The 72,089-nt window shown below is 39.0% G+C and overlaps 1 long non-coding RNA gene across 1 annotated transcript; it reads right to left on the bottom strand.

The window, feature by feature from the left end:
* Positions 1-42,875: 42,875 nt before the first annotated feature.
* On the bottom strand, positions 42,876-49,471 carry LOC130457530 (uncharacterized). Its single transcript, XR_008916819.1, has 3 exons — positions 48,542-49,471; positions 47,000-47,094; positions 42,876-43,324 (listed from the first exon to the last, which is right to left on the bottom strand). It is a non-coding gene; the product is annotated as an uncharacterized LOC130457530 (long non-coding RNA).
* Positions 49,472-72,089: the final 22,618 nt, after the last annotated feature.

Below are 72,089 nucleotides of genomic sequence, written 5' to 3'. Positions count from 1 at the left end.
AACTATGTATAGATTCAAGGGTAGAAGAGAAGTAAATGTTAGGCAATGGGGGTTAAAGGACTTGCCCAGGATTACACAGCTAGGAAGTAGCTGAGGCCACATTTGAACCCAGGACCTCCCAACTCTGGGTGTGGTTCTCAATCTACTGAGCCACCTGGCTGCTCCCTTCAGTTCTGATAATAAACAATAAGGTCTGTGATTTTTTGTTTTTAAAATTTTACCTTCCATCTTGGAATCAATACTGTGTATTGGTTCCAAGGCAGAAGAACAGTAAGGGCTAGGTAATGGGAGTGAAGTGACTTGCCCAGGGTCACACCGCTAGGAAGTGTCTGAGTTCAGATTTGAACCCAGGACCTCCCGTCTCTAGGCCTGACTCTCAATCCACTGAACCACCCAGTTGCCTTTAAGGTCTGTGATTTTTAAGAGTCACAGAATCATGTCTCAGGACAGATACAGAAGGGGATACATAATAATTTCTAGCTCTAAACATGTGATTTTATGTTAGAACTGCCAATGGATCATAGATTTTGAAATTGGAGGTACCCAAAAGGCCATCAAATTCAATCCTTTCTTTTTGCAAATAAGGAAACTGAGATCCAAGGGCAAGTGACAGGAGGCAGAGCTGGGATTTGAAACTGGCCCCAAATTCCCTGTTCTTTCCACTACCCCGTGCTTCCTGAATGGTATGCTTGTTAGTGGAAGTTAACTCTGGCCAAATTCCAACCAGGTGAATAGCAAGTAACATTGCACCTAGAGCTGATAATGAGATTTTGAGCTGGAAATGACCTCTGAGGTTAGCTATAAGGGCAGCAAAGGCCTCAGATGCACTTATCAGCTGTGTGACCTGGGCAAGCCACTTAACCTTTGTCTGCCTCAATTTCCTCAACTGTAAAATGGAAATAATAATAGCACCTACCTCCCAGGGTTATTGTGAGGATCAAATGAGAAAAATTTGAAATTGAAAAGCCTAATATAAATACTGGCTATTATTCTTATTTAATGCTATTAATCATCATCTTTATAACATCTTAATACTTTTATTCAACTACAAAAACTATTACTTTCTCTACCTGAACAACAGTGTGTCAAATATCAATTATATAAGAATAATAGAAGGAAAGAAAGCTATCTTAGATATCAGGATGGAACCCCATCAAAAATGATAAGGAAAGGGAGTAGGTAGGTGGTTCAGTGGATTGAGAGCCAGGCCTAGAAATGGGAGGTCCTGGGTTCAAATTTGGCCTCAAATACTCAACCCCCCATTGCCTAGCTCTTACTACTCTTCTGCCTTGGAACCAACACATAGTATTGATTCTAAGACAGAAGGTGAGGGTTTAAAAAATGATAACAAGAATTAGGTAATAATAACACCAATTACAAAGTGGCAAGTCTGGCTAAGACTATTGTTTGAAAACTTTACAGTGGTGTGTAAATTATGAGCAAAGCGTTTAAACCTCTTCCTTTGTGATGCAAGCTTGTCCTTCTTTACTAACAGAGATCCCATATTTATTAACAAAAGATTAGAGCCCCAGTACCCCTCTAAATATAGGTCAATTATGCATTTATGTGCTTTATACCTGACGTTTATAGCTTATGTTGTTTTATCTAAATACTTGGGAGAAAACCCCAATATATTGGCTAAAGAGCAAAAAATGTGATCCAAAAAGGCCCCAAAGGGCTATAACATTTCTACCATCATCACTGATTATCACAAACCTTTCAACTCAGTTCTATACTCCTGGCTTAGTCATTTACCACAAGATAAGTAAAATAGGTTTATGCACATCAAGGATGCTAAAGTATTTGATGTCCATATGGAAAACTCTTCTCAGTTTAAAACATTGCATCTACATAATAATGTCAGGAATGGCTTGGCATTATTATATAACTATGTGCCATCTTTATATGTTAATATAAAACATGGTATCTTTCAGAGAGAGAGTTTGTGTAGCATTAAATCCATTATCACTATTCTTGTATAGAATCAAATATGTATTTTAAGCAAATGGAGTTGTACTGAAACATATTAATCACTTGTACTTGGATAACTGAAAGGCACATTAAAAATCTACTTAGCCTTGTGGAAATTTTTTCTGGCATTATCAAAATACTATTTTGACTCTTAAAAGCATAAAATTCTTAGTGTACACTAACGAAGGAGAGTGGCTGAAGGTATTGGACTTTAATCTGGAGGTGAAATAGAACTAATGGATAAAGACAATATTTGTAAATATCTCGGTCTTCCCCAAGCAAGTCATGTTGATCACAAGATTACCAAGGAGCAGAGCTGTAAATGTTAAGAGTCTGGATGGCATCCTGAAATCAAAGTCTAGCAGGAAGAACTGATTTAGAGCCTTGATGACTATGCAAAACCAGTCTTCATAGATACAGCAGGTACAGTAAAATAAAAGATGTTGGATCTAAAATAGAAAAGGAAAAACTAGGGATGACACCCCAAAGTAGTCATATAAAGAATACTTCCTTGCCAAGAAAGAGGGAGAGGATTGTTGGATGTTCTGAAAGCATCTAATAAACATTTTAAAAAGTAGAGAAATGTCTTTTTAATATATAGAGAAATGTCTCTTTAACATACAAACAGACATCACTTTACAAAACAATAGTGATATAAATATAACCTAAGGTATTTTTTTTTCTAGATAGAGCCCATGAAACAGCTAAGGTCAAAAAGTATATTTAGCTGTAATTCTGTAGGCAACCTGTGCATAAACTCAACCAACAATATGTGTGTGTTTTTTTGAAATCCTTACCTTCTGTCTTTGAATCCATACTGAGTATCTATTCCAAGGCAGAAGAATGGTAAGGAGAAGGCAATGGGGTTTTAGTGACTTGTCCAGCATCACATTGCTAGGAAATGTCAGGCCAAATCTGAACCCAGGACCTCCCATCTCCAGGCTTGGCTCTCTATCTGCTAAGCCACCTAGCCATTACCCAACAATATGTTGTTAGTGAAGAATTAAACAAATGACTAAGCCATGCAGTTTTGTGTCTAGCAATGGAGAACAATTCAGGACCATGTCATTGCCACCAGAAGTTACAATGCATTCTTAGGGAGCCTAGATTTACCGATCTATGCAGATTAGGCAATGAAGTGCAACATATCACTATGGAGTATTAAAATTTAGCATCTACTAGATACCTGGAAAACCATGACCAGGGGCTAGAATTATACACCAGGAGCTCTCTGCCTTTTTATAAAGACATGGATGACAAATCTCCATTCTATAAATATAAGCCCCAAATATCCTTTAGGGTTCAACAAATAAACTATCCATGGCATCATTACAGTCAGAACTATTAAGCACAACTTCCTAAACATATTATTGACTCATAAAATGAAAGAATTATTGTTTTAATAGTTGTCAGTGTTCATAATCTCAAAATTACAGGGAATGAAGATTTGAGTATGATTGTGGATTTAGAGCTACCTTAAGAGGTGGTGAAGGGCAGCTATGATGCACAGTGGACAGAATGCCAGACCTGGAATCAAGACCCAAGTTTTCTTCTGGCCTGAAACTTTGACTAGCCATATGACATTGGGTGATTTACTTGATTCTGCTTGCCTCAGTTTCCTCATCTATAAAATAAGCTTTATGGAGAAAGAAATGGTAAACAACTCTAGTCTCTTTGCCAAGAAAACTCCAAAAGGGGTCACAAAGAGTTAGATGTGACTGAAATGATTTTACAACAACTAGAGGAAGTGAGCTTCTTTTCCTTAGAGGGATTCAAGTAAAGGCTGGGTGATTTTTTGTCAGATGGTTGTCATATGGGCTGTACTGGATGGCTCCTTAGTTCTGAATAATTAATAATTCTGAAATTCTCTGATTCTCTGATTCTGGGAACTGGAAAGAACATTCAAGATCATCTCATTCAACCCTTTCATTTTACAGCTGAAGTAACTGAGGTCTATAGAGGTTAAGTGTCTGGCTTAAGATCACACAAGCAATAAATAGCAGTGGCAGGATTCAAACTCATATTTAAAAAAACCCTTTATTTTCTGTCTTAGAATCAATACTATGTGTATTGGCTCCAAGGCAGAAGAGCAATAAGGGCTAGGTAATGAGGATAAGTGACTTGCCCAGGGTCACACAGCTAGGAAGGAGCTGAGGCCAGATTTGAACCCAGCACCTCCCATCTCCAGTCTCAGCTCTCTGTCCACTGAATCACCTAGCTGTTCCTCAAACTCATATTCTTTGACTCATATCCATCACTCTTTGTACAGCACCATGGACAAGAATTTCATGGGAAAAGAAAGTTTGAATGGACTGTGTGTGAGAGGGACTACCCAAGATCATAGTCTTTAAAACTTTGAAGTACATGACAAGCACTATAGGAAAATAGGATATGGCCACCCAGAGCTTCTACTTTCCAATGGAATTTTCCCTTAACAGATGCTTAAAATCTTTTTGAAGGTAAATTTTCAGTTGGTTGTTATCAAGATCTTTGGAACAACACATAAAAACTGCCATCTATCATAAAGATCATGGACTTTGGAACTTGAAGAGACTTTAGAGATCTTCTGTGTCAAACTCCTTATTTTAGAGGTAAGAATATAGATGCCCCAAGAGGTAAATTTACTTCTTCCAAATCAAAGAGGCAAAAAGTAATAGAAGTAGGATTTGAGCTTAGGTCCTTTGCCCTAGCCATGTGACTCTAAGTAAGTCACTGAACCTTGTTTGCCTCAGTTTACTTATCTGTAAAATGAGTTAGAGAAGGAAATGGGAAACCTCTACCAAAAAAAATACTAAGTGGGATCACTTTGTTTGTGATAGCAGCTACATATCTTTCAGTGGTTGGAGTTTTCCTCCTCTCGGTTATTTTGCTTTCTCCATGTAATGTCACCTCCTATTAGAACAATAGCTGCTTCCAATAATTCCAAAGCAGTGGATATTCTTATGCAACCTGAGAACATTAAGGAGCATCAAAAGAGAAAAAAATGGCTTCTGTAAGGGAGCCAAGTAATTGACGGTAGTATGGAAAAAAGATGGCTAGATTTAGAGTTAAAGGGGCTTAGGTTCCACTACTATCCTACTATATGACCTTGCATTATCAATTTTATTTTTCTGGACCTATTTGTTGGTCAGTCATTTTTTGTCATGTCTGATTCTTTGTGATCCCACTTAGTATTTTTTTTTTGGTAGAGGTTTCCCATTTCCTTCTCTAACTCATTTTACAGATAAGTAAACTGAGGCAAACAAGGTTAAGTGACTTACTTAGAGTCACATGGCTATTAAGTGTCTGAGACCCATATTTGAACTCATGGAAATGAATCTTTCTGATTCCAAGCCCAGGGCTTTATCTACTGTGCCACCAAGCTGCTCCCCACCCTCCCCATCCTCAGCCTATCTTCTCATCTATGAAATGAGAAAGTGGAACCTTCTTATGACCACTACCTAAATGACAGTTGGAGTCTCCTCCAGCTCTAAATTTTTGATCCTAGAATTTACTATCATCCCATTTAATAATAATGGGTATTTACATAATGTTTTAAGGTTTGCAAAGCACTTTAACCATGTTACCTCATTGTATTCTCACAACTGCTATGGGAAGCAGGTGCTATTATCATTCCCATTTTACAGATGAGAAAACTGAGAGGCTGAAACTTCAGGGTCACGTAGCTAATAAGGGACTGAGGAAGAATTCAGACTCACGTCATCCTGTACAATACTCTATCCACCATACCTGCAAGAAGCACTCTTTAAATCGATCTATAAGCATTTATTAAGCAATTATTATGCACTTAACCCTCTGATGGGCACAGAGAATACCAAGACAGAACTGAACAAGGTCTTTTCAGAGTCAGTGTTATCAGCACTAGTCGTGAGACACCTTGAGACCTTGAGGATTACACTTTATTTCAAGGAGGGAAAGATTCAGAGAAATGCATCAGGGGGCTGTAGTCAGAAGGTCTGGAGGCCAGCCAGGCTTGCCCCTCTCATTAGCTATGTGATCTTGAGCTAATTTCTTAATATCTGAGTCTCAGATGCTTTATTTGTGAAAAGAAGAGAAAAACAACCGTATGACTTAGTTTCCAGGGTTTGGGGAGGGTTATGATGAAGAATAGCATAATAATAATAATAGCTGAAGTTTATAAAATGCATTTACAACTCACTTTGCATAAATTATCTCATTTGCTTTTCTCAGCTTCCTTATGAGGGAGGCAGGGAAAATATTATAACCCCTATTTTATGTGAAGTCACCAAAGCTTGATAATTCTCAGTGACTTGCCCAGGTACATACAGGGAGCAGCAAAGGCAGAGATAGGATCCAGGTCTCTTGACTCCCAAAGCACTGTCCTTTTCCTATTAACACAGTTGCCTCAGATGAAATCATGGGCGCTTGGAAGACAGAAAGAATGGTAAAGTGTTAGACTTGGAGTCAGGAAGACCAGAATTCCAATGTTGCCTCAGATACTACCTTGTATGACCCTGGTCAAGTCATTTATTCTTTGTGCCCTTCAGTTTCTTATCTGTAAAATAAAAGAGTTGGACTCCATGATCTCTCTCATCCTGATTACTTCTACATATGTTTTCCTAGATTTGGAGTCAGAGGGATCTGGGTTCTAATCTTGGCTCTTCCTTTGGGCAAGTCATTTTTCCTTTAATGGGCCTTGGTTTTCTCATTTGTAAAATAAGAAGGTTGTCCTGGATGATTTCCAAAGTCTCTCTGAGTTCTAAATTTATGATCCTGTGACTGTGGTCAAATTACTTCATTTCTCTGGGTCTCAGTTTCCTCATCTATTAAATGGAGAGCTTGCATAAGAAGATCTCTGAAGCCTCATCTAATTTTAAGTCTGTTATCCTAGGTCTGCATACATATAAGCTATTGTTACTAAGATATGCTTTTAAATTCTTCAAATAATTGGTTTTAATGCCTTTTAACTTAAAAAAAACTACATTTAAACATTTAAAGCATTTTTAGGTAAAGAATAGAATGTCATAGAGAGCAGCAAGAGGTTTGGGAATCAATGTGTCAGGGCTTGCCCCCAATGTGATATGTCAGAGCGGTGAAAGCCTAGGGCTGCCTGTCTTGGGAGATATGATCAGGCAGCAGAGTCAGGGTTCCTAGTTCAAACCCTCTTTGAGCAGAATGCAGTTTATATTTTTATATGGGTCTGAAGAGCCTTCATTCTTTTGGCTCTGCAGAGCTCCAACCTGCTCCCCAGGTTCTGTACATTCCAGCCTGCCCATGTAAACTCTTGAGTTAATAATTAAACTGGGCGTCTGGGACTGGCGGGGATGGAGAGTGGAAGTCTTAAACTGGGCATGATTGTAAGAAGCATCATTTGGGGCCGGTTGGGTAGTACCGCCCTGTAAACTGCCAGCCTCTTGGACAAGCTCCACTGATGTATGAGCCAGGCAAAAGTCCAGGACCTCATAGCTAGGATTCAGTTTAGATTCAGGAGGCTAGGACATGGACTTCTGGACAACTAACCCTCTGGTGACCATTATTATTTTTGTTCAGTGTCATCCAAGTCTTCTTGACCCCATGTGGGGTTTTTTTTGGCAAAAATACTAGAGTGGTTTGCCATTTCCTTCTCCAGCTCATTTGACAGATGGAGAAACCGAGGCAAACAGGGTTAAGTGACTTGCCCAGGGTCACACCACTAGTAAGTGTCTGAGGTCAGATTTGAACTCAGGACTTTCTGGCTCCAGGCTGGCCCACTATCGATTACTCTCCTTAGCTGCACTGGATTTCACAACTAGGGGAAGTTAGGTGATATAATGGATAAAGCATTGACCTTGGAGACAGGAAGACCTGAATTTGAATACTGCTTCAGCCACTTATTAGCTATGTGACTTGGTAAAATTCACTTAAACTCCAGCCTCAATTTCCATCGTTAAATGGGGATAATAATAGCACCTATCTCATAGGATTGTCGAGAGGAATAATTATCTTATATAAACCTCTTTACACACATTAAAGCACTTTATAAATGATAGCTTTTAATAATAATCATATTGTCACTATGAAAGAGAAAGCAACCTATTTAGTAACCATACTATTCTTTTTTACAATAATTTTATTGATTTTTTGTATCACCTGTGCTTCCCAAGGTATCTCTGCTCCCCTCCAGCCTCGGGGCTATTTCTCTAGCAAAGAAGAAAACAAAAGTCAGCCAACTAACCAATCTATCAAAAGATCTAATTATATGCAGCTTTTTTAAAAGAAAGAAAGTTTTAAAAAAATATAATCATGTGAAACAAATGTCTTTACAGTGTTCTCTACCCATAGTCCTCCTCACTCTGGCCAGTTTTGGGGAGCTGTGGTATAGACGGGCATCCTTTTAAGGAATCATTGCAAAAAACCTATCTTTTGTCAACCCACATATCCCAATTCTTCCTTCTGGAAATATGCTTACAATATATTATTATTAAAAGTATGATATAAAAGTTAATTTATCATATAAGTTTATTAAATATTTAAAGAGGAAGGGAACAAGCATTTAGTAACTATCCACTATGTGCCAGCCACTTTATTAAGTGATATATGATTAGGATATCATCTCATATTCACAACAACCCCAAGAGATAGATGTTATCATTATGTTCAGTTTTACACTGAGGAAATTCAAGATGGCAGATGTTAAATGGCATGCCAAGGCTCACACAGTTAGCAGGCATCCATGGCCAAATGATTCCAGATCTAGTTATATTGATCTAGCTGCAGTTTAAGTTATTAAAGCTTAACATTTCATTCATTTTTAACTTAGGCAATGAGTGGTTCAGTGGATAGAGTGCCAGGCTAGGAGTCGACAAGATCTGAGTTCAAATTCTGACTCAGACACTTATTCTGGGTATGTCATTTAATCTCTATTTGCCTCAGTTTCCTCATATGTAAAGTGGAGATAAAAATAGCTTCTACTTTCCAGGATTCTGATGAGCATTGAGTGAGTTAATAATTATAAAGTACTTAGTAATTAATATAGTTAGTATTAAGAATTTGGGGATGCTCTGGATTTCCTTTTTTTTTGTCTTTTCATCCCAGGAAGAGTGACTAGCTATATAGTAGTGCTATACAAATAAATGATGACAGGCTTCTTGATTTTTACTTCAGGACTCTCCTCAAGTTACTATAATGTTGTGGAAAACCAATAAAATAAATATCAAGGAAAATGCAAAGTGCTGTATGTGGTAGCAACAATAATAAATACTGAAGGGCAATAGTGAGATAAGGGTAAAATAGGCCATGATTTAGACATAAAGGGTTATATAAACAAATTAGGGGAACATGAAAGAATTTACCTATGGATCAGGAAAGAATTCGTGACCAAACAAGAGAGAGGGCATTATGGGATCTAAAATGAAGAATTTTGATTATTTGTTGTTGGTTTTTGTACAAACAAAGCCAATGCAGTAAGCACATTTCTATGACAAAATTGTCATTTTTCAAATTTGTAAGAATATGAGTCATTTCCTAATTGGCAGATAGTCAAAGGATATAAACAGGCAGTTTTCAGCCAAAGAAGTCAAAGCTATTCATAGTCATATGAAAAAATACTCTAAATCACTACTGATGAGAGAAATTAAAATGAAAACCACTCTCAGGTAATACCTCACACCTATCAGATTGGCTAATATAATAGAAAAGGAAAATGACAAACAAGTGAGGGGGTATGGAAAAGTAGGGACACTAATGCATTGTTGGTGGAGCTGTGAAATGGTCCCACCATTCTGAAGAATGAACTAGGGCCAAAGGGCTATAAAACTGTGCAAATCCTTTGACCCAGAAATACCACTACTAGGTCTTTATTCCAAAGAGCTCAGAGAAAAAAGGATAAAAGATTCATATGTAAAAAAGTTTTGGTAGCAAAGAAATGTAAATGAGGGGATGCTCATCAATTGGGGAATGGTTGAACAAGTTGTGGCATATGATTGTGATGGCATATTATTGTGCTATGAAAAATGAAGAGCAAGATGGTTCCAGAAAAACCTGGGAAGACTTACAATACAAAATGAAGTGAGCAGGACCAAGAGAAATTATACACAATCACAACAACATTGTACAATGATCAATTGAGAATGGCATACCAATTTTCAGCAATACAATGATCCCTGACAATTCTGACTTATGATGAAGAATGCTAAGTATCTCCAGAGAAAGAACTGATGGAGTTTGCAGATTAAAACCTATTTTTTAAACTTTAAAATTTTTTTTTCTTGGGGGTTGGGTCTGTGTTTTCTTTTGCAACTTGGCTAATAAGGAAATGTTTTGCATTACTGCATATATATAATCTATATCAAATTGAGGGGAAAGGGATTAGAGGGAGAGAGACAATTTGGAACTCAAAATCAAAATAGATAAATAAATAAAATTTTTACATGTAATTGAGAAAAAATACTGAAAAGTACCCATCTCACCATTAGCCATTTTCTAAGGGTCATTGCAGTAGCCTTGGATTTTTAGGAATCCAGGGGAATCCAGCATGAAATCCTTAGGCCATGTCATTTGCTTAGATTATAGCAGTGGAAAAAAGTCCTAGGTGTGAAGTCAGGGAACCTGGGTTCAAATTCTGACTCTGATGTTTTCTATCTGTGTAATTTTGTATGTGACAACCTCTTTGGACTTCAGATCTCTCAATCTGTAATGTGAAGGGATTTCCTTAGATGACCTCTAAGGTCTATGCTTGCTCTTATCCTAGAGTTCTGAGAGAATGGAAAAAAAAAACCATCATTATATACTTCAAGAATTAGTGCCTTTCATTCTAGAACTAATAAAGTTGTAGACTTGCTTTGTTTTATAATTTATTTTATTCATCCAGACTCTAGATATTTCCAGGGAAGGAAGTTTTGTGATCTTTTGGTTCTATAAAATCATAGGACCAGAACTGACATTTCAGAGCCAGAAGGTACCTTAGCAGTGATCTAATCCAAGATCCTAATTGTATAGAAGAAACTGAGGCCCAGGGAGAATATGTGACTGGGCTGAGGTCATATAAACAATTAGTGCCTAGAAGTAGATCTCAAACTCAAGGTTTCTAACTCTCAGTTCACTTCTCTTTCCATATAATCATATCAACTCACCAATCTACAAAGTAATAGCATCCATCATTTCAAGAGATGTTGTTACTGCTGGGTTTGTACCCCAAAGAGATAATAAGAAACAATACTTGTATAAAAATATTTATAGCCACACTCTTTGTGGTAGCAAAAAATTGGAAAATGAGGGGATGTGCCCTCCAATTGGGGAATGGCTGAACAAATTGTGGTATCTGATGGTGATGGAATACACTCAAAGGAATAATGAACTGGAGGGATTCCATGTGAACTGGAACAACCTCTAGGAACTGATGTAGAGTGAAAGGAGCAGAACCAGGAGAACATTGTACACACAGAGACTGATATACTGTGGCACAACTGAATGCAATGGACTTTTCTACTAGCAGCAATGCAATGATCCAGGACAATTCAGAGGGACTTATGAGAAAGAACACTATCCACATCCAGAAAAAGAACTGTGGGAGCAGAAATGCAGAAGAAAAACATATGATCAATCATGTAGTTCAATGGGGATATGATTAGGGTTTTTCTGTTAAAAGATCACTCTACTGCAAATATGAATAATATGGAAATAGATTTTGAACAATGATACATGTATACCCCGGTGGAATTGCTTGTCAGCTCTGGGAGTGGGGAGAAAGGGGGGAATCATGAATCATGTAACCATGGAAAAATATTATTTAAAAAAAGAGAGAGAGATGTGCTATTAGTGGGAATCAGTACCTTCCCAGAATTCTCATTTTCATTATCTTATAGGATCATAAAATCATTGATTTAAGGAAGGGACTTTGGGGTTATCTGGTTCAGCTTTTCATTTCACAGATGAAGAAGTGAAGCAGAGAGACTTGAAAGGACTAGTAAGTCATTCAGGAAGAAAGCAGGCATACTGGGAGTCCGACCAATGGCTTCTGGCTTTTTCCTCATGACATACTGCTTCCCTTCAATCTCTTGTTGTTCTCTACCTCTTTGATTTTCCTTCTGAATAGTGTTCAGTATTTAATATGGGGTATTATGGGAAGGAGGGAGGGAGAGAGGGAGAGAGAGAATAGAAAAAGAAAGATAGAGAGAGAAAGGGAGAGAGAGAGAGAGAGAGAGAGAGAGAGAGAGAGAGAGAGAGAGAGAGAGAGAGAGAGAGAGAGAGAGAGAGAGAGGAGAAGTGAGGAGAGGAGGGAGGGATAGAGAGAAAAAGAACAAGAAGAAGAAAGAAGAGGAGGAGAAAAGGAAGAAAAGAGAAGAGAGAGAGGAAAGAGAGAAAATGTATTAAACATTATGTGTCAGTTGCTGTGCTAAGTGTTGGAGATGAAAATACAAGCAAGAAAGTCAGAGCCATAACTAGGGCAAGGCAACTGCAGCTTTGTCCCAAGATATTGAAATTTAGAGAATGTACACACCTTTTTAGAAGCCCAGGAACAATGGAGCTTAGTACCTAGTTATAAGCTTCCTTCCCACCTCCTCCAAGACTAAGTCACAGGGAAGCTTCTCCCTAAACCAGCCTTCCTTGCCTTTCTCCCCCCCATCTCCTCAAAGTGACCTCCCAAGCAGCACATTCCTTTCACTGTCCAGGAATTTCCACCAAAAGGAGTTGATTTCTTGGGGTCTTTGTCTCTTCTTCCCCACTGAATGTGTAGTAAGATGATGTGAGGGCATTTTGTACTATTTCCTCCAGACTCCAGTTGCTAGGTACAGCTTTGTACATGATAGGTGTATTGAAAATGTTTGATAGATGAATGAATGAATGAGTGAACAGTGCATTTCATTGGTGGGTGGCCTTTTTGCTGTTGTCTCAGCTGCTTATAATGACACTATCAGCATTCTTTTTAGACAACCTGTCTATACAAAGTTACTTTTATTTTTTAAAACTATATTTTATTGATATCTTCTGTTTTATGTCACCTAAATTTCCTTCTATATCTCCTTCTCCACTTCCCAGAGAACTATCCCATATGACAAAGAATTTTTTTTTTCGAAAAGGAAAAAAAGGAAGAAGAGAAAAAAATCAGTAAAAGATACTTTATTTCCATAATTGTAATATCACACCCCATGTATTTGGTATTAGAAGTATCTTGATAGGACTTATGAATTCTGGCTCAACATTTTCAATCCTCTAAATTGAGGGTAAGGGCTGTTTTTGCTTTTCTTTTTTATTCCAATTGCACAGATTCCTTAGATTCTGAGAGGTACAGAAGGCCCCCAGGGCAAAGCAGGATAGGGAAAATTGAGAGTGAAACAGGAAATTCAGGCTATTTTCATGCTTTAATGAAATGATTGGGCATGTAATAATTTGAACATCATAATTTCATATTTTGTATTTTATAATAAAATATCTCTAGCACTGAAATTTAATTTCAGAACACCTATTTAAAAAAATAAACAACTATGATATAGAATAATAAGGCAGAATTCAGGAAACACCCAAATTCAGCACCTAACAACTGAATTAGCCCAAGGTTATTTCCTTTTCTATAAAATGAATGGGTTGGGTCAGAAAGCCCAGCCTTGCCACTTACTGCTCATGTGATCTAGGGCAAGTCACTGAGTTCCTTGGGCCTCTGTTTCCTCATGTGTAAAATCAGGGGTTGGACTGGATGACCTTTAAGGTTCCTTCTAGCTCTGAATCTTTGATGCGAGGAGTTTTCAAGCTCTGAGCCCTATGTTTCTCTTCTCCTGAAAAATCCTACTCCAGGGTGTACCTCTGAGTTTTCAAAGGGTCTAGCTGAGAAATGCAGGCAAGCTGGGATGGTCCTACTAGGTTCGAGAATAGACATGACATGCAACAGTATATCTTTTTTCCAAAATTTAGCCTAATTTAAGGAGCACATCAGTGGATAGTTCACTAGACCTAGCTTCAGGAAGTTCTAAGTTCAAATCCTGTCTCAGACTCTTACTAGATGTGTGACTCTGGGAAAATCATTTAACCTCTTAGTCTCAGTTTTACCATCTGTAAAATGGACCTTTTAATAGCATCTTCTTTACAGGATTGCTTTGAGGGTCAAATGAGGCTAACACATATAAAGGCTTCTACAAAACTTAAAAGTGATATAAAAAGGCTGACAAGTACTACAATCACTACTACTACTACTACTACTATTACCAACACCAACACTACCACTATTGTCACTACTACTACCACTACCACTATTGATACTACCACTACTATTGCCACTACTACCACCACCACCACCACCACTACTACCTCTACCACCACTATTACTACTACAGTGCTACTACTACTACCACTATTATTATCACTTTCACCCCACCACTACTGCCACTTCTACCATTACCACTAATACTACCTCTCCCATGACTACTATAACTACTACCATCAATACCACTACTACCACTATATTACTACCACCACCACTACTATTATTATTACCTCTACTATTACTACTAGTAAGATTGATAAAAGAGAGATGCATTTTAAACCAGCCTTCAACAAGGAGTTTCTATCTGTATGAAGGAAATAGCCACACAGATGAACTCCTAATTCTTAAATGATCAAAGACATGGATTCAAGTCCCATTTCTTCCCACACCAACCATGTAGCCTTAAACTAATCGCTTCCCCCTCTGAGGCTTTATAAAGTGAGGGGATTGGGCTTGATCATCTCGAAGGTGCTTTCCAGGTCTGACATTCTACTGGACAATGAAATTCTGAGCCTCAGTCAAAACCACTTCTTCTCTACCACCTATTTCCTAAGAGTCACTGTCTTCCATTTATGCCTGATATGTAGAAAATAGCATCTTGCTTAGTAGCTACACTTACCTTAATTTAACTCTGAATTTAGCTTAGTCAATATTAAGTTATTAATCTCTTGAGCCTCAGTTTCTTCATTTTAAAAATGGATTCAGTCACTTCTGAAATCCTTTTGTATCTTGATCTCTGATTCTATAAGTTACTTAACCTTCCTGGACCTCAGTTTCCTCATATGTAAAATGATAGGATTGAAATGATGCTGAGGGCCTTCTTATCCCTACATCAATGATCCTATGATCTTATTACATCAACTGAGGACCCTGGCTCTTGGGACTGAGGTCATTCTTGGGAGTGAGTGGACCTCTGTTGCCCCTAGGCTCTGTGGGGCATGAGTTTCACTGTGACAATCCTTGGGGAAAACTCTGCTCTCTGGGCCTGGGCTCTTGGTTTGATGGTGGGGGAGGGCAGCAGCATGGCTTAGTAATTTTTTACCTCCAGTGAGAGGAAGGTGGGGCTGAGAGAAAGCCCCTTCATTACACCACTCTGACGATACTTACTGTGCATTTAAAAAATAAAATAAAAAAGTTGTTCCAGTAACAATCTCATCTGCATTTAATGACATGGCCCTGGGCATTTTTCTCTCCCTGCCAATGAATGTGGCCCATAAACAATGTCTGGTACCCCTGGGTATTAGTCACTTCCTGCAACTGAAACAGAGCTGGGCTCCACTGAACCAGGCCAAGGCCATGTGGGTGCATTTGGCTGCTCACTGGTGGGTGCTCTGTTCCCTAAACCAAAGCCAGGAACATCCATTTGGCTTCCCCCAAACCAGGACTGCTTCCTTCCTCCTCTCCACCTCAATTCTTTTTTTTAAACCCTACCTTCTGTCTAAAAATCAATACTAATATTGGTTCCAAGTTAGAAGAGCGGTAAGGGCTAGGCATTTGGGGTGTCACTTACCTAGGAAGTGTATGAGGTCACATTTGAACTGAAGATTTCCCATGTCCTGGCCTAGTTCTCTATTCACTGAGCCATCTCCTCAACTCTTCACGAAGGTAGGAGAATGAGGGCATTGTCAATTTCATATTCTGACACTGAACCAGGAATCAGTCAACAAGCATTTATTGAGTCAATGCATAGCTGACTCAGTGCCAAGCACTGTGCTAAGGGGTAAGGATACAAAGAAATAATTTCTTTGAGCCTCAGATTCCTCATCTGTAAAATAAGCAAGTTGGCCTAGAGGACTCTCAGGGTGCCTCTACGTCTAGATCTGTGGTCCTATGCCTGGTAGAGTTGGAAAGGACCTTAACATTTGATGTAGTCCTACCCTCTGGTTTTACAATCCTACCTATCTCTCTAATGGATTTCTCCCAATAGACTGAGTTCTTTGAGTCAGTCTGTTGGTTGCTCAACAAACATCCATTAAATGATTACTATGTGTCAGGCACTAGGTTCTTGGGACATAAGGAAAGGTAGAAATGGCCCTTGCTCTCAAGGAGCTTCCATTCTAACAGGAAAGCCTACGTATAGACATATCTGAGTACCTACATGATAGATGGAGCAGATGGATGGCAATAGGAGAGGGGAAGCCCCTAGCAGCTGATTGGACCAGGTAAGTCTTCTTGCTGGCATTTGGGTAGAACCTTGAAGGAAGCCAGACAAGCCAAGACATGTCTGAGAGGATGAGAACTGAGGCTGGCACCAAGGTTAGACAACCAGCCAAAAGGACCAGAGCAGGGACAGAGTGTCAAATCTGAAGAATAGTAAATAGGCTGATATAGATGTAGCATGGGAAAAAAAGAAACAAGCATTTATTAAGCACCTACCACATATCAGGGATTCTGCATAGTGCTGAACAAATGTTATCTCATTTGTGAAATATATGGAGGGAACTGGCTGGTTGGCTAGTTGGTTGGAGCTACTGATTTTTAAAATGACATTTATTACCACAAGAAGAAGACAGGCACCCCCATTTTTATTTTGCAGACCCCCCCTTAAATATTAATGAGGGAGGAAAGGAAACTAAGAGCTAGAGCAGAGGGGCACAAATTCTAAGTTAGGCTTTATGCCAGTTGTTCAAAGAGGGGTGATTTAAAGAAATCAGTTGACATGTCAGGGGTGACATTTCTTAGTATTACCATAAACAAAACCCAGCACCTTTATGTACCTACCCCTGAAGAACCCAGGGAAATCAACTGGCCCAGGGGAAGGAGCATTACATTTGGAATTAGAGGGTTTGGTTCAAACACAAATGACTTTGCCACTTGAAATCTGAGTATCCTTGGAACACTCAATTCATCTCTGGAGGCCTTTCTCCCCTCTTCTGTAAAATAAATAAAGCAACAGGGACTTTTAAAGTCCCTTCAGTACCAGAGTTTTTTGACTTATAATCTTTGACCATGGAGGCTCCTAACATCACCTTTCAAAGGAACCTTAATGCATTCCCAACCTTGGACACTCCGCGTAGATTCTACCCGAAACATGTATTGTGCCTCCCCCCCCCCCCCAGCCCTAAAGGACAACATAACCATTTCCTGATTCTTTGATTTCCTTAATTTGGGGAATAACAATAACTCTTCATTCCCCATCTCACAGGTGTCCCTGAGGTTAATGAGAGTGTCTGTAGCTTCAAGCTTCTTGAACAAAGGTACAAGATAAAGGCAAAACACTATTTATCATTAAGCTAAAGGAATTTCTTTGGAAAGATCTCAATGCCAAGAACCACAAGTATCCCAGCCCTTTAAGGAGATGATATTCCTTGGCACTCCATGTTCAGTGATTAAAACATTTTAATTCAGATGGTCTTTCCCCCTTTCCTCCCCCTCTCCCATGGACATCACCCGGGCTGTGAGAACCAAGGTAGGCTAACCTTCTCGTAGGCAAAAATGCATTTGAGATCATGGCTCAGTAATTCCACTCATCTGTCAGCTAATCATCCTGGACTTTAGTGCATGTCTTGGGGGTCCCAGGATTGAATTAAATGCTTATTTTAAAGCAGTCACTTATAGAACTAACATGGATGGTGTATGGGGCCTGGCATCAGGGAAGATTGAAGTTCAGATCTCATCTCTGACTTTTATTAGCAACATGACCCTGGGCCAGCCACTTAACCTCTGATGTTAAGTGAAAAGCTGCTAGGGGGCATGGTGGATAGAGTGCTGAACTTGACTTCAAGAATATTTGAGTTTGAATGCTATTTCAGTGAGCCTGGGGAAATCATTTATTGGTTCAACCTCAGTTTTTTCATCAGTAAAAATGGGGATAACAATAGAATCTATCTCACATGTAAGTATGAAACCCAAATGAAATAATAAACCACACAAAGTGTAATATTTGTAAAGTGCTTAGTAAACAATAAAAACTTGTTTCCATTTCCCCTAACTATAAAGGCTTTGTAAACCTTAAAGTGCCATATGCATTACTTATAGGTTCTGAGCTTACTCTCAACATGGTTTAGGACTAGTAGGTGGGGTCCCCAGAATAAGGCTACTGTTATCCTCAAATTCCTAGGGATAACTCTGAGAGGCTAAGCTATTTCTCCCAAGCATGCATGAAGTATGTTCATTCCAATATTTATTGGTTGGTTATCTTCCCAATATCATATAAACAATGATTAGCACTCTTACATAATTTTGACCAATTGATAAGCCTGCATATAATAGATAATCCATTAGCTTTTACAATGGGATATTTACTGTAAAGATTTAGCAATATCTCACATTCCCATTCATTTCTAACCAGGGTATAATTTGCCCTCTAGATCCCCTCTCTCTGGGGAATAAAGACTGAAATTTAAAGTGCTAGTTCCCACTGAGTCACCTTCTATATACAACACAAGCAATGGAAGAGACATCTCATTGCTTACAGAACAGGGTGTCTTGGATGGGCTGAGGCAAGCAGGTTTCACCTTAGGGCTTTGCCATCTCACCAGACTTGAGTGCTGTGGCTACTGGAAGACTCCAGTTTAGACTGCCATTATTGGTCTTCTAGTGGCTCTTTCAATCTTTCAAAATTAACACGGTCATTTTATTTCTGATGCCCTAGAATGAGGAAAGAAAAAAATACAACAGAGCCAGAAGAAGCAACAGTGCCCTGAACCTACCCTAAGTATTTCTTCTTCCTCCCACCAACACCCCCAGAAAGAGAGAGAACACTCAAGTAGTTTCTCCATTGGAGCCTCCATTCTAGCTCAGTGTACAGGCAAAAGACTTTTATTCTCCATGTAGTAAATATAGAGGAGACAATCATAGAATACCTGCACATTCTCTGAACTGGGGGAGGGTCCTTCCATTAGATGGACCATTACATATTTCCAGATGCAGGTTCACTAAATCTCATGTAGCTAATACACCAGGAAGAGAATGTGGTTCATACTCAAAGAAATGGCCTGCTATTGGCCAGCCCCTACTACATATATGATGGTTCCTATTATATACCTCAAGGACCTCTATGGGACTTAGATGTATCCTATTATCTTATACATGGCTTCTCTAGGTGGCTTGGTGGATAGAATCCTGAGTTTGGAGACAATAGAGCCTGAATTCAAATCCTACTTCACATACTAACTGAGTGACCCTGGGTAAATTAATCAACCTCTATATGCTAGCAGCTCCTTAATTGTAAAATGGGGATGATAACAGTACCTAACTTTCTAGGGTTGTTGTGATCAAATGAGATCATAAGGATAAAACCTCTAGTATGTAGTAGGTATTTATTAAGTTCTTGTTCTCTCTCTCTCTCTCTCTCAACTCTTACTTTCTCTTTTAGAATCAATACTAAGTATTGGTCCCAAAGTAGAAGAGGGGCAAGGGATAGGCAATTGGGTTAAGTGACTTGCCCACAGTCACACATTTAGGAAGTGTCTGAGGTCATATTTGAACCAAGAACCTGCCATCTCTAGGTCTGGCTCCCAATCCACTGAATCACCTACTTGCCCCTCAACAAACATTTATTAAGCTTAATTAATTAAGGTTAATAAGTAGTAGAAGTAGACCTTAAACCACAAATTCAAGGCACTTTCCACTATACCACATACCAGTCCTTTTTGCATAATCTGAATTTGTTGCACAATAATTGATGCATTAATATAATTGAATATTTTTGCCCTGTAAGAAGCAATAAAGAATATAGAGAAGCCTGAGAAGATTTCTATGAACTGATTCAAAGTAATATAAGCAGAACCAGGAAAACAATAGATTTAATGACCACATCAATGTGGATGGAGAAAACAGCAACAAAAAATGTGAAATTGAACACTAGAATTATAAAGGCCAGGTTGGACTTCAGAGAAGGAAATAGAGAGATGCATCTCCTAGCCTTCTTTTCAGAAGTAGGGGGATTACATGTGTAGAATGTTGCATGCACTGTATCAGCTTTGGTTGATGATGCGTTCATCATTTTTCTTACTTCTTTATTCCCTCTTTATGACAAAGAATACTATTATTATATAATATTATATTATATTACCCAAAGGGTTATATGTAAACTATATATAAAATGATATGTATGTATGTAATGATAACTATAACTATACACATACACATACTATATAGATCTATCTATTTAGTGTTAGAATTTTAATGACCAATCTGGGCTTCAGAAAAGGAAATGGGAAGATAAGTTTCGCTACTTTCTTTGCAGAAGTAGGACTACAAGTATGGAATGAAGGTGATGAGGTTATATACAATAAAACAGTGTTTAAATCCTGATACAAATAGAATTGGTTCATGAAAGTTGTAGACAAACTCAGCTTTTCAATATCCTCTTTTCATGCCTTGGATGCTCCTGGCATTTGTCTGGAGTTTAACAATGGAGGTCTATGAAGGATGAAGGCTCAAATGAGGATCATGAAGGCATTTTCTTTGCCCTGGATAGTCAGGAACTTCAGAGGTGTCGATAGGTCACTTCACAGAAGAACCTTTAAGAATTTGGGAAAGGAGGAATTAATTCTGAGTACAGTGAAATCTGCCTGCTTGGTGACCTCTTGCGCTCTCATGCCTGTCTACCCACACCTGCCTCACTCTACCAATGAAAAGCTTGGCATGTGTGTGTGGCCACCTCAGAATCACAGGCTCCACATATTTGCATCAAACTTTGCATTTCCCATGATTTGCCATAGCCATATGTCACAAGAGCCTGGTCCAGGAGTAAAAGCATTGATTCTGGAGGAGGGAGATGACCTGAACTTATATCTTTTCTGATGCTTAATTACTGAGTACAAATCATTTCATCTTTGAATAGTCATAAATCTTAGTTCTGGTATCAGGTCCCAGCTCTGGACAGATAGGTGGTCCAGTGGAGAGAGAACTGACTGGAGTCAGGAAAGCCCTCAGTTCAAATCTTGCTTCAGGAGCTACCTATGTGACTCTGGGAAAAAGTCATCTGACTTCTCTAAGCCTCAGTTTCATCACCTATAGAATGGGCATTATAATAATACCACTACTTCCCAAGGTTGTTTTGAGCAATAAATGAGATAACTATAAAGTGCTCTGTAAAAGTTAAAGTCACATATTAATGCTAGTTATTATTATCCTTTCACAGGTAGGTAGTGCAGTGAATAGAGAGCCAGGTTTATAGTCAAGAGCTGAGTTCAAATCCAGCCTTATATGTTTATTAGCTGAATGACCCTGGACTATCACTTTACCCTGTTTGCCTCAGTTTCCTCAATCATCAAATGACTCTAAGAAGGAAATGGCAAACTACTCCAGTATCTTTGCCAAGAAGACCTCAAATGGAATTACTAAGAGTTGGAAATGATGGAACAGCAACAATTATCTTGAATTCTCTCATTTCTCTTTACCTAGGTCTCAGTTTTCTCATCTAAAATATTTAAGAGTTAGTTAAGTCTCTGACAGCTCCGGATCTAGCCCCCATGATCCAAGTGTCCTACACAGTCTGAGGGACTGTGCCCTACAGGACTTTAAAAAAAATCTTTATCTTCTATTTTAATATCAATATTATATATTGGTTCTAAGACAGAAGGGCAAGGGCTAGGCAATGAGGAGTTAAATGACTTGCCCAGGGTCACATAGCTAGGAAGTATCTGAGGCCAAAGATGGACTGAGATTTTCTCCACTCCAGGCCTGAATCTCTATCTGCTATGCTACCTAGCTTCTCCAAGCTTTGGACATTTTGAATTAGGATTTGCTGAGCTAGATCCAGAAGGAGTCTTTGGTCATAGTCAAATCTAGAGACAAAAGGCAGGCTGAAACTTATTTTGAAGGACTGTGACTCAGAAAGTATTTAAAAGATTCATAATGAGGCGTGAGGCTGAGCCACAGATGACTTGGCAACAACACTTATGGTATTTCCAAAGATCTATATAGGATCATAAATTTAGCCCTGCAGAGGGGCCCTCTAAGACCACCTAGTTCAGTGCTGTCATACTCAGAAAAAAAAAATCCCTGGGACTGTATTCTGGCTTAGAAAATCATAAATGAATAATAACTAGGCATTGGGCTAAGTGCTTTACTCTCATTATCTCATTTGATCTTCACAACAACCCTGGCAGAGAGGTGCTATTATAATGCCCTTTTTTCAGATGAGGCATAAATTAAGTGACTTGCCCAGGGTCACACAGTTAGGAAGTGTCTGAGGCTAGGTTTGAACCCAGGACCTCTAGACTTTGGGCTGATTCCCAATCCACTAAGCCATATACTCAGTTATATTTTAATATGGATGGGCTATATTAGGGCAGCTTATAACAGAGAGCAGTGAGTTTGACATGTCTGAAGTTCAATTGCATTATTTTATAGAAAGGAAACTGAGCCTTAGAGAAAGTAAAGTTAATAACCCAAGGTCACACAACTAGAAAGTAGTAAATAGTAGGATTAGCTTCCCAATCTAGGTCATAGGAACATGGTCTCATAGATCTAGATAGAAGCATGCCAGTAAATGTTTAACAAGGGAGGAATATATACATATGACATGCTTTAAAATTAAATGGGCATTATTAATGGGCATTTAAAAATCTAATTAATCAAAGAAGTGATGTTTTGAGCCCTAATTTGTAGCAGTTATTAATGAAGTGTAAATACTCACACTGAAAATTTAACAATTAAACAATTTTAAAATTTAACAAAAAACTTAACAATTGCCTTGCAAATGAGTTCCCTGAATCTTGATCTGGAAGGATTTTTAAGGAATTAGTTGGGACAACACCTTCATTTTACAAATGAAGAAACTAAAGCTCTAAAGTTGATTAAGGAATTGGTCCTGGGCTTTACTGGTAGTAAGTAGTAGGGTTGAGATTTGAACCCAAGTCTTTTGACCTCTGGTCAAAAATTCCTTTCATTAACAACTGGCTGAAGAAACAGTATAATAATTGTGACTGAGAGTTTCCTCACCTGAGAGTTCCCTATATCAGTGAAATCACAGGCTAGTAGACCCATTTGGCTGCACCAAAGAATATGTAAAAGGCAGTCATATGGAAAATAAATCTGGATAGGTAGGTTGAGACCAGACTGAAAGACCTTAAAGAAGAGTTGGTATTTGATACCAGAAGTAACAGTGACATGAACAGAGCTGTGCCATAGGCAGAATATTTTGGCATTTGGAGACTGACTTGGTGAGAAGAGATACTGATAACGGGAAGAACAATTAGGGGGCTAGGAGACCAAGGAAAGGTGTCTTGATCAGAAGTGATGTCTTGGCTTGGGGACAAATACAAGAGGCATTTTAGAAATAGGAGCAGCAGAACTTGGCATCTGAATAGATATGAAGGGGATGGAGAAAGGTGAGAAAAAGGAAAGAGTCAAGGAAGATGCTGGGGTTGCAAATCTGGGTGACTAGGAGGAGAATGGGAGTGATCGCCACAGAAAGAGGGTTTTTTGAAGGAGGGGTGGATTCAAAGGGAAAGCTAGAACAGTTTGCTTTCAAACATGCTGGGTTTGAGATGCCAGCAGCACATCCTGGTGAAACTGTCTAGAAGGTAGTTAGAGACAAAGACCAGGAATCAGGAAAGAGATTACATCTATATACGGAATGAGAATGAGAATCCTTAGTCTAGAGATGATAACTGCATCTATAGGAATTGATGAAATCAACCAGAGAGGGAGCAGAGAGATAAGACAAGGACCATGCTTGGGGATGATAAATTGGAAAAGGAGGTTTTATAGGAGTGGTCAGAGAGTTAGGAGAGAGATTGACACAGAAACAGAGTTATATACGGAGAGACAGAGACAGAGATAGATGAGAGAGAGAGAGAGACAGAGAGAGAGACAGAGAGAGAGAGGGAGAGAGAGAGAGGGAGAGAGAGAGAGAGACAAAGAGAGAGACAGAGAGACAGAGACAGAGATAGATATGGAGAGACAGACAGAAACAGAGACAGAGAGAAGTAGAAGGAAGTAGAAGGGAGAGAGCCATGTCTGTTTCCTTATCTATAAAATAAGGGAATAGATTAGATAAGGAAGAACCTTTAAGACCTTTTCCTTCTCCAACTCTATAAGACATGTTATGGAAGCCAACAGAAGAAAATATCTCTAGAAGAGGGTGGTCAAAAAAATCTCATAATCTGCAGGGAGGTCAAGGGAAATGAAGCATGAGAATTGGCTGTTGGATTTAGAAGTTCGATGAGCTGAGATAGTGAATTCGATAGAATGATGGAGGGTGGTAGTAAGGGGACTGGGGCAGCCATAGGAATGATTCTTTCTAGAAATTTAGTAGTGAAAAGTGGGAGTAGAAAAAGGCCGGAGTTGAAGGGTAGATGAGGTCCAATGAAATTGTTCTTAGAAGAGTTCCATTAGATTGTAAGCTTCTTGAGGTCAAGGACTGTTTTCTGTCACTTTTTGTATTCCCAGAACTGAACACAGTGCCTGGTACATAGTAGATAGATGCTTAATAAAGTTTATTGACTAGTTGAGATACGGTTATGTTTATAGGCAACAAGGAAGAGTTAGTAAGGAAGGAGAGAATAAAAATGAGAGGAGGTGGGTGAGGCATGAGCCAAGCAATCAGAGACAGGAACTGGTGGGATCAGGGTCACAAGTCGAGGGGTTGGTGATGTCAAGGAGAAAAGTAACCTCCTCTTCAGAGGTCAGAGCAAAGAAAACTGTTGAAGATGAAGAGAGATTTTGAGATATGAACTAGGGGAGGTGAGGAAGTGTTTGATGGATAATTTCAGTTATCATAAAAAGTAAGCTTCAGGAGTGTGCTAGAGTCACCTCAGCTGGATCTGAGGCACTGGATTGCTAAATTTTCAGTGTGATCATTTATACTTTGGAAATAGGCTACAAATGAAGGCTTAATTTATTGTTTTGTCGATTGTCTAGATTTAAGAAAATGATGGTGAACATATTAACAATTAAAAGTGTGTCATGGGACAGGGCAGCTAGATGGCTCAGAGGATAGAGAGTCAGGCCCCAGACATTTCCTAATGGTGTGACCCTGGGCAAGTCACTTAACCCCAATTGCCTAGCCTTTACTGCTCTTCTGCCTTGGAACCAAAATTTGGTTTTGGTTCCAAGACAGAAGGTAAAGTTTTTTTTTTTTTTTAACCCTTACCTTCCGTCTTGGAGTCAATACTGTGTATTGGCTCCAAGGCAGAAGAGTGGTAAGGGCTAGGCAATGGGGGTCAAGTGACTTGCCCAGGGTCACACAGCTAGGAAGTGGCTGAGGTCAGATTTGAACCTAGGACCTCCCGAGAAGGTAAGGTTTTTAAAAAAAAAAAGCCACAGTCACTTTTTTCATAGAGCTAATTGTTAAACATTTATATCATTAAACAGCTAGTTGTTAAACATTCCAGGGAGCTGATTGTTAAATATTAAACACTGTTAAATATTTATAAACGTGAATAGGAGATGGAATCAATTACTGAGAGGAAGGAGGGGTGATATAGAGGACTTGAGGAGAGAGAAGATTTAAAACAAACACTGTAGGGATGGTGATAGAGAAGAATAAAAGGATTGCCTAGGTGAATCCAGATTAACAGATTTGTAGAAGAACAGTGGAAAGATACAATCTGGTGATCTTTAAGGTTTAAGATCCCTTTGGTTTTAAATCTTAGGCTGCTATGTGGCTCTGATCCCTACAAGTTTTAATCTCCCCCAAACATTCCCTGCTGTTCTCTATTTTGGGTCCTGTCTTTTTTTTGCTGGGCTTAGTGGCAACCAAGTTGGGACCCTAGTCATTTGCTCTAGAGTTTGGCAATCTGTTAGTGCTTACCTTGGGTCTTTGGCCATTTTCCATGTTCCTTTCTGTCATGCATTGCTGGCTTCCCAGGAGACAGAAGGAGTGGGAGTTGAGTTGGGAGTCAATCCCATTTCCAAATACCAATATGCACTGTGAGTTTGGGACAGTGACCAAATTGGGTTTGGATTGGGAAACAATATAAGTAAGGATTGAGGCAGAAGAAATGAAGAAGCCCAATGATTCTGCTAAAACATACGCAGCAGATTGTTATAATCTTACAAAGAGGGAGCAGTATCCAAAAGGGAAGGAGACCATATTAGAGTTCATGGGGAATATCTTGTTGCCACCCCAAGTAAACCAGGGCAACTAAGTTATGGGTGGGATGGGAGCCCCTACACACAATAGCCTCGAACGTCTCTTTTGATTTTAAGCTACCTGCAGAAAAGAGAAGACAGGAGTAATGCCAGTGCTTTAAGCTAGTCCATTAGACCATTGCTTATAGAAGTAGATGTTCACAAAGGAGAGAACGGGAGAGCATTAGACGAAACCTTTTCACGAAAGAGACGTTTGGATGGTTGAGCAGTGTGACTATATGAGTAGAATGTCCCTTAATAGTTTTTCTCATTTGATCTCATTCAATCCTTGAGAAATCTGGTGTTTGACTGTGCTATTAGCCACCTGAGGTCTTGACCACAGAGAACAGAGAAGGGTTTGGGTGAAGGGGGATGACTATGAAATAAAGTCAGTAAACAGTTTTGTTCTGGACACCTTTTAAACTTTCACCTATTCTATGACCAGGACTTGGCAGCAAGGTGGTGCCATGGATGGAGTGCTAGATCTAGAGTCAGGATGACCTGAGTTCAAATTCAGCCTCAGCTGTGTGACTGGGCAAGGCACTTGACCCTTCGCTTCAGTTTTCTCATCTGTAAAAGGTGGAGGAGGAAATGGCAAACTAGTAAAACCCTAAATGGGGTCATGAAGAGTTGACATGACTGAAATACAACTAAAATGGTTAGGAACCAAAGGATCCTGAAAATTTTCATCCCTTTGGTATTCATAGGAAGCTCTGCTACACACAAAGAAAAGGACACAGACATAACAAGAAGGTTCAAGACGCAGCACTGAAGGGCAAGAGAACCATTTCTTTTCTGGGATTTCATCAACACTAGTTGTTCATATTTCTATTTATCTTATAGTTTATAAAAATTCATAACAGCTATCATATGAGGTAAATAAAACAAATATTTAAGACTTATTTTATCATCTAAAGAATATAATTTTCCATTTTATCCATTAACATATTTCCCATAAAGGCATCATGATATAGTAGACAAAGAATTGACTTTAAAGTTAGGACAACTGAGTTCAAATATTTCCTCTGATAGATGCTGACTGTGTGATCTTGGACAAGTCACATAACCTCTCCCACATGACAAATGTCATTAAGTCACTTGCCCAGGGTCGTACAGCTAGGAAGTATCTGAGACCGTATTTGAACCCAGGATCTCTAGACTCTAGGCCTGGCGATCAATCTACTGGGCTCCCTAGTTGTGCCTCATAAATAAGTTTGCCATGGATTGGAGACATCTTGATTGAGAGAGTGGTAGGGTGGCATTTTGTTCAACAAACAAACACAGTCAGATCCTTTATTCTCTCCATCTTTCTAATTGTAAGGTGGGAAAGACTTATTATTGAATATGCCTTGAAGAAGTCTACTTACTTTCCATTGTTGTTGTTTAACAATTTTCAGTCATGTCCAATTCTTTGTGACCCCAATGTGAGGATTTTCTTGGCAAAGATACTGCAATGGTTTGCCATTTCCTTTTCTAACTCATTTGACAGATGAGGAAACTGAGGCCAGCAGGGTGAAGTGACTTACTCAGGGTCACAAGCTAGTAATTGTTTGAGGCCAGATTTGAATTCAAGAAGATTAGCCTTCCTGACTCTACCCACTATGGTGCCGCCTAACTTCTTCTCTACTAATACTCTTACCTAGCGCACCCTCCATTTGTGCATAACTCGTGTAGAGTTTACATAGATGGGATAATGGGCACATAAGCTGGTAGACTGACACTCTTTAGGTCACTTCTTCTGTGAAATTAACAATGCCCAAGATTTCTTTTTTCCCCATAACTAATATCTTACTCTTCTTCAGGTTCCTTGTATATTGATCACTCAACACTCTTGCAGCTGGATCACCTCCAGTGTACATCTCCTCTCTAGATAGTTGATTCAGTCCACACAGTGAGCGCACTTCAGATAAATAGAGAGGAATGTGTTGGGGGAGGGAGGAAAGACAAGAGCATCTGGGGAGCTCAGGAAGACTTTGTATGCTTGAAGTTATGCTGGAGCTGCGTCTTGAACAAATAAAGACTTCTAACTCCTACCTAATCTAATCAACTATGTTAAATCCTCATAACAATAATAATAATAACGACAATAACTGATATAGTTTTCCTTGAAACTTATAAGTTCTACCTCTTGCATATACTAGCTTACATGATACCGGGGAGTCACTTAACCTCTTAAGGTTAGGCAACTAAGACTAAGATGTCCTGCAATGGTAAGAGAAATTTCCTCACTCAAGAGTTCTTTATACTACTGACATCACAGGTCCAGTCCCTATGCCAAGGGATTCACATGGTGAATAGAATACCAGGAGATATTCCTGAGTTCAAATCTGGCCTCAGATACTTACTAGGTGTGTGACCTTGGGAAAGTCATTTAACCCTTTTTGCCTCAATTTCCTCATTTGTCAAATGAGCTGGAAAAGGAAATGGCAAACCATTCTAGTATCTTTGCCAAGAAAATCCTCACATGGGGTCACAAAGAGTTGGACATAATTGAACCAGTTGAACAGCAATAACAACAGAAGTTTGAAAAGTTATTGAACATTTTTTGGGAGACAGGCCAATGAGGGCGAGGCTTTGTGGCATACACAGAATACTCTGCCCACTGCCAATCCATGTGAACCATTGTAAGCCTGCATCTGGAAGTTTTTAATGGAAGTTCCTTTTCCTCCCAGTTTCAGAGCATGCACAGATTTTCTGTGAAATTTTCCTGTTGACTTACTGTATAGTGATAAAGTCTTTTAATTGGCTCTTAGGGCAGGACTACGTTAATCTCTGATCCTGCCCTGGCAGCAAAGGAGATGAGAAATGTTGTGGACCTCTGGGTAGAAGGACCTCAGAGCCTTACTTTGACTTGGCCACCATGTGGCTGTGAACACATGGCAATGGCACTCTTCTGGCTTTATGGTGTTTTTCTTTTTTTTCTTTTCCCCCTTTGATCTTAGGAGAATACATATTGGAGAAGAGATTGACCAAGCTTTGATCTTGTGAGCTCTGAAAAATCCAAAGATCTCGCTGAGGTCCAGTGATGGGAGTCCATATGAGGACTTACTGGTGTAGCAGCAACAGAGCCCAGTGACAAGCCATGCTTCAAGAGAGACCTATTTGGCACAAACAAGCAGTGAATCAACAGCATCTGAGACACATGTTCTGCGAGCAATGGAGTGACTTGTCCATCATGTAGGCTGGATTATTCAGTAGTTGTCACTTTAATTTTAAATATACTCTCCCCAGGGATAGAGCAAGTAATAGAGGAGTGACCTTTGGAAGTGGTTGTACTTCAATTCTTACAATAGCTTCTTACTAAATATGCTTTATTTTAATTAAAACCCTTATCTTCCATCTTATAAGTAATGCTGTATATTGGTTTCAAGGCTGAAGAGTGTTAAAGAGCTAGACAATGGGGATTAAATGACTTGCCTAGGGTCACCCTGCTCAGAAGTGTTCAAGGCCAGATTTGAACCCAAGACCTCCCATCTCTAGGCCTGGATCTCAAACTGCTGAGTCACCCAGCTGCCCCCTAAATACCTTTTTGCAAAAGCTAACTGATGTTGACTGGTTAATTAGTATTAAAAGAAATCAACTGGTCAAACAAATTTGGGAGACGGTAACTGGCTGATTAATATAGTAGAGCACACCAAATAGGGGCTCATCAGTGACAGTCTTTGACAACTTAAACCCCTCAAGGATACTCTATGATCTTAAGTGAAGGTGGAAAAAAATTCTAGAGAATTAATTTGCTAATGCTAGGTAAGAAGTGTAAACCCAGAGCCTATATGCTGCATACACATTATCTCCTAACCTCACCTTAGAGGTAGACACTGTAGATGGTATCATACTTATTCTATAGATAAGAACTCAAAGACTCAAGCGATTAAGTGATTTATTCAAGCTCACACAGCTAGCAGATATCCAAAAGTATCCATTACATCTTTTTAAAGAAAAAGTTTCTTTCTCTTTCCTTTTGTTCTCAAAAAGAAGCAAAGAATTTAATATTGGTAAATGTGAATGAATGCAACAGTATCTGTGTTTTCTTCTGTACATATACACGGGTGATCTATCTGTCTATATCTAACTATAGCTACATCTACATCTACATCCATATCCATATCCATATCTATATCCATATCTATATCTATATCTATATCTATATCTATATCTATATCTATATCTATATCTATATCTATATCTATATCTATATCTATAATTCCTGTGGTCTTAGACTGTTTGCGGCTTGACGGGGAATCCTTGGAATGACTTGGGGCCTCTCCTGGGAAAAACAAAACAAAACAAAACAGAAGAACAACAAAAATGTTCCTTACTTCTTGCCCTGAAGTGCCTACCAAATTGGCAGCCTCCCAGAGAAAAATTCCAAGGGCTCCATCTCTATTCAAAAAAAGCTGCTTTCTTCAGATTTGTCTGTGTCCCTTTCCCTCCTCCCCCTCCTCCCTGACCCTCACTCTCCTCCAGCCGCTGACCCTGGATGGTAAATATTAGGACAGGAACTTCATCAATGCCTTTGGACACCACTCCCTTCAAGACCTTTCTCCTCCCAGCTGGTTCCCTTGCCCTTTCATGTTTGACCCTTTCTGAAACCACAGCTTTCTCTGGCTGATCGTTCTTCCCCCGCCCCCCAGGGGATCATTTACAGGTCATATTTAATAAAGGTGGGGAGGCATAAAAATATGACATTACCATTCACATGGTAAAGGGATAAGTGGGACACAGTCAGCAGACAATGAGAAGCCCCAAGGGTTTGTGTGCACCTTCAGGAAGGGACCCCACTTGCTGTCCATTTAAATTCTGCTATTAGGCATTAAATAAAATGATCAACAGGATCTAGAGCTACAAAGGACCTCAAAGGCCATTTAGGCCAACCCACTTTTTTGGTTTTGTTTTGGGGGGGTCTTTTTAATATTTTATTTCTCCAATTACATCCAGTAATAATTTTCAACATACATTTTCCAGATTTATAAGATCCACACTGTCTCTTTCGATCCTCTCCCTGTCACTCCCAGAGATGGTAAACAATTTGATTTCATCAACTCTCTCATTTTACAGGTGAGGAAACTGAGGCATTAGATGACTTACACATAGGTGGTAAATAACAGAGATAGTTTGAACCTAATTTCTCTGACTCTAAATCCAGTGCTCTTTTCCATTGTAATTAAAAAAAAAAAACAACTTTTACTTAGAATCAAGCCTATGCATTGGTTTTAAGGCAGAAGAGCAGCAAGGGCTAGGCAATGGGGGCTAAGTGACTTGCTCAGGGTCACACAACTAGGAAGTGTCTAAGGCAAGATTTGAACCCAGGACCTCCTGCTCTTGGCCTGGCTCTCAATACACTGAATCACCTAACTGCCTCCTCCTTTGTAATTAATTTTAAAATTCAAAAAACCAGTGAGGGGCAGAATGGCATAAACCTACAGCTGTGCCACACTCCTGGCCAATGGGCTACAAGCCATTGAGGCTGAAATGATTTGAAAGTTGATCAGGGGGCAGCAAGGTGACTCAGTGGATAGAGAGCCTGGTCTGCAAATGGGAGCTGGGTGAAATCTGGCCTTAGACACTTTCTAGCTGGGTGACTCTGGGCAAGTCACCTAACCCCAATTGCCTAGCCCTTAATGTCCTTTTGTCTTGAAATCAATACTTAGCATAGATTCCAAGATAGAAGGGAAAGTGCTTTTTTTCCCCCTTTTGTTAAATATAATCAGAACCCCTACCTTGGATGCTTTACCTGCATTGCTGACTATTTTGTCCTTGGCCATGAGCTGTTTGCTGAGACGTGGTTCAAAATTCTGCCAGAACAGGACATGATGAGTGTATGTCTGACAGTCCTGGAGATTAGCAAGGAAGAGAGAACTGCTCACAATCATCACCAGTGGAACATAATGGAAAAGGACAGGAGGATCTCTGGATTTGCTTGTTACTATGAGGCGAAGAGATGGAGAACATAACGGAGGAGCCACAACTTGGCTTGTGATGCCCATCCTCATGATTGCAGAAAGCTTAGGTGTTAAGTTGTCTGGATCACATTAAAGACAAAACAACTTAAAAATGTAATAAAAAACATTTAACAAAATCAATAAACAGAGAATGAAGTAAAGATAATGTATTTTGTGATTTCCTGAGTCAAAATGTACCCACAAAGGTCTGTTTTTGGAATTTGATACCACTGGAAGAGAGGCTAGAAAGTTGACTGAAGTCAGAGAGACTAGCTGCCTTTCTTCTCACTTATGTTTGGTTATTGGTTCTGTCTCTCTCTCTCTCTGTCTATCTGTCTCTCTCTGTCTCTCTGTCTCTCTCTGTCTCTCTCATTCTCTCCCTCTTTCCATATAATACAATTTATTTTTTAACATTCATTATAAAATTTTTTGAGTCTCAAATTCTCTCCTTTCTTCTCTCCCAATGCCCACCCCCACAAGACAGTAAGTAATCTCTGATACAGATTTTACATGTTGGGACTGTCTCTCATTAGGGGTCATAAGATCATAGATTTAAACTGGAAAGGGCCTTAGAGGTCATATCATTGAATATCCTTGTTCTACAGATAAGGGCTAAAGAGCTACTAAGGGACAAAACCAAGCTCCAAACCTACATCTTTTGAGTTTGAATCCAGAATTCTTCTCCTGCCGCTTCTCCCCAACCCTTGACTCTCTACCAAGGAGAGGCCATGACAGCAAATATCTCATGCAACTTCAGTGAAGAATGTAGGGAGGCCAAGTCTAAAACCTTCTCAAAACTGTTCAGGGAGCGCTAGAAAGGTCAACGGCCTCCTAATCATTCAGGGATGGATTAATTGGAATATGGATTGTCTAATACGAGTACAATCTGAGTTTCTTGCTTTTCCTCTTTCTCCATCTTGTTCTTTATTTGGGGCTCATTTCATCATCCATTTGCTTTCCATCAACTGGAGGGGAGTCCACCATAAGGTTGGAAAAAAAGAAATAAATTCATTGACCTGACTTACATGGAGATTGCAGGGAGATAGCCAGAGTGTAGGGAACTGAAAGAACAGATTAGCCTACTTAGGGGAGAAGCCTAGAATCAGCTCTGAAATCTTTCTTTTTAGTTGGAAGTCTGAGAAGGAGAAGGAAGTGATATGAAAAGGCTTGTCCATTTAGTCAGCACCAAACCTACATTCAATAGCAGCATGTTCTTATACTCAAAGACCCAGACTCCTTTATTCCCAATATCTGAGTATAACACAGGGAAGCTACAGTTCCCCCATTTTAAATATGAGGTATTGCCACAAGGTGGTGCATTGATCCTGTAGACAGGGTCCCTGGAACCCAGAAGAAAGAAAATTGGGCTGGGGAGCCAGGAGTAAGTGGGTGATCCAGAGAGACTCCTTGCAAACCAGGGGAAATTGGCAACCCTAGGGTCCAAGGAATGCTAGGAAATGGAGGCTTCAAGAGCTGCATTTCCACCTGAAGAGCAAAGAACAAGGCCATCACCAGGAGGGTTGGTAAGATAGTAATTACAATAAACTAAATATTGCTCCAAGAACTGCTTATTTCCTTGGACAAGTCAGTCAATATCCTTGGACCTCAGTTTCCTCATCTGCAAAATGGGAAGGGGTTGGATTAGAGGAGGAGGAAATAAACACTTCTATAATGCTTACTATGTGCCAGGCATTACTGTGCATAATGCTTTACAAATATAAACTCATTTGATCTTTACCACAACTCCAGAGGTATATGCTGTTATTATTCTGATTTTACATATGGGGAAACTGAGGCAGACAGCAGTTAAGTGATTCACCCAAGGGCACAAGCTGGTATAGGTCCAAGATCAGATTTGAACTCAAATCCTCTGAATTCCAAGCCTCTGTTTATTGTGTGTCATTTTGTATCAAGCATGTCAGTATTCTTTTTTTCAGAACGATCTCTTATTCCTTGGAGGCTGAGCCAGGTGCCTTAAGTCAGATGAAGCAACTGGAAATGGGCACTGGAATTTAGAGGGCATAAACAGCACTGATTCTTCTTCAGCAATATCAAAGCGCCCTGAGGTTTTGTTGCTGTTGTTAGCAGGAACAATCATTTTAAATAAGGAGCTCCCAGACAGCATGTTCTTTTTTCCTAAGTTCAGTTTCTTCCCACTTGCTTCCAACGCTAAAAGTGGATTCCTCCTACCAACACCCCAAAAGAACTTATTCGAAAAGTTCTTCTGAAGGGATTTTTCTTGCTCCTTGCCTTTTAGGAAGTTGAGTCAAGACCCATTTTGCAAAGTTTGCCTTCCTGTGCATATAAAAATGCTGCTGATGGCTCCAACAAGGCAACATCAATTGGCCTTTTCAGGTCTTGACCAATAAATCATTCCTGAATTTCTAAGTCTGGGGGTTAATAAGATGCGAGTAGTGTGGTTGGGCATATGTGAATGATGGCCCACTTTAGTACCTTCTTAGAAGACAATGAGTTTGATAATATTTTCTATTTCTAGATAGCAAGGTTATGAAAAGGATGTAGAAAGCCTGTAGGGAATAGTGGAAAGAATATTTGATTTGGAGTCAAAGGAACTGGGTTTGAATCCTGTTGCTTCTACTACAACTTACAACAAATCACAACCTCTCTGGGCCTTGGTTTTCCCATTTATAAAATTTATAAAATACTAGATCACCTCCTAGGTGCTTGCAAATCTATAATCCTGTGTGAGATGTCTATTATTTAAGTATGGTCTATTGGGATTTATGTTTATTTTAGTGATGGAAATTTGTCTACGGAAAATAACTCCTTAATTTGAGGCAGCATGATACAGTGAAATGAACAGTGAATTTGGGTTTAGAGGTACACAGTTCAAATCCTGCTTCTGTCTTCATTTTATTGACATGTCAAGTAATTAATTATTGTTGCTCAGTTGTTTCAGCCATGACTAACTCTTTGTGACTCCATTTGAAATTTCCTTGGCAAATATACTGGAGTGGTTTGCCATTTCCTTCTCTGGCTCATTTTGCAGATAAGAAAATGGAGGCAAATGGGGTCTAGTGAATTGCCCAGGGACACACAGCTAATAAGTGTCTGAGGTCATATTTGAACTCGGGAAGAGGAATTTTTCTGACTCCAAGCTTGGTGCTCTGTCCACTGTGCTATCTAGCATTGTTTTTAATTATTTACAGTTGTATTTGTGTTGTATATTTTGATCATATTCTTAACTTTTATCTATATAGTGAATATGTAATATAAATGAATATATCTGCTATTTTAAATATAAATTATATCACAGTCTTATTAATTAATAATTTTTTAAAAGTTATGATCACCTCCCATTATTATATCAGGTCTTCTCTGTGACTTGAGCCAAGTCACTTAACCTCCATGGGCCTCGGTTTCTTCATCTGTAAATTGACAGGGTGTGGTCCCTGAAGATCTATAAGTCTCTGAACCTATGAACCTTCACCCACTCTATCCCATCCCCCACTTCCTAGCAGAGACATTGGCATGGAACAGAAGGGACAGTACACAACTCACTTGGTTCAGTGAATTTAGGCATTTGTTTGTCAAGTCCATAAGATCATTTCCCTAAAACAGACAATTTCTTGGTCAAAGTTACTGTGACATAGAAAGGAAGAAATCAGGACTGGAAGTCCTGCTTAAATAAACTCCAGTGAGTCCAAAAGGGTGAAGGTCTAACAAGTCATCCTTCTGGGCTTCACTTCTGAGTGCCCCTTAGCCTCCCGTCTCTTTCTGCCCTCACCTTCCTCCTCTGAAAGGGAGGAGACCAGATGGCATGGAAACAAAGAGAAATAGCTTTTAGACCTGCCACTAAATAACTCTAGGACCTGGAACAATTCATTTCACTTTCCCAGGCTCTTCATCTGCAAGATCAAGGAGATCAGAGATTCAGGGACCAACCTGTCTTGCCTAACCATCTCAGTGAACAGGTGGGGGATTTCATCCCTATAGAAGTTACCTACCCAAGGCTACGAAGGTAGTTAATTGTGATGGGGAGATTTGAATCTAGGTCCTCTGACAGAGTTGGTGGTCTTACCCCTGCATTATGCTGCCTCTAAATCTTGCTCTGAGGTTAATAATCACTTAATCATTGTTCTAAAATTCTTTAATCTAGGTTTTATTTTCTCCCATCAGTTTTCACTTTTCATTCTTGCCTCCTACAATATCATGGCTATTGGGAATGAATTTCCATTTAGCTCGTCTTCCTTTATTTTGGTATCATAGTAACTTTCATGATAGTATATTGTAAAAACTTGGGAAATTGTGAAACTTCATGGTTGGTAGTGGAGGAAAAAAAAGGAAGAACTTGGCCAAATGTCACTATGACACAGGTACACTGCTAGACCTGAAGTCAGAAAAACCTGGGTTCAAATGCCATCTCAGATGTGTGAGTTGAATGACTGAGCAAGTTAGTTAGCTGAGTGCCAGATTCCTCATTTGTAAAATGGGGCTAACAATATCTGCGCCCTTTAATAACCCTCACAGGCTTATTGAGAGGCTCAAATGAAATAAAAAAAAAATATATATATAGTGTTATATAAATGTCAGTTATTATCATCAGTGTCTGCATCCATATCTAGTCTTTAGATTGCTGTACAAATGCTTTCATGTCAAAAAGGTAAAAAAGCCACAGGTTCAGACTTTTCTAAAGCATTCAGCCCTTTTTACTACTGTCACCTGCCAAAAACTTATCAATTAGTTCTTGGAAGTTTTGGGAGCCCAGAGCTAAAGGATTCAGAAGAGATAGGTTTAGAGGTCATACATAGTACTTGGACTGCTAGGGTCATCCTCTTTTTTTTTTTTAAGCCCTTACCTTTCATTTAAAAATCAACACTGTGTATTGGATCTAAGGCAGAAAAGTGCTAAGAGCCAAGCAATGGGAGTTATCTTACCCAGGGTCACACAGCTGGGAAGTGTCTAAGGCCAGATTTAAACTCTGGACTTCCTGTCTTCAGGTATGGCTCTCTATCTACTTAGTCACCTGGCTGCCCCATGCCATCTCTTCTTACAAATAGACTCAATTATTTCAACAGGAGATTTTTATGGGACTGTTATCTTTTATCCAAGGCTCCCATAAAGCTCTGTATTTACATACAATACCCACTTCAGTGGGGCCTTGTGTAGATAGGTGTCCAAATGTAAATGTAACCAGGGTTGTATGGCTATATTCTGTCCAAAATAAAACAAGGAAAGAGTCTTATTATAATTGAACTAGGGGGCAAAAGAAGCTAAAATACACACACACACACACACACACACACACACACAATCTTTTTTGAACACAGGAATGTAGATCCTAAAAGGAAAAGTAGAAAATAGTGGCATGGAACCTCTTTCTGTTCTTTCCAGAGGTGGAAGACCATGGATGCAGAATAATACATAAAATGTCAGACAATTTATATATTCATTAGTTTGCTGAACTGATTTTTATTTATTTTAAAATTCTTTGTCATAAAGAATGACTGAGAGTGTGAGGGTAAGAAGAAAAAGTTAGGTGGTACAGTGGATATAGTTCTGGGGTTAGAGTCAGGAAGACTTGAATTCATATCTTGGCCTCAGAATTTTAATAACCAGGTGAATTTGGACAAGTCAAATAACCCCTTTCAGCTCATTTTCCACCTCTGAAAAGTAATGGGATCTGACTACATTCAAGGTCCCTTTTGATCTTAAATCTATCAGTCTATAATGGTGGGAAATGAAAGTGAGAGAAAAACCAAAGAGGTCAACAAAATGATAAAGGGAAAAAATACTTGCACTGTCATGGATTAGAAAAAGGCTTAAGCCTTTGATCCAGCCATACCACTGTTGGGTTTATACCCCAAAGAGATCATAAAGAAAAAGACTTGTATAAAAATATTCATAGCCACGCTCTTTGTGGTAGCAAAAAAAATGGAAAATGAGGGGATGCCCTTTGATTTGGGGAATGGCTGAACAAATTGTGGTATATGTTGGTGATGGAATACTATTGTGCTAAAAGGAATAATAAAGAGGAGGAATTCCATGGAGACTGGAACAACCTCCAGAAATTGATGCAGAGTGAGAGTAGCTGAACATTTTACACAGAGACTGATACACTGTGGCACAATTGAAGGTAATGGACTTCCCTGCTAGCAGAAATGCAATGATCCAGAACAATTCTGAAGGACTCATGAGAAAAAACACTATCCACATTCAGAGGAAGAACTGTGGGAGCAGAAATGCAGAAAAAAACAACAACTGCTTTATCACATGAGTCAATGGGGATATGATTGGGGATGTAGACTTAAAATGATAATGCTAGTGCAAATATCAATAATATGGAAATAGGTCTTCATCAATGACACATAAAACCCAGTGGAATTGCTCATTAGCTTCCAAAGAGAGGAAGGAAGAAGGAGAGGGAAAGAATATGAATCATGTAGCCATGGGAAAATAGTCTAAATTAATTAAATAAATTTTCCAAATTAAAAAAAAAAGAAATAGACTTAAGGATACATTTGAGAATTCTTAAACACCTGAGTCCAGTATGATGCCCAGAAAAATCTAAGATGCCAAAGCAAGTTAAGAATTCCTTCTGTCAGTCAATTGCTTTTATTCTACTCACTCTTCTTAAATATGTCCCAATTTTATGCTATTAAAAAGCCAATCTTATCACTCACCAACTATATTTCTTCTACAGTCATCCCTGACCCCACTGATCCTCTGCTTCCACCCATCTCCTAGAGTAGTGGCATTCATTGAAAAGTGTCTACTACCTCTATGGCCCTGGGCAAATTGCTTAACCTCTCTAGGACTGAGTTTCCTTTCCTGTTAAAAAAAAAATAAAGAAATGAGGGTGGTGGATCTGATAACTTTTGAAGACCCCTCCAGGTGTAAACCTATGATCTTATGGCCCTCTTAGGTTGGAAGGGATCTTAGAGCATAGAATGTTAGATGATAGAATGCTAGTGCTCAAAAGGCAAGGTCAACAAGCATTTATTAAGTCCTCACTAGAAGCAAGAGGGCAGTTAGGTGGAGTGGAGAAAGCTCTAGGCCAAGAGTCAGGAAGACTCATCTTCCTGGATTCAAATCCAGCCTCAGATACTTCCTAGCTTTTTTTTTTTTTTTAAGAAGGGGTTAGAGATGACCTCTGAGATGCCATCTAATAACAGCCAACACTTACATGACATATTAAAAATTGCAAAGCTCTTTATATATGCCCCGATTTGAGCCACACCCCATGCAGTTGACATCCTTCAAGACTCACTCCATCTGTGTCAGGAGTTCTTTTTCAGTCTCTCCCACAAGTTGCTGAAACTTCCCTCCTAAATTTTGATCTTCCAGCTCCTGGTATTTCCATATCTGTTTACATTTCCTCCATGAGAATAAGCTCCTTGAGGGAAAAAACAGTTTTTGTCTTTTTTTCTCTCTCTAACATTTGGTAAAATGCCTGGCACAAAGTAAGCACTTAATAAATGTGTAATAATTGTTAAGGAAATGCTATTATGAGGGGTAGCTAGATGGCTCAGTGGATTGAAAGCCAGGCCCAAGAGGCAGCTGGTCCTGGCCTCACACATGTCCTAGCTATATGACCCTGGACAAGTCACTTTACTCTGGTTGTCTAGCCTCTTACCATTCTTCTGCCTTAGAACCTAAGGTTCTAAGATGGAAGATAAGGGTCTTTTAAATTAATTAACTGACTAAATACCAGTCATCTCCCTTTTACAGAAGAGAAAAATGAGGCAGAGGTTATGTGATTTGCTCAGTGTCACACAGCTAATAAGGGTCTCAAACAGAATTCAAACACAGGGCTTCCTGATTCTAGGTCTAGCTCTCTATCCATTACCCTTCTGTCTCCAAAGCTATGCTCCTATGATTTCACTTGAGTGAACACTGGGGTATTTCATTTTCTTGGGCTTATTTGAGGCTCTCCTGGGGATTCTCTCTTTCACCTGGGAAAAATTCATAGTGTTCCTTCTAGTAAAATTAGGATAAACCAGGCCATTTTGAATTGTTCCCATCAGCCTCCTGGATTTTCCTGGAGCCTTGGGGACTTGCATTGGTCTAGACATTTTTCACCAAACTTCCTGGCAAATATTTGAGGACCTTGATACGATTCCAAGCAAATAAACAGCTTTAAAGGCTCTCTCCTGTAAACAGTTTGGAGTTCTGAACAATAGATTCTTGCATGTAGCGCATCACCGGGCAGTTGCTTTCAAAACCTTTTTAAGGGGAAATGTCAATAATAGGAGGACCAGATTTTTAGTGTCAGTGAAATCACCCAATAGCCATTTGGGATCATTGCTTTAGAATGGGAAAAGGCAGGAGAAGAAATATGGATGCCATTTGAACCCATGACCTCTGACTCTCCAGACAGCATGGTTTTTGCCATACCATGCTTCTCCTCTTCACTTTAGAGCTAGAAAAAACCTTCTTACCTTCTTGCTGTTTAGCCAATTAGTCATGTCCATCTCTCCATGACTCCATTTGGGATTTTCTTGGCCAAGATACTGGACTGGTTTGCCATTTCCTTCTCCACCTCATTTTACAGATGAGGAAACCAAGGTAAACAAGGTTAAGTGACTTGCCCAGGGTCACACAACTAGTACACATCTGAGGCTGGATTTGAATTGAGGTCCTCCTGATTCCAGAGCTGCCATTTCTTCCACTCAGAAAGGATCCTAGAGACCAATGAATCAAAATTCTTCATTTGACATGAGGAAACTGAGGCCCAGCTCAGTTAAGTGATTTAGAATCATGGGATCATAAAGTTAGGGTTGGAAGGGACCTCAGAGGCAAAGGTCAACTACTCTAACCCTCTCATTTTATATATGAATGAGGCATGGCCCCAAGTCACTCAACTGTCATTGAACTAATCATAATCATCTACATTTATATAGCATTTTAATGTTTGCTAAGTGCATTCCATATGTTATCTCATTTGATCCTCAAAAGCATCCTAGGAGGTAGCTGCTATTTTATTTACATTTTACAAATGAGTAAACCAAGGCATAGAAGAGTAAGGTAATGTTCTTGAGGTCACACAGTAAAATCTGAGGCAGAATTCCAACTCGGGTCTTCTTGGCTCCAGTTGATCTATTGATTCACTACTTTCCATGGTCTCAGATAATAGTAGCTCTCATTTCTGTAATACTTTGCCTCATATGATCTTCACAATATCCCCATGAATTGGGAGCCATTGTTATCCCTATTTTATAGATTAGGAAAGAGAAAGGCAAAGAGATTAAGTGAATTGCCCAGGACCATATAGTATCTGATGTAGGATTCGATCCCAGCTCTTCTTGATTCCAGACACTGAGATAACTGCTGCCTCAACTACTGGGACAGTTCTGAGAGCTATCCTTTTAGTACTCTCATAGGCTCTGCAAAGAATACAAGACAGCAGATGATTGAATTGGCCATTTTTAACCTACTAAATAATTTACCCCTTGGTTCTATTGCTAACAGCAATGAGAATATTACAGATTCTCCTTTTCTCATCGTTGAGGGAAAACCAGAATAAGAAGTAATGAAAAGAACAGCAATTTGTTATTATCTCCTTGAGCTACAAATGGATCCATTCTCTCAAGTTTCCAACAATATAGAGAGAAAAGAACACTGTATCCCTCCCACTTGTAGCTAATCTGGTTGGTGGCCCCTGTGCTACAATGGAAAGAGAAATGAGCTTGGAAAGTTGGGAGATCTGGATTTGAATCCTGACTCTGACCCCAGAAGCTGCATGGATCTATGCAACTCTGCACTTTTTTGAGCCTCATTTTTCCCAGCTGTAAAAGAACAGGCAGTTTAAGAATAGTGGAGAGTATATTGACCTTGGAATTGGGAAAACTATATCCAAGTCTTCCCTGGGATACATGATTGTATATAGTTGGATAACTATGGACACTGTAATCTTCCAGTGCCCCAGTCAACCCCCTAAGACTACAGATGATACAAGTGCTGCAATTTGCAACAGTAAGCAGAGTTCTATACCTGAAGAACCCTACGCCAATGAAATCACATTTGGATGGGAAAAAAACAAAACATGGCAATAACAACCCTGGCCTTGCATTCCTCATATTCTTATTGTGAAGTGACTTATAGAAATATTAGTTGGGGGGGGGGCAGCTAGATGTCTCAGTGGATTGAGAACCAGGCCCAGAGACAGGAGGTTTTGGGTTCAAATCTAGCCTCAGATACTTCCTAGCTGTGTGACCCTGGGCAAGTCATTTAACTCCCATTGCCTAGCCCTTACCACTCTTCTGCCTTGGAGCCAATACACAGTATTGATTCTAAGATGGGGAAGGCAAGGGTTTAAAAAAAAAAGAAAAGAAATATGAGTTAGAAGGAATATTTCTGCTTGGAAAGACAATAATTAGAACAGTGACCAGAATGTGGCAGACATTTTATAAATGCTTGTTGACTTGACATAGTAAGACATTAGAGAAATAGTTGAAACTTGCCCTGGGCTTCCAAGAGCCAAGACGGTGGGATAAGAAAGGAGCACTCCAAGCTTACCCAAACACTTTCAAACAACTTTTTGTTTTTTTAAACCCTTACCTTCCATCTTGGAAGGCAGAAGAGTGGTAAGGGCTAGGCAATGGGGATCAAATGACTTGCCCAGGATCGCATAGCTGGGAAGTATCTGAGACCAAACAACTTTTTATTTATTTTTTAATTGTTTTTTCCATTTGAATTAGTTTATTCAGGCAATTTAGAACATTATTCCTTGGTTACAATAATCCCATTATTTCCCTCCCTCCCCTCCCCCTACCCTTCCTGCAGCCAATGCGCAATTTCATTGGGTATTACATGTGTCCTTGATCAGAACCCATTTCCATGTTGTTGGTGTTTGCACTAGGATGTTCATTTGGAGCCTACATCCACAGTCATATCCCCTCAACCCATGTAATCAAGCAGTTGTTTTTCTTCTGTGTTTCTACTCCCACAGTTTTTCCTCTGAATGTGGATAGTGTTCTTTCTTGTAGATCCCCCCGAGTTGTTCAGGATCGATGCATTACCACCAATGGAGAAGTCGATTACATTCGACTGTACCACAGTGTATCAGTCTCTGTGTACAATGTTCTCCTGGTTCTGCTCCTCTCACTCTGCATCACTTCCTGGAGGTTGTTCCAGTCCCCATGGAATTGCTCCACTTTATTATTCCTTTGAGCACCATAGTACTCCACCAAACAACTTTTAAAAAAATGCCTTATATTGAATTCTAGAGGGGCAGAAGAAAGAAGAGATAGGGTGAAACAGTTCAAGTCCAAGATAGCGTGCTGGGTTGGGAGTGAAGATTCACCTTGTTGGGGTAGGAGAGGAGACTGGTCCAGCTTAGGAAGCATCCAGGCAGATCTGGGCAAACCTGGGTGGATCAGCATTGGGGGATAGCCAGCTCAATCGAGAGAGCAGTCAGCTTCCAGGCAAAAGAGCTGCCAGCCTCCCCACAAAGGGCCAGCCAGGCCACTAGTCAGTGCATTGCATGTCCCAGCAAAAGAGGCTTGAAATAGTAACCCTTCCACCCCAAGAACAGATCCAAACTTTAACATATGGGAAAAGATCACCAAGTAGACTGGGAAAATGAGCAAAAAACAAAGAACAAACTTAAGTTTTAACAATGAAAATAAATAAAACTGGAATGAAATGAATATAAACAAAAATCCAACAAATTGTACCTCTCTCTAAATGCACTGTTATCTTAAAGGAAAAAATACAAAAGCAGTGGCACCCCAATAGTTAATACTGATGGGCAAAAAAGCACCTTGAAGTACAGGGCTGTGGAATTATTGGCATTTGTTATACATTTTCAAAATGTGGCAAAAAGGAAAATCTGAAACCCCTGAAAGTTAATTGCTGTATAACATGAGTTGATTGTTTTCAAATAGACTGGGTAAATTTCGTTTTACATGTTTAAATTTCAGCCCTCTGTCACACAACCCCTTAAAATGTGAAGATTCTTACGGCATGCATTCTTTAAGACTCAAATCAGGCAAATATTAGGCCAAACGCCTTCCAAATGTGTTCATTTTGAAAAATAGGCTATAAAAAAGCGCAAAACTATGAAAACAAAAATCTAGATTATATGTCATATGGCTCAGCTTATGAACAGGAAAAAAAGGTAAATTTAGAAAAAGATCTTCCTGTTTAGAACGAGCCTGATCCTTAGGACCAAACTGAGCTAAATGCAAGTTGTTTTTTTTTTTCTTTTCAGAAAGCCAATTGTAAAATATTTGCCAGCATACCTATGGAGGCATCCCTTAGTTCTCTGACAGCAAAGCACACGTTCTCAGAGATACCACCAAGTTGCCCCCCATTAATTTACCATTAGCCTTCTTCACTCTGTTTCATAACTGTACTGAGAGTATCCACTACACATTTGTGTTATCTAATCTCGACTGATCATTCTCACCAATATTTTTTTGAAAAATGTATTTAATTCATTTAGAATATTTTTCTAAATTAGCAGCAAGAGGATGAACTTTTTAGCTATAGAAACTTTCAAAGACCATCTCCCAAATCCAAAATTGCCTAGTCTTTGCCACTCTTCTGTCTTAGAAGCAATACTAAGAAGATAAGGGCTTAAAAAACAACCACAAATATTTTTTTTACAAGGGATGGCTTGCAGAAGAGGGGAGGGATACATTTAGAAATTAATATGATATCAGTTAACATGTATTTATTAAGAGCCTACTATGTGTCAGGCACTGTGCTAAATCCTGGAGATACAAAGAAAAGCAAATAGATAGTCTTTGCCCTCAAGGAGCTCACAGTCTAACCCTGGAGACAATAAGCAAACATCTGTGCAGTTTCTTAGCCCAGAAATTCAATTCGACAAAGATAACAAGGGACCTTCCACTGCTGCCTTATGAGATGCCTACTGTGTGTTAGGAGGAACTGAGCCAAGTTGATGAGTGGGGATGCAAACATAGATATCAAACAGTGCCTGACCTCTAGGGGCTTATTTTCTGTAGATGAGATATGCCATGTAAACCAGTAAAGACAAATTAATTTAAAGAGGGAGAGATCCCTGACAAGTATGGGGAGGCAGTAAAGAAAGGCCTTATGTGGGAAGCAGTTCTATGAAGTCTCCTCCCATGTCCAGCAAGAGAAAATTCTTGGGCAAGGAACTTATGGGAAATTGTGACAAATCTGTCAGCTCTCCCAATACATAATGGTTGCCTTCATCTCCAGAGAGGAGTTAATGAGGTGTGTGGGACAGTGATGGGAAAAGGTCAATCTCAATATTACTTCTGACATTACTGCTAAGTGAGGGGAACAGAAAGGGGAGACAGCAATAGGGTAAGAGAGATGGACCAGAAAACAATATCCCCTTAATTAGCTAGATGATTCTAAATGTGTGGAAAGAGGCCAAGGTCCAGATTACAGACTGTAACAGAACATTATTTTAAGGCAGTCCCATGAATCCCGGGCAAAGGCCAGAGCCCTGACAAGGCCCCTCTCCTCTGTTTCTCTTTTTCTTTCTCCACTTCCCTTCCCTTTCCTTCCCTTCCCTTCCCTTCCCTTCCCTTCCCTTCCCTTCCCTTCCCTTCCCTTCCCTTCCCTCCCTCCCTCCCTCCCTCCCTCCCTTCCTTCCTTCCTTCCTTCCTTCCTTCCTTCCTTCCTTCCTTCCTTCCTTCCTTCCTTCCTTCCTTCCTTCCTTCCTTCCTTCCTTCCTTCCTTCCTTCCTTCCTTCCTCCCTCCCTCCTCCCTCCTCCCTCCCTCCCTCCTCCCTCTCTCTCTCTCTCTCTCTCTCTCTCTCTCTCTCTCTCTCTCTCTCTCTTCTCTTTCTTTCTTTCTTTCTTTTCTTTCTTTCTTTCTTTCTTTCTTTCTTTCTTTCTTTCTTTCTTTCTTTCTTTCTTTCTTTCTTTCTTTCTTTCTTTCTTTCTTTCTTTCTTTCTTTCTTTCTTTCTTTCTTTCTTTCTTTCTTTCTTTCTTTCTTTCTTTCTTTCTTTCTTTCTTTCTTTTTCTTTCTTTCTTTCTTTCTTTCTTTCTTTCTTTCTTTCTTTCTTTCTTTCTTTCTTTCTCTCCTCTCTGTTTATTCTGTCTCTTCTCTCCCTTCCCTTTCTCTCTATGTCTCCCTCTCATCTCTATCTTGTGCTCCCTGTATTTCTTAAAATGTCTTCTCTTTATCTGTCTCTTTTTGTCTCTCCTCCTCTCTGTATCTCTCTTTCTTTCTGCCTATTACTTTCCTTTCTCTACACTTTCCTTCTCTATTTCTTTCATTTTCTTCCCCTCTTCTTTCTTCTTTCTCTTTTCTCTGCTTCTATATCATACCTGCATCACTCTCTCTTCTGTCTCTTCCTTCCTTTTTCTCCTCTCTTCTCTCTCCTTGTTTTCTCTTCTCTTTCTTCTTTTTCCTTTATCTCTTCCTCTTTCTTTTTCTTATTGCTTTTCTTTTCTTTTCCTTCAATTCTTTCTCTTCTCTCTTCTTTTTCTTTCTCTGTGAACCTTTCCTCTATTCTTTTTTGTTCTCTCATATCTCTACTCTCTTCTCTATCTTCTTTCTTTCTGTCCTCTCCTTCCTTCTCTACCCTCTGTGCCTCTTCTCTCATTTTTATTTTTATTTTCCCTTTTCTCTGTGACTCTTCTCTCTTCTGACTTTTCTCTTTCTGTGCTGTTTCTTGTTTCCTTCTTTGTCTTCCTCTCCTCTTTGTATGTATTCAATTTCTCTTGTCACCTTTTTTGTTTCTTATTTTCTTTCTTCTTCCCTCTGTCCCCTGTATCCTCTATTTTCCCCCCTAAAGTATCTCCCCCTCCCCTTTTTCCTGTCTCTTCACCCTTAACCAAAAAAAAAAAGGTGCCAGGTGACCTCTGGACAAGGCCCTGATTGTCAAATGGAAAAAATACCACTTAAGTGCTTTTGTTTTTAAGAAAATACACTTTGCTTATAACTCACCAGTGTTTACAGCCTCTTTGACCAGCGCTCAAATGAGATTCCTCAGCTCCTGCAGAGGCCAGGCCCAGAGTGTTGCATCTGAATGGCTCCAGGTCCTATGAAATGCCATCAAACCAAGAGACTGACAAAAATGGATGACTCTTTTGAGGTTGATTTTCAACCAAAAACCAGGGAGAACTGAGTGATGTAGCCAAAGGAGGCTTGAAATGAGCATCTTAAGGCAGTGTTCTTGTTAAAAATGGATCCTTGTAGCTTTCCATTATTCCTGATCATTTGTCTTCCATCTGCTACAAACCTTTTAATCCTGGTTGAATTACTCCTCGATTTATGTCAGTTTCCTCAAATATAAAATGAGTAGGTTGGACATATGATCTTTAAGATCCTTCTTGTCTCCCAAAAAACCATTCAAGCAGAGCTAGAACATTTTAGATTTGGACAATGCAGTCTGTCTTGTCTAGCACTCATAATCCTTGGTACCAAGGATTCCTTCAGCTCTCACTATATGATCTTCACACTGTCCCTCTGTGGAGGGCCATGCTTCCTGTCCTCATGGGCCTTATCTGGTTGGGGGAAGGAAAGAGGGTAGCCACGAAACCCCTTGAGAATAGTTATAAGGTATGTAAATAAACTAAAATGAAAACACATTCATGGGGCAGAGGTCTATAAAATTGGGAATGATCAGTCTAGGGTGATACTAATGAAGCAGTCTTTCAGTTGGAAGCAAATTATAGCTCCAGAGTCAAAGGAAATAATAAACCCTGGATCAATGACATTTCAAAGTGTGGTAAATTTCTGATAAGTCATTGTGTCTCTCAGCCCAGTAGTGGAAAAAAATGTTAGAATTTGGAATCTGGAGGCGTGGGTTCAAATCCCTCTTCTCTGAGACTTACTAGGTAGTCATTTCATCTAAGCCTCAGTTTTTCTCTTCCATAAAATAAGAGTGATATTGGTACAATTTACCTCACAGGGCAATTGAGAACCAAGCACTTGGTAAGCCAGAAAGCATCTATAAAATGGGAAGTGGGGAAGTGGAGACAGAGGAAGAATTACTAATGGAGGTTGTTGTTACTATCTGGGAAATGGGGACAGGATTGCAATTTGTGTTTACCACTCCCCAAAGCTCTATGATTATCTCAAGGGAAAAGTGCCACATCAGCACTGCATAAAAACCAGCCTGCATCTCCACCTCCCAGGACCAGGGCCAGGGTGAATGTGCAGTCAGCAGGGCATGACAGGATACTTCGGGAGTCCTTCCTGTGGGGTAGAGTGATCACACCTGCCACCACACGCAAGGTGCATGATCTATAATCACACTTTGGGTAAATCCGTACACTCTGGTGGATCCTTTGGAAGTTCCCAGGGACTGGAGCAGGGGGCATTTGCTGGAGGGGTGGGTGAGCATATCTCCCTTGGAGTCCAGAGCAGCACTGTAGTGGGGTAGGATGGTGGCTGATGTGGCATTAGCCTGCAGCCTTTCCATACTGTCTCCCCATCCTAAGGACAGCAACAGGGACAAAATGGCCAAGACGAGGATGTACTCACCTCCCTGACGGTATTGAGGGTCAGGAATCAAGCAAGCAAGCAAGCAATATTTGGGATATTCTGTGCCTTGCACTGTGCTTGGCCCTGGAGACACAGAGACAGAAAGGATGCTTGCCCTCAGAAAGATTATGTCCTAAGAGGAGAAACATGTTCTCCTAGCAATGTATGGTATAAATACAAAAATCACAAAACAGTTCAACATAAGGTAGATTGGGAGGGAGAATATTATCAAATAGGGAGAATCAAAAAAGTCTTTGTAAGGAGGTTGTGGCCTAGAGAAAAAAATAGAAGTGAAGGTGGTCATTCTAGGCATGATGGATGACCCATGCAAAGGCAATGAGAGAGAAGATAAAGTGTCATTGGTGAAGCGCAGAGGTCCCTTTGGCTAGACTATAGAGTATAAGAAGTCAAATGATGTTTAAGATGGAGGCTATGAAGGGCAGGAAAACAAAACAGAAAAGTATCTATGTTTATCCCGGAAGTAATAGGGAGTTTTATCAAACAGCAGAGTAACATGGTCAAATCTGAACTTAGAGAAAACCATTTTGGTGGCTATTAGTAGGAATGATTAGGGTGGAGAGAGTCTGGAGGCAGGGAGGCCAATTAGAGGTTATTGTAAAATGCTGGTGAGAAGTGATCAGAGTTGGGAACTGAAGCTGGGGGAAAGCCAGAGTCCTCATTTCCAATCCTAATATGCCTTGCAAACTTTAAACTATATGTGTTGAGAGGCAGCTGGGTGGCTCAGTGGATTGAGAGTTAGACCTATAGATGGGAGGCCCTAGATTCAAATCTGGCCTCATGTACTTCTTAGCTATGTGACCCTGGACAAGTCACTTAACCATCATAGCCAAGTCCTTTCTACTCCGCTGCTTTGGAACCAACACACAGTATTGATTCTAAGATGGAAGGTAAGAGTTTAAAATGTGTGTGTGTGTGTGTGTGTGTGTGTGTGTGTGTGTTGGCCATTACTAATAATAGTATTGGCAATCAATAATGGTAATGGTGGTAGGAGGAGGAAAAAGAACAGGAGGAAGAGGAGGAGGAAAAAGGAGGAGTAAGATCCCCTTCTAGGGGATACTCTGCAGCACCCTAGTTGAGTTGCTTTGGCTCTCTTGAGGTCTAACAGATGAATAGGGTCTCCCCAGGATGGCTTTGATCTTTGTAAGAAAAGCTTCCTCTGCTGAGGCTACATAGGTTGTTTTAGTATTTGCCCCCATTTTTAGAATAATATTCATCTGACTCTCACTACAACAACACAACATAAATACTCTGAATTTTACAGATGAGGAGTCCAAAAGCATTTTTAAGTGCCTATTGCATGCCAGACACTATGATCAGGGCAGGAGATGAAAAGAAAGGCAAAAACAGTCCCTGCCCTCATGGAGCTCACAATCTAACAGCATAGGGAGGTTATGTGATATGTACAGTCACACAATTAGCAAGTGCCAGGATTTGAATCCTTCTCTTTACAGGCACCAAGACTATCCATCTTACTATGATACCTTTTGATATCAACTATGAGGAAGGGATACAGGAGAAATACATAATATTCCCTTTCTCAGTGCATAGAAGTGAAGAGCCAACTCCAAGAACTGCCCTGCCATCTTTAATAAAAGTTATTACTATCTTCAAACCATAATGTATCCAGATGTTTTTATTCACAAACAGACTAGATCATATTTATGAAATAAAAATCTGTGCTTGGAATGATTTCAAGCTATTCACTGCCATTGGAGTCCATATTATTTTTTTCATTCTAGGATTACCTCAGCATTTAATGTGTTGGCCAAAAATAGACTAGCAGAACTTCAGAGGAAGGGAGTCTAGTGCTTGGAGATGAGAAGGGAGGTATATTCCACATCACCCACCCACGCTGAAATATCCAGAAATCAGCCTAATTATTTTTCTCCTATCAAAAAGAATTTGTTTTCTTCTTTTAAAAAATTAGTGATTTTTTAGAGCACTTTTTGCTGCCAAAAGACAGGTAGAGAAGTCAGTCATTTTTGCTCCCCTACTTTTCATCTTTGTCTGGGCTGGGCTACTGCTTCCCTGGGGCATACCTTTCTCTCCAGCCTCACCATTCAGCCCAAGCCATGAATAATGACCAGTGCCTGCCAGTTAGTTTCTCACAGTGCTATCTCCTATGTGGGTTACTGTTTCATTTTGATGTCCAGAGAAAGCCCCAGTGAAAGTATTCTTTTTGCTCAGAGAAGTTGTTTAAATAAGCAACATCTCTGTTGAGTTGGAGCCCCCAGGCAGAAATCTCACTCAGCTAATCCTGTCATTCCCAGTCACCCCTTTTGACACCACATTCAAACAGTAGCATGTACTCTTTAGTAATTCTGTTGATCAACAACTTTATCATACTTTCCCACTTGAGAAACTTTTAAACATACACGACTAAACTTTCCAAGCTCCAAGGGAATAGCTGGATTCAAAGGGAGAGAAAGGGGGAAAAGGCAAAGGGGAAATCCAAGTCACTCATCTCAGTCTCCAGTGACAAAAGGTCTTTACAATGCAGTTTCATTCTGGACATGTTATGTGCATATACTTCATCCACACCTTGCCCACTTAGGCCCTGGCAACCTCCTGACTGTTTTTTTTATGGCAAGAACTCCTTCCTTCTGTCAGTGGACATTAGGTTGCTCCCACTCTACCTTTTTTTTTTTTTGGTTGTTATTGCAATTATAAATGATGACACTGTGAAGATCTTTGAAGAGCTTTTCTTTTCTTTTTGGTAACATTTCCAGGGTATGTTGCCCCCAAAAGAATAGCTGGATCAAAGGAAATAGTTATTTTTGTTATTTCACTGTATTCTGCCAGATTGCTGCCAAAAAAAAAAAAGATTCTATAGATTTTCAATTCCATCAATAAATTATTTTATTTCTTCATAATATGACCAACATGAAGTTTTATTCACTTAGTGCTTTATTAAAATACATTTTAAATATTTTAAAATATAGAACATATGTTTATTTTATTACTTTAAATATATAATAGATATTTATTTATAATAAATTAATATTATAATTTTATTAATATATTAAATTTAAAAATATGTATTGCTTAATTATTTCCAAGATGGGAAAGTTGTGGTCTTGTCACAGTTCTCTAGACTAGTATAATTTTGATTGTATTAAGTAATTACTAATAATGTGTGTTTCTCTTTTGAAAGTCTTTCCATCATTCATCCATTGTGGAATCAGAGAGACTTTGTAAATTTAAATGGTTAATTTTTTTAGATATTTTAGATATCAGGGTTTTAATCTCACATTTACCATATATTAAAATTGTTATTGAATTATTTTTCTTATATAAAAATTTAAACTTTTACTATAATTAATTTATTTTTTATAATTTACTATAATTAGGAATACTTGTCTCTTCCTTAATAAGTTATTCTCTTTGTTTAATAAAAAGAAAAATCTCCACTCCACCTATGAGATAAAAATGTTATTCCATTCTCTTTCATCTTTTTATAGCTTTAAAAAAAAAGTTCAAGTGATCCAGAGAAAGAAAGAACTTTGGGAGCAGAAACACAGAACAACTGCTTGATCACATGGGTCAATGGGGATATGATTGGGGATGTAGACTCTAAACAATCACCCTAGTAATAAAATGGAAATGGGTCTTGATCAATGACACATGTAAAACCCAGTGGAATTGCATTTTGGCTATATATATATGGCATTTGGCATATATATATGGCATTTTGGAAGAGGGTGGAAGAAGGGGAGGGAAAGAACATGATTCATGTAACTATGGAAATATATTCAAAATTAATTAAATGAAATTAATATTAAAAAAGTTTAAGTGTATTCACCAATTGGAATTCACTGAGGTGTATGATGAAAATTATTCCTCAATTTCTCAAGTATTTTTCTTAAATATCCTCAATTTAAATTTTCTATAGATTTACCAAGCATTGATTTTTGGTAGGCCTTTAATTACTGGATTTCATATTCTCTTGATTTATTTCTTGATTTTTATACCCCCCCCCAGCACCAGATTGTTCTGTCAATACTGTATAATGTTTTAAAATTTCTAAGTGCTACAACCATTCTCCTTTTCTCCCCATATTAGTTTTGTAGTGATTTTTTCCAATTCTGCGAAGAAACTCCTTGGTCTCTGGATTATAATTTCCATTAAATCCATATATTAATTTGAGGAGTATTATAACATTTATCATATAAATCTAGCCCATCTATAAACAATCAACATTCCTCCAATTACTTAAGGTTTCTTCTATTTTAGAAATGTTCATTTTATAATTAGCCTTATAGAGGTCATACATATATATTTCTTTCTTTCTTTCTTTTCAAAACCCTTGTCTTCCATCTTGGAATCGATATTGTGTATTGAATCCAAGGCAGAAGAACAGTAAGGGCTAGGCAATGGGGGATAAGTTGTTTGCCCAGGGTTACGCACCTCACAATTGAAAGGAAAATCATTTTCTGTTGCTTTTATGTTATTGATTATCAATCAAGTGATCACATAATTATGACCCAGAGATTTTATTTTTAACACTATTCCTGGTCATGCATATTTCTAGGCAAACTCATTCCCAAATACTTGATGGAGTTCTTTGGTGTTCTTATACATTCTTATAAATTGAGCTTTTTTTTTTTTATCACCTTAACTCTCTAGGGCTATTTCAAAACAGACATAAGTAGACTATTCTACAGACCTTTACATGAAATAATTGTAACCATAATGGGAATTTGCCCACAGAAGAGGGAAGGAAAGGTAGTCATTGTGGGTTTTAAAATTAATAATCAATAAGTAAATATTATGTTTTATAAAGTTTTATTAGTAATAACTAAAGCAAAAGAACTGCCTGCCTTCAGCCCAGTTGCAGGTTCAAAAAAGCAAGAGGGAGGAATTAAAGCTACTTAAATACAATCACACAATATGTGGGGATGCGAGAAAATGGAATTTTGGGAAATTCTAAGGGACTTCTGGGGGATGAAGTCCAAAGGCTCAAAAATCTCCATTTATACATTATTAGGGGGTCTCAGTGCCTGAGGAGGGAGAGAACTGGTATATGGTTCAAAGGCATATTGAGGCCTGATCAGAACAGAGAGGGAGAACACACTGGGGGCAGACATGTGGGCAGGGATATAGGACAGGATGGGCAAATGGTAGAGTGGGACAAAGGACTCCTCTCTTGAGGAGGTCTCAAGCCCAGCTGCCATTGTGGTGGTCTTTTGGCCTCTCTGTTCTGCTTTGGTCTGGAGATATTTTTTTTTGGTGGAGAGGTGAGGGGGGGCTATGGAGTACCTGAAGTTGGGGAGCAGAGAGAGAGCACAGTAACGTATGGTAAAGCTAACATAAGTATTTTTTTTCTGGAATGTGAATTTCTTTCAGAATTCTTTACAAAATGCAAATGTACATAAAATGAGAACTGTCTATACTACAAATATCACTTTTCTTCAAGAGAGTCTCAGATGTTGTGGATGGGGAGAGGAGTAGCTCCTTGTCCTAAAGGCATTCTGAGCCAGGGTGTAGTATTAGTTTAATGTCATACTAGGTCACTAGTTTTTAAATTTAATCTTTTACTAGGAAAAGGTCCTGTCAGGTACTTGGAACACCTAATTTCTAAAAATGTTCTGAGAGAAAGTCGTGGGTAGATGAATAAAAGAATCATGAAATGACTATTCTTTCTCTAGCAAAGATAATCTTATTATACCATGTTATAAGAAAGAGGTAGAAAAAATCAGAGCTAGAAGGGGATTCTGGGAGTAACACTGACATTGACTGAGAAGAATTTGTTCTCATCACCACAGTGGTCCCATAAAACACTTTGTAGTGCACTCTATTCCCAGTAACTCTGGAGCAGGAATGGACCTTAGAGTACCTTTAGTTCTACTCTCATATACAAAGGAGGAAACCAAGGCCCAAAGAGGTAAAATGACTTGTCCTAGGTCATATAGTGGGTAAATTGCTGAATAGAGATTTAAATAAAGACCCTCCAATTCCAAAGTCTGTATTTTTCCAGTACTCTCAAAAAGATGCATTAGCTTTAAGTTTTTTCAGTTGTATCTAACTCTTCATGACCCCACTTTGGGGTTTTCTTTTTTTTTTTTAAGCTCTTACCTTCCATATTAGAATCAATACAGGGTATTGGTTCCAAGGCAGAAGAGTGGTAAGGGCTAGGCAATGGGGGTTAAGTGACTTGCCCAGGGTCACACCACTAGGAAGTGTCTGAGGCCAGATTTGATCCTAGGACCTCCCGTCTCTGGGTCTGACTCTCAATTCACTGAGCCACCCAGCTGCCCCCTTGGGGTTTTCTTAACAAAGATACTAGAGTGTTCTTCAATTTCTTTCATTTGACAGATGAGGAATCTGAGGCAAACAGGATAAGTGACTTGCCAGGGGTCATGTAGCTAGGAAATGTCTAAGCCTGAATTTGTACTCAGGAAGATGTCTCCCTGATTCCTGGCCCTGTACTCTATCTCCTATGCCACTTAGCTGTCCAAAATATAATAGCTTAAAGGTCCCTGACTTCATTGATTTGGTAGCTAGCTGGTACATACATAGTACACAGAGTGCTGGAGCTGAATTCAGAAAGTCCTGACTTCAAATCCTGCCTCAGACCCTAGCTGTGTATCCTGGGCAAGTCATTTAATCCCTTTGAGTTTCAGTTTCCTCCTCTGTAAAATCGAGCTAATAACCCAGGGTTCAATGTGAGGATAAAATGAGATCATATCTGTAATGGACTTTGCAGATCTTTCAAGCACTATAACTATTTGTAGATATATGTTTACTCATTGATCTGGAATATATTGAGCACCCACTATCAACAAAGAATTGTATTAGGCACTGGGAAGGCAAAGATGAAAAAAAAATGCCTGTTCTCAAGGAGCTTTTAGTTTACTGGATATGACATGTGTGCCCATAAGTAAGTACAATAATATGAGGAGAAAGGGAGGTCTAATAACAAGAAGGCTCAGTAGTGGCTATGTAGAAAAGACTGATCTCAGCCTTGAAAGAAGAGACAGGTTCTGAGTGACAGAGATAAGGTAGTCCATCACAGGCAGGAAGGACAGCTTGGGCAAATGCATGAAGGCTGGAAATGGATTGTAGATTCAGGAAACAGGTAGTACTCTAGTTTGACTTTAACTTAGACTATGGAGAAGAATGATGTGAAATGTATCTAGAAAGGTACTCTTGATCCAGATTGGATCCAATTTATTTTTTTTAAAACCCTTACCTTTTAGCTTAGAATCACTACCATATATTGGTTCCAAGGCAGAAGAGCAGTAAGGAGTAGGCAATGGGGTTAAGTGACTTGCCCAGGGTGGAAAGCTGGGAAGTGTCTGAGGCTAGATCTGAACCCAGGTCCTCCTGTCTCTAGGCCTGGCCCTCATTCCATTGAGCCACCCAGCTTCCCCTGATGGTTTCTAATTTCAAGAGAAGGATGGATATTGTATCTTCCTAGAGCAGTGATGGGCAACCTTTTGAGTTTGGTGTGTCAAAACTCACCAAAAAACTGAGAATAACTTGGGGTGGTGTGCCACTTTGAGAAAACCCCCATAATTTCATAATATTTATAGTTTAAATAACAAAATATATAATTGTAACACATAATTGTATTTAATAAACCAAAAACTAATTATTTAACTTACCACCTTAGTGACTTCTTTGCTCATCTGTCAGTTGGCTTCTTTTGTTGGTCTTGATATTATTTAACTTGTGTGGGGTTCCATGAACTAAAATAAGTGAGGGGGAGGGGGAATTCTTTAACAAACCTACCTATAGTGACTTTTTTGGTTGCTGAATTTCATTGGCTAAACCTTCAATTGAAGACTGGTATTTTGTACACTTCAAGTCCAAGCAAGCGCTACTAACTTCATCTGTCAATTTGTTTCTTTTTTGGTTTTGATATTATTTAACACTGAGAATAAGGTCTCACAAAAGTATGTAGAGGGGAAAATTATGAGTAAAGCCATTGCTATATTTTTCAGGGTGGTAAAATTGTCTGGTAATTGGTTCCAGGCCCTCCTCTATTGCAAGTGGTCCAGAGCCCCACCCAGTCTTCCTTGGCTAGGCCCCACTCCACCCTTCCCCTCCCCAGCCTATGACTGCCTCCATCAGCCTGCCTGCCTGTGCTCTTTCTGCTTGTGCTCCTCCTTCCCACCCCTGCAGGAGCCCCACACACCCCAGCTGCCTGGCACCAGTTGCTTGCTCTCTGCCCCCATGGCCAGTGGGTGGAGCAGCCCCCACCCCCAGCCCCACCAGGCCCTGGGAGCATAACCATGGCAAGGGCTGTGGGCAAGGAGCTCCCCAGGTGACTCCCAGGCCCTGAGGTGCACTGAACCTGCATGTGGCCACATGCCATCAAAAATGGCTGTGTGTCAATGCTGACACATATGTCATAGGTTTGCCATTATGGTCCTAGAGGCAATAGGGAACCATTGAGCAATGTTGAGTAGGTCAGTGACATGGTCACATCTATGTTTGAAGATTATTTTGGTAGCTGTGTGGAAAATGAATTTGAACTGGGAAAGATGAGAGGCAAGGAGACCAAAAAGAAGGCTATTAATAGTAGTCCAGGAAAGAGGTGATAGGAATTTTGAACTTGAGTGGTGGCTATGTGAGGAGGAAATAAGGGGATAGACACAAGAGATGTGCTGTTAAGATTGACCTCACCGTGGAATACTGTTGTGCTGAAAGGAATGATGAACTGGAGGAATTCCATGTGAACTGGAATGATCTATAGGAATGGATGCAGAGTGAAAGGAGCAGAACCAGGAGAACCTTATATACAGAGACTGATACACTGTGGTACAATCAAATGTAATGAACTTCTCTACTAGCAGCAATGCAATGACCCAGGACAATTCTGAGGGACTTATGAGAAAGAAAGCTATCCACATTTAGAGGAAGAACTGTGGGAGCAGAAACACAGAAGAAAAACAACTGCTTGATCACATGGGTCGATGGAGATATGATTGGGGATGTAGACTCTAAATGATCACCCTAGTGCAATTTTCAATAATATGGAAATAGGACTTGATCAATGACACATGTCAAACCCAGTGGAATTGCTCCTTGACTATGGGAACGGAGTTGGAGGAGGGGAGGGAAAGAACATGATTCATGTAACCATGGGAAAATGTTCTAAATCAATTAATTAAATTAAAAAAAATTGACCTCACCATCAACATTCAGAACCATAGTGTTTGTGGAAGAGACATGAGTGAGCAGAACTCAGTCAAATACACATTTTTTTTAAATTAAAAACCCTTACCTTCTGTCTTAGAGTCAATACTGTGTATTGGCTACAAGGCAGAAGAGTGGTAAGGGTTAGGCATTGGTGGTTAAATGACTTGTCCAGGGTGACACAGGTACGAAGTATCTGAGGGAAGATTTGAACCTAGGACCTCCTGTCTCTAGGCCTGGCTCTCAGTCCACTGAGCCACCCAGTTGCCACCTTAAATACACTTAAAAAAACTAATCTAGTAAGTTAAGTCAAGCTAAAGATAGAAGGTTTTGGACAAGATTGAATCCATTATAAAAAATGCTACCAGGAGACAAACTATTATCATCTCACACTGGACAATTATGATAGCTTATTTAGTTACCTTGCCTCAAGTCTATTCCCATTCTACTTTGTTGTTTTCAGAAAATAAAAATCTAACCATGATTCCATGTATTCAGAAAAGTCCAGGGGCTTCCTATTAGCTACAGGATAAAATATTAAATCCCCCTTTGCTATCCCTCACACAAAATACTCCATCTCCCAACTCTTGATAATTTCATTGGCTGTTCCCCATGTCTAGAATTCCTTTCCTCACTTCCACCTCATGGCTTCCCTGGATTCCTTCAAGTTTCAGTTAAAGTCTTACTTTCTGCAACTAGCCTTTCCCAGTCTCTTCTTTTTTATCTTAATGCTTTTCATTTGAGACCATCCTTGATTTATCCTGTCTGTACTTTGTTGGTACCATGTTGTCCCTCCATTAGACAGTGAGCTACTCAATAGAAGAGACCTTTTTTATTTTTAAACTTTAAAAAAAATCTGAATCATTTACAATGCTTGACACGTAGATGCTAAATAAGTGCTAGTCAACTGAATGGCTGCCTTTCTAGTGTATTAACTTGTATAAATAAAATTTATGAACTAGTACCAACGAAATTGTCATAGTGTTCACAAGATTTCAAAGTTCCAAGGTCCTCATCCAGTCAATGTGGGAATGGGAAATGGGGATCACAGTGATTAAGAAGGCAAGAACTTGACTGGGACAGCTCTCTCCTCTATAATTCCAGGCACTTGAATCCACTTGTTTCAGAACCAGCCTACTATTTTACAGATGACCCACAGGATGTGACCAAGTTTCCACAGCCAGTATAAAAATATTCCTGTCCAATATTTCTCCCCTTTATCCAATGCCTTCCAAAGACTTCTAAAGTGATAAGGTTAATGTTTGATAAGCCCAAAGATCCAAGATTTTTGAACAAGAACTATTTGACAAAAACTGCTAGGAAAAATGGGATATAGTATGGCAAAAACTAGGCATAGGGTATCATCTCATACAATTTACCAAGATAATGAATTAGATACCAAGGGCAATGCCATAAGCAAATTAGGGGACCATGGAATAGTTTACCTGTCATATCTATGGATGAAGGATGACTTTATGACCAAATAAGAGATAGAGAAGGTTATAAAATATAAAATGGATAATTTTGATTATATTAAATTTAAAAGGGTTTACACAAACAAACAAGTACAGTCAAGATTAGAATGAAAGAAGAAAGCTGCAAAGAAAAATTTATGACTAGTTTCTCTGATAAAGACCTCATTTCTCAAATACATAGAAAACAGAGTCAAATTTATAAGAATTCAAGTCCTTCTCCAGTTGATAAATGGTCAAAGGATATGAGCAGGCAGTTTTGGGATGAAGAAAGATATCTATAATAATATGAAAAAATGTAAATGTAAAAATGAAAAATGTAAATTAAAACAATTCCATTTGGAACTATGCCCAAAGGGCTATAAAACTCTACTATCCTTTGATCCAGCAATACCACTACTAGGTCTGTATCTCAAAGAGATAAAAAAGGGGGGGCAGGGAGAACCTATTTATAGAAAAATATTTATAATGGCTCTTTTTATGGTGGCAAAGAATTAGAAATTGAGGACATGTTCATTAATTGGAGAATGGCTGAACAAGTTGCAGCATGTAATTGTAATGGAATACTATGGAGCTATAAGAAATAATGAGCAAGGGGGGCAGCTAGGTAGCCCAGTAGATTGAGAACCAGGCTTAGAGATGGGAGATCCTAGGTCCAAATCTGGCCTCAAACACTTCCCAGTTGTGTGACCTTGAGTAAGTCACTTAATCCCCATTGCCTAGCCCTTACCACTCTACTACCTTGGAACTAATACATAATATTGATTCTAAGGTGGAAGGTGAGGGTTTAAAAAAAAATGATGAGCAGGATGACTTCAGAAAAACCTGGAAAAACTTACATGAATTGATGCAAAATGAAGTGAGAACTAAAAGGGTATTGTACACAGTAACAGAAAGACTGTACGATGATCATCTTTGAATGACTTAGCTATTCTCAGCAATATAATGATCCAAGACCATTCTCAGGACTCAAAGAAAAATGCTCTTCACTTCCAGTGAAAGAACTGATGGAGTCTGAATGCAGCTCAAAGCATTCTATTTTTGTCTTTATTTGGGTTTTTCCTAATATGTCTTCTTTCACAATATGACCAATAAGGAAATATGTTTTGCATGATATCACATTAATAACTCTTAGCAATTGTTTATGTCTCAAGAAGGAGGAGGAGAAAGAGTGAGGGAGGGAATTTAAAACTCAAAATTTTAGAAAACTGATATTAAAAATAGTTTTACATATATTTTGGAAAAAATAAAACAATGAAAGAGAAAAAATAAATTGGGGACTTTAAAAAACAGTTTGAAGTCTATGATTTATTGACTGATTTAATAGAGATGTCTAGACCTAGTTTACACTTCTGATTAATGGGTCACACCTGACAAAATGTGAGATATATACATATGTATATATGTGTAAGAGTGGGGTCATTAACTCAATAAATCATTTGCTCTACCTCATTTTAAAATGACTGACATATCTATGTATAGATACATACTGACATAATATGATGCAATTCTTCAGAAAGTTAAATTACAGAAATGTTACCATAAGCTGGTTCTTTTCCCTTAGAAGTTTGACATCCTTTACTTGTTGCTTGGACCTTCCTGGATCTAATTCTTTTAGGGAATGGTCTAGTGAAGACTTGTAATTTCAGCTATAGACTGGCATGACTTATGGTCATACATCTATTATGAGGGGAGACTTGAACCTGGGTTTCTTCTGATTCCAAAGGAACTCCACCTTAAGTACCTCCCATCCCACCATCTGCTACTCTCCTGTCTCAGGCTCTGCCTCAGTGAAGCCAGGACAAATTTACAAAGGCTCCAGAGAGCTTGTGAGGGAGGTACCAACCCTAGAGCTGCCCCATTAACCCCACAGAAAGGCTGTAGGCTTCAGAGCAACTCCATGGTCAGCTGCCCAGAACACAGATGAATAAAACATTGTGGCAGCAGCCTGGGACCTGCCTATATTTATTTCTTTTACATTGCAGGGAAAGAGGCCAGGTTTTGTCAACTGGCCAGGACTTGGTAGCCAGTTCCTGGGGATTTTATTAAGGTCCTAAGCCAAGGACATCAGAAGAAAGCTTTCTTCCCACTAGAAATGATATGAACCAAAAAATAAAAATGGAAATTACAGAAATATTTGCCTCTCTGATGTTGTCCCTGAGTAGCTGGAAATACTTAGCCATCAGTTCTCTCATGCAGGGAAATCTTGGGCATATAAAAAGGAGGAGGGGCTCAATTATGTGCTTGAGGCAGTTAACCTGAGAGGGACATAAAGGAAAGTACTTCTCTCAGGCTGAAAAGTGAGGAGAAACAGATGGAGGCATTTTGGGAGGGACTGCAAATCTTGATAATGGAGCAAGAGACCTTACAAGGATCATCCCTGGTGAAAGGCAGTCCTGTTTATCTACATGGTGAAACTTATTCCTTGCTGGTACCCTGTTGGGCTATCAGAGAATGTCAACACTTTGGGAGGTTACTTATTTCCCCCCTTCATAAACAAGCACCTATCATAGTGCTTGACACATAGTGGGCACTAAATAAATATTTGGCAGATGGGATCAGATTGGGGTGCAAATCTTTAGTGAACATAAAAATCTTTGAGTCATTGACTTCGAGCTTTGTTTACGACCATAGAAATAATCAGTCAATCATGCATTCATTGTGGCAGATACTGAAGTGATTTGCCATTTCCTTCTCCAGGTCATTTTACAAATGAAGAAATTGAGGTAAACAGGGTTAAATGACTTGCTCAGAGTCACACAGCTAGTAAATGTCTGAGGCCAGACTTGAATTCAAGATGGTGAGTTCTTCTTGGCTCCAGGTCTGGCACTCTATCCACTGTACCACTTAGCTGCCCCTCTCAGTTAGGATATGCCCTTGGGGAGTTGGGGGAACTAACAACTTACTTTAGGGTGGGGGTGGGGTGGAAGTAGGTGGGAAATTGTCCTTAGACACTTAAACTCTACCTAGATCGTCATCCTACCCTTTCCTAGGTTTAGAACCATAGAATTTTGAAATAGAATTTTATGAATGGGAAAGAATGCAGTATGATTGTAACCTATTCTGTTTCTACCAATTCCTATTTACTGCTACTAAATCATCTTCTTCATGGTCTGCAATCCCATTACCCCAAGTTCTTTTCTAGGATTCCTACTTTGTCTTCACTATTCTCACTTATAATCTTGAATCTATAGTTAATTCAACCTTATACTATCCCTTGCTCTAAATTAATCTCTTGGTCTCTTGTCCTTTCTATGCTCTGGCCTCATCAGATCCCAACCCCGGATTACTCTCATCTTCTTTTTCCTTCATTCTTACTCATATACTACTGTATGGTGTGGAAAGGAAGTATGGAATAATGCTGAATGAATATTACACAAATTAGGTAGTCTTACCAGGAAATATTTTTATTTTTTCCCTTCCTTTTATTTTATTTTTAAACCCTTACTTCTATCTTAGAATGAATAATGTGTTTCGGTCCCAAGGCAGAAGAGGGGTGAAGGCCAGACAATGGTGTTTAAGTGACTTGCCCAGGGTCACACAGCTAGTATCTGAAGCCAGGTTTAAACCCAGAACCTCCCATCTCTGGATCTGGATCTCAATCCACTGAGCCACCTCAAGGCCCCCTTTCCCTCCCTTTTATAATTTCTTAATTGATTTTCTATTGCATTCCCTTAGAGGCTGCCCCAACTTTCTCTTCTTTCTTCAAGCTTCCCACACCACCTCCTCCAATTATCCTCTCAGAAAAAGACCTTGTCTCATACTTTACTAAGAAAATAAACTCCCTTTTCTTCCCTACTATCCATCTCAAAACCTCTTCACACCATTCTTCATTCTCTCATTCTTTAGCTTCTCAAGAAATGACTGTTATCAAGGCCAACTGTTGAACTTGTACTTTTACTCCTATTTCATTCCTTCTCATTTCTTCAGGCAGATCACCCCACCCCCTCTCTAATTTTCCATTTTTTTTATTCCTTCCCTACTTTGCACAAACATGCTCAAATCTCCCTACCGTGAAAAACAATAAACAACTCACTAGACCCTACCACTCTCTCAGGCAATCATCCTACTTCTCTTCTTTTCTCAGTTAAATTCCTTTCCAAAGTTATCAATTAATTTACCAAATATGATGACTTTTCCCTCAAACTTTATCCCTTCTGACTTTTCTGCAACATTTGACACTGACAACTATCCTTTCCTACTGTAGACTTTCCCTTCCCTGGTTTGGTTCTGACACTGCTCTCTCTTGGTTATCCTCCCTGTCTAACCATTCTTCTTTCCTTGACTAAATGATAACCCACATTACACTGTGTTTGTTCAAGTCTCTGTCCTGCTCTTCTTCCCCTCTCCTTTCTCACCCCTCTCCTTTCCTTCTTTCCCCTCTCCTTCTTATGAACTTTCCAGTTTCTATCAAAGGCACTACCATTTCCCCAGTTATCCAGAACATGAACTTCAAAAGCATGCTTAATTCTTTACTTCCCTTCATCTTACATAGTCAAACAGTTGTCTTGTACATTCTATGCCCCCCCCCAACATCTCTTATAACTGTCCTCTTTTCTTTATTCCAATTGCCACTATCCCAGATCAGACCCTCATCATCTCTCTCCTGGATAAAATTGCAGTAGTCTTCTAATTGTTCTGCCTGTCTCACACCTCTTCTTTCTCTAATCTATTGTTCTCTGTAATTATCAGAGTGATCTTCCTATAGCATGGATGGACCTGAGACAATCACTTCCTTCTCAATAAACTCTAGAGCTGACATGTTGTATCTGAGATCAACTACAAACACTTCTTTTTTATTTTTTAATTTTTTTAGTTACACATAGAAACTTTTTGACAATGGGTTTTTTTTAAACCCTTACCTTCCATCTTAGAATCAATACTGTGTATTGGTTCCAAGGCAGAAGAGTGGTAAAGGCTAGGCAATGGGGGTTAAGTGACTTGCCCAGGATCACACAGCTAGGAAGTGTCTGAAGCCATATTTGAACCCAGTACCTCCCATCTCAAGGCCTGACTCTCAATCCGCTGAGCCACCCAACTGTCCCCTGACGATTGTTTTTTGACATTGTAAAATTTAGATTTTCTCCCTCCCTACTCCCACTATCCACCCCAGGTGATAAATAGCCTAATATGGATTATATCCATACATTCATGTAATACATATTTCTGTAATTGCTCATGCCATGATAGAAGACATATCACACCTTGATCTGCATTCAAATTCCAACAGTTCCTTCTTTGGCTGTAGTTAGCCTTTTCATCATGAGTTCCTTGTGGTTATCTTGGAAACTTGCTTTGCTGATAATGGTTTAGTCCTTTACAGTTGACCATATAGTTGTATAGTATTTCTGTTACTATACATATTGTTCTCCTGGTTCTTCTCACTTCACTTTGCATCAGTTCATATAAATCTAGTTCATCCTGTTCATCCATCCTTATGGTGCAATAGTATTCCTTTACAACCATATACCACAATTAACTACAAGCTCTTCTGCCTGGGACTTAAAACCCTTCAGGACTTGGCTCCAACTTACCTTTCCAGCCAAATTTGCCATTACTTCTCTTCACATTCTCTTTAATTCATTCAATCTGGCCTCCTTACTTTCCCTTACATATAAATTCAACATCTTCTCTCCTTGTGCCTAGGAAAATACCCTCTCTTCACTCCTGCCTCTTAGAACCCCTGGTTTCCTTAGAAATTTATCTTAACCAACATCTGTTGCATTTGGGGGGGAATTTAATAAATTATTAAATTTATTCACATTTTGACTTTTAGAAGTCCAAATAAGGTAAAGTTCTCATTTTTTGAAAGCTCTTCTTATAAGAAATACATGAAGTGTGCTTAAGATGGGTACAAGAAAATAATTGGAATCAAGTTGATCCCTTTGCCCAGTGAGTTTGATATGATCTAGTTACAACCTTCAAACCCTAAAGTTGAGGCATGACTTTTCTTATCTAATCTCTAGAGAATTATAGCTTGATATCAAGTTAAACTGAAATTTCTATAGAACTTATATTACAACAATGTCCTTAACTCTGGGATTCAGCTGTTGCAAGGGGGCTTTCCTACTCCCCCTTTTCTCTATTAGCATCTTCCTCATCGATTATTTTATTTTAATTTTGTACATATTTTGGATGTGTCTAAGTTCTTTCTCCCTATAGAATATAGAATATAGAATAGCCTCCCTGAAGGTTTGGACCATTTGATTTTCATTTTTGTATTCCCATTGCCTAGCCCAGAGCCTGGCACTGGCATTGTGATTAATAAATATGATTGCATCCAACCACTGTTTAAAGATGATAAAACAGGACCAGAGATATTGTTGGCTTGCCTAAGGACTCACAGCTATTTAGAGACAGCTGCTACCTGAATTCAGTTCTCCTGTCTCCCTAGTCTATGATTCCATTATACCACACACAGTGAGATGCCCTACCTTACCTTCTCTGATTACATCACATCTTACCCAGACCAGTTTTGTGGCTTGGATTTGTTTCTTTTTTTCTTTTCTAAAACTGGAGTGGATTAAAGTTGTTTATTTTGAGGTTTTCTTGACACCTGGAGACAATGCCAGAACCAGGTCTTTTTGTGCCTTGGGCAAAAGACCAGAAATGAGCAATCAAAACAGCATTTTAGAAAAATTCAGCCCAAAGGAATAGGGGAAAGCCCAGGGCACTGTCAAACAGCTAGGAGGGTTAGGGATGGAGCCTGTGCTGGGGAAGAGCTCATCTGCAGTGATTGGGGCCAGGGACAGAAGCAGGCAGCATCTTATTTTAGGTAATTCTTCAAACTAGATGGTGATATGCAATTGATTTTACCCTGCTAAAGGACTGCAAATGTTTGTATTCTCTAAATTTCAGTCCTCAAGCAGCCTCCTTCCCCTTTCCCCCAACCTGCCCAAATCTCTCAGGTATCCTGTCCTTGAGATTCCAAGAAACAGTTAGGAATTACTGCTCTAGCCAATTTGTGTGAAATCTCTTAAGTATGTTCAGACTAACTTCTTTCTGCCTTATACTGGAAATAAGCATAGGAAAAAAGAAAGTGAACTTTAAATTTAGAGATGCAAAGGATTTTAGGCATCATCTAGTCCATTTTACAGATGAGGAAACTGAGGCCTAGGAAAATTAAATGATTTGCCCCAACTCACATAGCTTGTCAGTGTCAGGTCCTCTGACTTCAAAGCCAATACTCCATTTATAGTCACCAAAAATAATCTCATGCATAATACTAATACTCTAAAGGTAGCATTCCACAGTAATTTGTTGTTTTGTTCTGAGAGATTCTGAAAATTTGACCATGTTGTATACAATAGAGCACTCTGAAAACCTTAGTTGGAGTTTTAAATGAAACAAAAAGGCATTCTCTTCAAACCAGGGACTTATTTACCTTTTTGGTGTCCTGGACCCTTTTGGTGGCAGTCTGGTGAAGCTTATGGGCCCCTTCTCAGAATAATGCTTTTATTGCATACACTATAGAGAATGACGAAGGACACCAATTATATTGAAATATAGTGATTAGAATCAAGAGAAAGCAAACCAAATTCATGGTCTTAGATTTAAAATCTCAAAGTATAATCATAGGCACGATCTAGCAGAATGTCATCTTTTCTTTTCAAACTCAGTTTCCCTTAAAATTGATGTTTGAATGATGAAACCAAATGAATTCAAGGTAATTGTAATGACAAATCTCAGCTCCAGAGAAGACATGGGGAAGTGGATCTCTTCTCTTTCTGTGTAGAGGTGAGGGCCTGTGGGTATAGAATATTTCACATACTGTCAAATTTTATTATTAATTAATTTTGCTACATAGTTCTTTTCCCTCTTACTTTTTTATTCTCCATTTCAAGAGATAGCACTCAATAGGACAGGGAAGTAGATGAGGAATATAGTCTAAAATGGTGATGTGAAGGACATGGTTTTAGCAAAACCTGGGAAGACATGTATCAACTGATGCAGAGTGAAAGAGAACAATTTCTGTAATAACAACAATATTGTCAAGACAAATGGTTTTGAAAGCCTAAGAAATTCCTATCAACACAATGGAATCAACTAAGGTTCCAGAAGACTGATGATAAAATGTGCTATCCACTTCCAAATACATAGTTGATTGCCTTAGAGTACAGATGGAAGCATATTGAACGTGGGCATTTATTTTTTTTACTATACATATTTAAAATGGATTTTATTGCCTTTTCCTCTTGCCTTTTCAATTAGTGAAGGAAGGGAAAATGTTAAGGAGAGAATTTAAAATTGAAAAAAAAATGCAATTGAATTTTTAAAATGGGCTGACAGCTACATAAAAACCAAAATATTCAATAAAAAAACTTTAAAGAAAAAATAGTGTTTGAGGTAGAGTCAAAGGAGAGGAAAAGTCCTTTTGTTTTAATCTTTTAAATTAGGCTCCTCACTCCTGATCAGACTTTTGACATTGTTAGAATTGAAAAAGACCCAAGGGTTGCTATAGTTCAGGCATCTTGTTTTACAGATAAGAAAATGTAAAACCAGAGAAGCTGAAGAATTTACCCAAGACCACACAATAGGTATGTCACAGAGTTAGGATTCAAACCTAGGTCTTCAGTCCTAATTTTCCTATTAATTAAAACTTGCTAGAATACCCATTTATAAAATCATAGAATCCCTTTATCTGATTTTTCTTTTCTATTTTCCTTCATTCCGAATTCAGTATGATGAATGGAGGTATGCCATCATCATTGAGGGGTTTGGTCAGAACTAAAAGGACCTTTCTCCTTCTGCCTTATCAATATTTACTCCAAATATACTCTTTACATGATTCTCTGAAAGCCTATGACTTGAATTCTAATTCTAGTTTTTGTTTCAATATGCTTTGTGACCTTATACAAGTTGCTTCACCTCCCTGTCTTAGCTTCTCCCTCTGTAAAATGGGAATAACGATTTAAATCCACTTTGACCACAAAATAAATAGTGTGTCTATAATGTATTTGAGATACAAAAAGAGAAACAAAAAATTCGCTACCCTCAAGGAGCTCACCTTTCTCTTAGGGCATATACCTCAGTAAATAATTTGAAAAAGCATTAAAAACTAGGAGCAACGGAGGATTGGGAAAGAGTTTATGGAGAAGGCAGCATCTAAGCTGATCCAGGAAGAAAGGAAAGGAGTCTTAAGAGTCAGAAATGAAGAGACCATGTACTCCATGTATTCAGGATGCTTGGGGGCTCATGCAAATGTGTAAAGCTCTGATTTTTTTTTTTTATTCTTTAGTGGGAAGTGTTAAAGGGGAATAATTGGAAATGTCTTTAAAGGTAGGTTGGCATCATATTGTCTGAGATTTAAAATTCCCAGCTGAGAGGCAATAGGGAGACAGAAAGTTTTTGAGGAGGGGAATGGAAAAGATCAATTGGGACCATCTTAGGGGAAATGGACAGTAGTAGCCTGGTAAGGGATAAAAAAAAAAAAGACTTGAATTAGAAAGGTGGATTATGTGAGTAGGGACCAGGGGATGAATTAAAGAGCATTTCTTCCTAAGAAGGAGGCTGGACATATTAATTTACTCATTTATTCACTGATTGCTTCAATAAAGATATCTAGTATGTGTGGAGAACTGTCCTCGGTGCTGAGGTAGTACAAAGTGGTTTAGTTGTCTCTGCCCTCATGGAGTTTACAATTTAGTTTTTTTTTTTAAATGACTCCAAAATGCTTAATAGCATTTAGATCTTTCACACACACACACACACACACACACACACACACACACACACACACATATATATATATATGTGCATATCTATACATATATATATATATAATTGTGACATTTTGAAATTCCAAGTTGTCTTTCACTCTCCTTCCCTCCCTCCCAACTCCAGTATTAAAGAAGGCCAACATTTGATATAGATATATATTTGGAATCAAGCAATTCATACTTCACATCAGTTCTTGTTCTGAAAATGGACGGCATTTTTCTGCTTAAGTCATTTGCAGATGATTTGAATAATCATCATTTCTGAATCTGAATAATATTTACAGTTACTCTTTGAACAATATTACTGTTGATGATACAATATTCTTTTGTTTCTGCTCATTTCATTCTGCGTTATTTTATGCAATTCCATGTTTTTATAAAATCAACCTGTTTGTCATTTCTTACAGCACAAAAAGTATTCCATCACAATCATATACCCTAACTTATTTGGCCATTCCCCAGTTGATGAACATCTTGATTTTTTGTTCTTCCAAATGAGTTTTTTTGCATTTTAGTCTTAAGTCTTAAGTATCTAGAGGTCTAGAAAACTTCCCATACCTCTCTGTGTCCATTGGAGGTCTGTAAGTAACCTTCATGGGCTCTGGCAAGACATCACTCTCTTATTAAACTTGGCTGTCACCTAAGTTCAGTTAACCAAAACTAGTTCCCATCCTCTTTTAAATGAGTAAATCTCTGGGATCTGTCAAGAAAAGCATTAAAGAACACATCCTTTAAGGCTTAAGGATCCATGATGTGATCTGAGCACATAGTTCCTACATACCTGTAGCAGTTCTGGGGATGAGACTTATTAAATTTAGCTAGACTTGCTTCTTGAGTTACTGAAGTGACAAACAGGCCATCATTTAGCCTTGAACTTTGGTCTTATATTTGAACTTGATCCATCTTGGTAGGACCTTCCAGAGCTGGCATTCTGCTGGCACGACCCAAGGTCTGGCCATGCCACAGAGCTTCAGAATAAGACTTTTATGGAATAGATCATGCACTGCCTACATAGTTCATAGTAGCAAAGATAGAGAACAAGAAGGGACACTAGTGCCTTCTAGTCTGATGCTCTCATTTTAAAGAGGAGGAAATGAGACCGAGTGGGTCTAAGTGACTTATCTAAGGTCACCCAGATAGTACCAGAAGTGGAATTTTAACCTATGCCCTGACTTACTCCATAGTTAGTATTATTTACACTGCCTCAGTTCCATTCATTCTTTATAAGTAACCATCATTCAGGACTCAGGGCTCAGCTTTAAGCCTGAGACTCCAAATCACCATGCTCTCCATGACCTTCTTCCTCTGTTGAATTCACTGTAGAATTATACTGGGTCATTTTGTACCCATGATGGGTGTCTTGAAGTTTGTAGTACACTTTTTCATTTTAATTAATGGTTAGGAGTTGATATAAAGTAGTGTTTCTCAAACTTTTTGATCTTAGGGCCCATTTACACTCTTAAAAATTGAGGACTATCCTGCAACAAGTCTTTATATAGGTTATACCTAATAATGTTTATTATATCATAAATCTAAACAACTTAAAATTTTCACAAAAGTAATTTTAACTTCACAGATGCTCTGAAGAGGTCTAGAGAGCCTCTAGAAAATACTTTGAGAACCACTGCTATGAAATGAAGATTGAAGTTCTAGGTGATGGTCAGTGTACTTACTTATATCATCTCTGTGTGTTTTTTTTAATACCCTTACCTTCCACCACAGATAAATACTATGTACTGGTTCCGAGGGAGATTTGGGGTTAAGTGACTTGCCCAGGGTCACATGACAAGGAAGTGTCTGAGGCCAGATTTGAACCTAGAACCTCCCATATATAGACCTGGCTCTTAATCTTCTGAGCTGCCCAGTTGCTCCATGTGGTTTCTTTTGTGCCAATAGTTAAATCACTAGATTTAGGGCAACTAGGTAGCACACTAGATAGAGTGCCAGTCCTGGAGTCAGGAGGATCTGGGTTCAAATTTAACTACAGATACTTGCTAGCTATGTGACTCTGAGCAAGCCAATCCCAATTGCCTAGCCCTTGCCACTCTTTGTCTTGGAACTGACACTAAGATAGAAGGTAAAGGTTAAAAAAATCACTAGGATTGAAAAAATAAAGTACATACTTACTAATGAAAAAATTCCATATGTGCATAGACAGATATTTGTTATTTCATCTGTAATAAGTCACATTTATATAATAGTTTGAAGTTCGCAAAATGCTTTACATACTTTTTTTCTTATTTGAACCTTATAACAAGCCTGTGAGGTAAATTATTATTTATTAATCAGACAATCAACAAACATTTATTAAGCATTTATGACATTTGAGGTATAAACCTAAGAACGGGGGATACAAAGAAAAAGCAAAAACATTTCCTGCCCTCAAGGAGCTTACATTCTATTGAGGAAAAGCAACGTGTATAGAAATAGGCACATTCAAGACAAGTAGAGAATGAATGGAAGGGTAGCCTTAAAGGGGGAGTCACTAGTAGCTATAGGGATCAGAAAAGGCCTCTTTGAGGAGATGGTGATTGAGCTGACTCTTTTAAAAAAACCCATACATTTCATCTTCGAATCAGTATTAATTATTTATTCCAAAGTGGAAGAGTGGCAAGGGCTAGGCAGTGGGGGTGAAGTGACTTGCCCAGGGTCACACAGCTAGTAAATATCTGAGGTCAGATTTGAAGCCAGGATCTCTTGTCTCTCTACTGTGCTGCCCCTTGAGCAGACTCTTAAATGCAATCAAGGATTCTCAGAGTTTAGTAGAGAAAGCATTCCAGGCTTGGAGGACTGCCAGTGTTAAGAAAGGATGGAAGGAATGGAAGCTGAGAGATGAGAGTGACTGTGGAAGGTCAAGCAACTAAGCTGAGTTGTCTGGACTGTATGGTACATGGAGGGGAGTAAGAGATTAAAATTACTGGGAAAAACCAGAAAGCTAAGAAGGGGTTAGGTTTCAAAGAGCTTTAGGTGACAAACTAAAGAACTTATATTTGATAGTCAAGGTTAACAGGGAGCCAATGGAACTTATTGAATAAAGGGGTGTCACAGCTGGACCCATGCTTCAGGAAAATCACTTTGGCAGCTGTCTGACAGCCGGATGAAAAGAGAAAGAGATTTGAGGCAGGGCTTCCAATTAGAATACTATTTCAATAGTCTAGTCAAGAGGAGATGAAGTTCTGAACAAGAATGATA

The sequence above is a fragment of the Monodelphis domestica genome, chromosome 2, assembly GCF_027887165.1.
Source record: "Monodelphis domestica isolate mMonDom1 chromosome 2, mMonDom1.pri, whole genome shotgun sequence".
In the NCBI taxonomy this organism is placed as follows: Eukaryota; Metazoa; Chordata; class Mammalia; order Didelphimorphia; family Didelphidae; genus Monodelphis; species Monodelphis domestica.
The sequence above is the reverse complement of the archived record's forward strand: the minus strand, read 5'-3'. Positions and strand labels throughout refer to the sequence as shown.